The sequence below is a fragment of the Silene latifolia genome, chromosome 2 (assembly GCF_048544455.1).
Source record: "Silene latifolia isolate original U9 population chromosome 2, ASM4854445v1, whole genome shotgun sequence".
Classification (NCBI taxonomy): Eukaryota; Viridiplantae; Streptophyta; class Magnoliopsida; order Caryophyllales; family Caryophyllaceae; genus Silene; species Silene latifolia.
In genome coordinates, this window is record NC_133527.1 from 26,129,584 (window position 1) to 26,196,790 (window position 67,207).

General features: G+C 40.7%; 1 protein-coding gene and 1 long non-coding RNA gene across 3 annotated transcripts; one reads left to right on the forward strand and one right to left on the reverse strand.

The window, feature by feature from the left end:
• The first annotated feature begins 9,834 nt into the window (after nt 1–9,834).
• LOC141628946 (replication protein A 70 kDa DNA-binding subunit D-like) lies at nt 9,835–12,279 on the forward strand. 2 transcript variants are annotated; one of them, XM_074442030.1, is made up of 6 exons: nt 9,835–10,859; nt 10,956–11,052; nt 11,139–11,263; nt 11,371–11,458; nt 11,546–11,821; nt 11,908–12,279. In XM_074442030.1, the coding sequence occupies exons 4-6, from the start codon at nt 11,376–11,378 to the stop codon at nt 12,089–12,091; spliced, it is 543 nt and encodes a 180-aa protein (XP_074298131.1). In that variant the 5' UTR covers nt 9,835–10,859; nt 10,956–11,052; nt 11,139–11,263; nt 11,371–11,375; the 3' UTR covers nt 12,092–12,279. The 2 variants fall into 2 exon arrangements, with proteins under 2 accessions (XP_074298131.1, XP_074298134.1); XM_074442033.1 differs by lacking the exon at nt 11,908–12,279 and having other exon boundaries at nt 11,546–11,630.
• Nucleotides 11,589–21,575, reverse strand: LOC141628953 (uncharacterized). The gene is made up of 7 exons (XR_012537206.1): nt 21,432–21,575; nt 21,281–21,329; nt 20,019–20,091; nt 18,255–18,357; nt 13,315–13,393; nt 12,940–13,029; nt 11,589–11,811 (listed from the first exon to the last, which is right to left on the reverse strand). It is a non-coding gene; the product is annotated as an uncharacterized LOC141628953 (long non-coding RNA).
• Between the last annotated feature and the right edge of the window lie 45,632 nt (nt 21,576–67,207).

Here is a 67,207-nt window from a genome sequence, read left to right on the forward strand (position 1 = left end):
ATTACACGCACCTAAATAATGATATGACGATTATAAAGACTATAAATTTCACGAAATTAACTCCCCAATTTCTTGTTTTCAACAAATTTAGGTAATTTCTGAATTTCTGCAACCCTGATTTCTCAATTTCCCCAATCTAATTCACGAAACTCTAATTTCACAAGCATAATTCATCAATTTTGAAAGTTAATCAACAAATCAAAAAATCTACAAATGATGCAAACATAAACACTCCATAAATCAATGAATTCAGGGAAAGAAACAATATTTACAAATTTATACTGGCAAAATCAAAACTAAATTAGAAAAAAATAGCGAACCTCAACGAAATTGGTGAACTTTGGATCTCTGTTAACAACCAATCGATGAACCTAAACAAAATAAACTCAAAATTAGCAAAATTAATGGTGTATGAGCGTATAATTAAAAACTCATCAACATTAAATAAAAAAAAAACAAGAGAAAACTCGAATTCGACTTTATGCTTCTCAGAATCTTCAAGAGGAACGTAATACTTAGCAAGCCGCGTCTTTCCTTGCCGATTCTGCAACAATATGAATCGGATCTAGCAATGTTTTTGAAGAATTAACAAAATAAAACAAATTAGTGATTTAAAAGGGAGAAAACTATACTGTAAATCAAAGTTAAAAGCGATAAATTGCAGGAAAAGAAATTAGTGATTTAGTAGAAGAGAGAGAAAGAAAGGAGAAATAGAAAATGACTAAGGAGTCGTTTGGTTGCATGCAGGAATTTCCATTGCCTAGGAAGTGAAAGATCACATGAAGTTAGAATTGATGTGAATTAGAAAATGTTGTTTGGTTGCATATAGGAATTGCAATTCATGTAGGCATTCCCACTTACCTAGGGGGACCTAGGTAAGCAACTTCCTCCATTATGGAGGAATTAGAATTCATGGGAAGTTCCAATTCATGTGAATTGGGGTAACCAAACAAGTTACCCATTTTGCAATTCACATGAATTGTACTTCCTGTGTTTTTTAGTGGGTAACCAAACGACCCCTAAGGATTGGAAAATTGGAAGGTCGTTTGATTTTTTCAAAAGTACAATCGTCCGTGTTATTTTTAGATTTCAATAGTGGTTCTCATGGTTCTCATTATACTAGTGGTTCTCACCGGATCCCGACCCTATATATATATATATATATATATATATATATATATATATAAATGAGATCTAGTGAGTCCACCAAAATTCATTGAGTCCTTAAGTCCTCTTTAGGGCCATTGAAAAGATGAGATGAAGGGATGCGATTGGAGAGAAAAAATAAGGGATTAGTGCAAAAAGTAGGGATCAATACTAATTAAACACTTTCCCTCACTACCTTCACTAATCAACCATTAATTTTACTATATAACATTTATTTTCCACTCACTTCTCTCTCATCCCACACAATTACCATTCCTTTCATCTCTCTAAAAAAACAAAAAACCCAAAAAATAAATCACTCCTCTCAACCTCACCCACCACCACAAACCCAAAAAATAAAAATTCCTCCATCCCGTGCCTCCTCCCCCTGTCCGTCGTGAGCCACAACCACCGCACATCACCACCACCTTCCTTCTTTCTCCTTTCCCGTCACCCAAATCCGCCACACCAAGTCACCTACACCACGACGAAAACCCGCAGCACCACAACAACAACAATCACCACCATTACTACCATAAAACGTCACCACCTCACCACCACCGAGAAGCCGCCACTTCCACCAACGTATCTCCACGCACCACCATACACCTCCTTTCTTCCAGATCTGACCACCACAACAACCACCGCCTCGTCTCAAACCACCAACAACTTACGCACCACTGTCATCCTCGCCTCCAACCACCAACAACAACCGCGCCAACTACACACAAACGCCGCCCTCCTCTTTTTTTCAGATCCGCCCTTTGTCTGTCGTCGACTAACCACGCACCACCCATGGCCGCCACTTCATCCTTTCCTCTTCCAGATCTGACCACCACCACTACCACCCAACCGTCACTAGATCTGAAAAATAAATAAAATTTCAATTAAAAAAACAAAAAAGGTTGTTGAAGGGCGTCTATTTCTCCTTCCCCCTTCTCAGATCTATTGTAGTTGTTGGTGTAGTGTTGCAGCCAATGTCATTCTATTTTGTGTTTATTATGTTATATTTTTTTTTTCTTTCCTTTAATATTCAATAGGCAGATCTAATGATACGATTTAGTCTATTTTATTCTTCTTTTTCTTTCTTTTTTCTTTTTAAAAAATTGAGGATTTGTGGTACCACACTTGTACTTGGTATTGTCGTTTTTTAGTGGTGATGGGCCCCTCTTCCTCTTTTTTCTTTTGCCTTTCACATTTGGTGTTGGTGTATGTTGGGTTATTATTTTTTTTTATATTTGCACTCGGTATTATTTTACATTTACACTCGTATTATTTTACATTTACACTCGGTATTATTTTACATTTACACTCATATTATTTTACATTTACATTTACACTCGTATTATTTTACATTTACACTCGTATTTTATTATTAGATCTAATAAATATATTTATTTTCAGATTTACACTCGTATTCTATACATTTTTGTCAGATTTACACTCCTAATTCTTTAAATTTACACTTGTATTTCCTCACATTTACACTCGTTTTTATTTAAATTTACACTTGTATCTCCTCACATTTACACTCGTATTTCTCTTAAATTTACACTTTATCTCCTCACATTTACACTCGTATTTCTTTAAATTTACACTCATATTTCTTAACATTTACAGTCGTATTTCTTAACATTTACACTTGTATTTCTTTACATTTACACTCGTTAAAATTATATAAATTTGCACTCATATTTTTTGTGGATATGAGTTGGTGGGGAAGGACGATGATGAATGGTGGCGTTTTTTGGTAGTCGGACTAAAGTTTTACTCGTAAAGGACAAAGTTACACTTATAAAGGACCAAATTCACACTCAAAGGACAAAAGTTACACTCTAAAACCTTCAAATTGACTAAAAAATCAAATTTACACTCTTAAAATGTTACATTTACACTCGTAAAACATCAAATTTACACTTGTAAAATGTTAAAATTATATAAATTCAAAATCTCCGTCACAAAAAATCAAATTTACACTCTTAAAATGTTACATTTACACTCGTAAAACATCAAATTTACACTTGTAAAATGTTAAAATTATATAAATTCAAAATTTTCGTCACAAAAAATCAAATTTACACTCTTAAAATGTTACATTTACACTCGTAAAACATCAAATTTACACTTGTAAAATGTTAAAATTATATAAATTCAAAATTTCCGTCACAAAAAATCAAATTTACACTCTTAAAATGTTACATTTACACTCGTAAAACATCACATTTACACTTGTAAAATGTTAAAATTATATAAATTCAAAATTTCCGTCACAAAAAATCAAATTTACACTTTTAAAATGTTACATTTACACTCGTAAAACATCACATTTACACTTGTAAATTGGTAAAATTATATAAATTCAAAATTTCCGTCACAAAAAATCAAATTTACACTCTTAAAATGTTACATTTACACTCGTAAAACATCACATTTACACTTGTAAAATGTTAAAATTATATAAATTGAAAATTTCCGTCACAAAAAATCAAATTTACACTTTTAAAATGTTACATTTACACTCGTAAAACATCACATTAACACTTGTAAAACTCATACAACATTACATTTACACTTCTGAAATCTGAAACTCAAAACTGATTAATTAGGGGCTAGAGAGAGAAAGAAAAATTAATTAGTGTATAGAAATTTGATTAATGGTAATTTTTTTTGGTAATTTTCAATCTCAACCACCCATCTCAATCCAACCATCCACATTTTTTACCTTTTCTTTTTAATAGCCCTTAATCAAATTCATCTCAACCATCCATTGAGTCCATCCAATGGCCCTTAGAGGGACTTATGGACTCAATGACACATGTTGGACTCATTAGAACTCCTCTCTCACTCTCTCTCTCTCTCTCTATATATATATATATATATATATAATTGGGTTGAGAAAGTGTGGATGTGACACGTGTCATGGAAAAAAAATAAAAAAATTGCTTTAAGTTTACTGTGTTCATACACCCTTCGCGGAAAAAAAAAATTGGGGATTAAATATGTCATACAGACTTCATGGAAAATATTAATAATAATTGCAAAAATCAATACAAACTTGATGGAAAATATTAATAATATATTAATAATAATGAAAAGATATGTTCACACTGCCAGAACCAATAAAATTAAGGTGTGAAATAATATCTAGATATGTACAATGTTTCTAATGTACGTTTAAGAGTCCGCATTCAATGCACATTGAAAAAGTAAATAAGCAAATGACATACTGATACATTGTTTCCAAGTTTGTCATTCATATAAATTCACCACCAAATTTTCCTCTCATCACACAAATCTTCTCTCAATCTTAAACAAATCTTTCTCAACATCAGAGATTCCATCGTTTAACACCCGCACACCATCACCATGTCGAACAAAAAGTAAGATATTCATATCAAATCTTTGCCAACCTGCATCAATCTCAAACAAAACGTTTATAAAAACTTTTCAAACCTGCATAAATCTCAAACAAAAGTTTTTTTGTCACGAACTTTGTTAGGCTCAAGATTTGATTTTCTAATTGATGGGGCATATTCTGCACCCGCTGACCAAGCTAACATATTGAGCAAGGTCAAAGATATCCACAGCAAGTCAACGACTCGAGACTGCCCTTAAGCGCGGACTGTCGGCTGTCTCTTGTGCCTCGGCTAGGACAACTAGCGGTAGGGCACATATCCGCGTACTCATATCCAAGACCCCTCGGCATGGAGTCAACAGGGCCCGCCGGCCTGCCATGGGTCCCTCGGCCGAGGGTACATCAGTCTTTCCACCTGCTAGCCACTTGGCCACTACGTGACAAAAGGCGAAAGTCTATAAATACTCCTCAACTCTCATTGAGGAAAGAATCCACAATTTAACCTAAACACCTCATAATCTGGTAATATCTTCCTTATCTCTCTACAACATATACTTCGCCAAGTAACACATAACTTATCTCTTTAAGTTCACTGACTTGAGCGTTGGAGTGAGTACGCTCGGTACAAAGCCGAGCCCTCAGTTTGTTCATTGTTTCAGGAGAGGCCGAAAGAAGGATTCAATCAAAGACGTCATTCTACAAGCCACGAGTGGTAACAAATAACTGCTTCGGAATTACACCCGGAACAATTGGCGCCGTCTGTGGGAAAACAGATACTAGAAGCTAGTCAAATCCCTTACAAAAAAAAAAAACAAAAAAACAAAACCCACCCAACAAGCTAAGAAGATGTCAAAGCAGCCAGAAGCAATTGTGATCGATTTAAACCGGTCTCGCCAAGATGATACCGTCCACAATGCGGGGTTGTGCGCCCTCCACCGGCCGAGTAATTCAACCGGCGTACGGGATGCCAATAATACAGATACGCCGCGCCGCCGACCAAGTCACCATCATGGGACATGTGGTTGATGCAGCTAAGCTGAAGCTACTCCTGGACCTAATGGGTGGCACGCCGACTCACACTGTCACAACGACAAGAGCGGCGGCACCCGCACAGGAGACCAGGACCCAAAATGTGATTTCGAGAAACTTGAACGAAGCATTGGAGGAAGCTGACCCTGTCAAGACGCCGGGGGAGCCCAGAGCGCTAGTGGTAGACCTGAGTCCTTCTCGCACTCGCGGGAGGACAGCGTCGCCGCGCAAAGATCGACGAGGCTCGCCCGGAGGAGCGAAGAAGTCCGACTCACCGAGTCGGAGAAGAAGCCCGACTCACCGAGTCGGAGAAGAAGCCCGACTCACCGAGTCGGAGAAGAAGCCCGACTCACCGAGTCGGAGAAGAAGCCCTTCCCGCCACGGGAGAGGAGCCGGACTAAGGATGTGAGGAGCCGATCGCCGCGTGTCATTCGACACGTGGTCGACATGACCCCTCGATGCCTATGTCCTAGAGGTCCCGGTGCCGACTAAGCTAAAGTTGCCACCCATATCATACAAAGGAGAAGGCGACCCAACCGACCACGCCGAGGCTTTCGAGTCTTACATGTCGGTATGGGAGCAACCCGATGAGGTTTGGTGCCGAGTATTCCCAACGACTCTGCATGGGATGACACAAAGTTGGTACAAGGGGCTACCCGATGGGTCGGTATCTTTGTTATGCCGACCTAAGGGACACATTTTTGGCCCGATATTCTTGCAATAAGAGGAGGGCCGTCGAGACATCGGACCTCCGACTATCGACGGGAGGGAGGCGAGTCTCTCCGGAGTTATGTGAAGAGGTTCGACGCCAAGGTTCGGCAGATTCGTGAGTGAGCAATGAAGCGCGGCCTTCGATCGATGAAAGGCCTCCCGAGAGGAGACTTAAAAAATGAGCTCATCAAGTGCGGCGGCCTGAACCTAGACTCCGCCAGGAAGATGGCCGACCAGGCCATATAGGTGGAGGACTACCACAAAACCTGGGTAGGCCCCAGCGAGGCCGGGCACTCGGAGAGAAAGAGCCGCCGGGAGGACAACCCGGATGAAGGACGCCATGACAATAATAGGTCACGGTCTGACAAAACTGCCAGGAAACAGAACTCGGCGGGCGCCGGGGGGAGTTCAAGACCGTACTACCAAAAGCGGTTCAATGGCCACACCCCCTTGGTCGTATCTGCTGCCGAGGTCTTCGCCCTGAGCAAGAGCGAGGGTCAGAAGTGGGAAAGGCCTCCCAAGGCGAGGGGGGACGGTGACACGAGCCAGTACTGTGAGTACCACGGCCATACCGGTCACTTAACTGACAACTGCCGGCATCTGAAGAATGCCATTGAAGAGCTGATCTGGAAGGGGAGCCTCAGCAAGTATGTTGCCGGAGGCCAAAAGAAGGATACCGACGGCTCAAATAAAAAGTCCGTCTTTGAACGGATAGGAGTAATCCATGTTGTCATCGGGGGCAACGAGAACGGTGGGTCTGCTCATGGGCACAAACGACACCTGAACGAACTATATCAGGCCATCAAATTTGTGCCCAAAATAGCGATCCCCGCTTCCAACATCCCCGACATAACTATTGGGAAGAAGGACTACGAAGGAGTCATCGCCCCGCACAGCGACCCACTAGTAGTCCACTTGGACATATCCAACCACCTGGTCAAGAGGTGCCTGATTGACACAGGCGCCTACACGAACATTATGTTCAGGGAGTGCTTTCTCAACCTCGGTCTGAAGGTTGAGGACTTGAGCCCCTGCACCAATCCGTTGTACAGTTTTTCCGGGGCCGGCCTGGTACCCCTGGGGTCAATCAGGCTGCCGGTGATGTTCGGCGAGGGGAATGCGGCTAAGAACGTCCTGTCTGAGTTCGTGGTCATTGACGGCTCGTCCGCCTACAACGTTCTCATAGGCCGAGTCACTCTGAGCGAGGCCGATGCAGTAATGTCCATCCGGGCCCTGACACTGATGTATGTCTTGGACCGGGGGGAAGTGCATAAACTCGTCTCAAAGGATGAGAAAGACGAAGTGGTCAACATCCAGATATCTGCCAGAGGGTGCAACATGCAATCCCTCAAAGTGGCGAAGAAGTCAGAGAAGGGGAAGAGCCCATCCCTACAACAGGAGGGCGACCTCATGGATGCAACCGTCGGCATGGTCGAAGGAGCCGAGACCGAAGAAGTGGAAATTGACCCGGGCGCACCGTGAATCGTCGGTGTCAACCCGGGAGCCAAAATTCGAGCCGCTCTCCTAGACCTGCTGAGGAAGAACAAAGACGTCTTCGCTTACTCAGCAGCCGAGATGCCAGGCGTGAGCCGGGAGGTAATTGTTCACAAACTGAACGTACTCTCCACCGCTCGCCTTGTCAAGCAGAAGAGCGGCGCATCCTGAAGAATGATCTGCGTCGGAGGAATCCATCCCTTCGGCATCCCATTCTTCTCCACCTCAAAAAGGCTCATAGCCCGCTTCTCATCCGCATTAAGAGGGACCTTGCTGGCATCCATCTTAAGCTTACTCCGGGAGACCCATTTGTCATGCTCCGCCTTACTCTCACCCCGCAAATTGACTTGGTGCTGGAAGGACCGGGGCAGTGGATAATCCTCCGGAACCTCAACGTACACCCACCGATCTTTCCAGTCCTTGCAGGAAGAAAGCTTATCAACGGAGACGTAACCCGGCTCCGTTTGCACGCTGTACCACCCAACGCGACCAGGGGCCTACGGCCGAAGGTGATGCAGCCGGCGGAATAAGTTCACCGTTGGGACCTCCCCCTTGAAAAGGCAGAGCCACACAAAGCCGACTATAGTCCTAATGGCCAACGGGTGCAGTTGGGCCACGGCGACGTTCATGGCTTTAATTATGGCCATAACGTGTTCATTCAGAGAAAACCGGAGTCCATACTCCGGTGTCGATGTATACGCCGATGCGGCCGGAGGAGGGCAACAGACCGCCCGACCTTCCTCGGGAATTACGATACTATACTCCCTGCCGAAGGAGAAGTGACGTTCGAAAACGTCGGGACGTAAGAACAAGCGGCAAACTTGTGGGTCCAAGCACGGTCAGGGCAGACCTTACAGGCGTCGCCGTGATCCATGATGTACGGCCTCTCCTCATTAGGATGAGCCCTTTCCTCATCATCACCGTCATCATCATCATCCTCCCAATCCTCCAAAGCTTTTGGATCAACTTCGGGAGAAGGAGACCTAGGGCCCCCAGACCTTATCGGGATGGCGTCTAGTATCTCCTCCTCATCAAGACGCGACGGGGAACCCCCCGGCGCACGGCTACTAGGACCGGCATCAGCAGAAGACATGTTCACAACAAAAAACTTAACAATTAAAAGTTGAAAATTTGTTTGTTTACCTTGAAGAAAAAGTGCTACGCCGGAGTAACGCTTCGAAGATTAGAGAGAAGTTTCGTCAAAGAAAGTTAAGCAAGAAGAAAATTTTTTGAGAAAATGAATTTGGAAGGCCAAATTCAGGGGCTAACTCTCCTATTTATAGGGCAAAGCCCACTCAATCCGACCAATCAGGGCAAAGCCCATGAAGCGTCAACCAATCAACAACGAGACACATGTCAAGCATGCAGCCATGGAAGGTCAATCGACAAACAGTTACAAAACTTATTCAACACGCTCCTTGACAGAATGCCAATCGACGTATCTTCTTTAACACACCCCTTGGTATCTACTTGCCAAACGGCCCGCTGATTCAACCAAGCTTGGCAAAGACCTACTGGGGCAATCAAAAGCACACGGCACTCACAACCTCGGTCTCGGCCAGCGCCACTTTCTTTTCCACATCTGATGTCCATTACACATCCAGGTGGAGGGGGGATATGGTACGGCCTAAGCAGAACCAAGCCGAGGTAGAAGAAGCCGGGGCAGAAAAATTTTTACTTGCGCAGAATACGCTCAACACTCATCGAAGGTCCATACCACGACATAGACTACGCCGGGGGCAAATTGATGGGGCATATTCTGCACCCGCTGACCAAGTCAACATATTGAGCAAGGTCAAAGATATCCACAGCAAGTCAACGACTCGGATGACCCCTAACCGACGCGCGACTGTCGGCTGTCTCTTGTGCCTCGGCTAGGACAACTAGCCGGCGGGGCACATATCCGCGTACTCATATCCAAGACCCCTCGGCATGGAGTCAACAGGGCCCGCCGGCCTGCCATGGGTCCCTCGGCCGAGGGTACATCAGTCTTTCCACCTGCTAGCCACTTGGCCACTTGGCCACTACGTGACAAAAGGCGAAAGTCTATAAATACTCCTCAACTCTCATTGAGGAAAGAATCCACAATTTAACCTAAACACCTCATAATCTGGTAATATCTTCCTTATCTCTCTACAACATATACTTCGCCAAGTAACACATAACTTATCTCTTTAAGTTCACTGACTTGAGCGTCGGAGTGAGTACGCTCGGTACAAAGCCGAGCCCTCAGTTTGTTCATTGTTTCAGGAGAGGCCGAAAGAAGGATTCAATCAAAGACGTCATTCTACAAGCCACGAGTGGTAACAAATAACTGCTTCGAAATTACACCCGGAACACTAATAATCGTGCTCACTGCCGCGTTAATTCATATGGATACTTTGGAATACCTGAAATTTGGAATGCTAAATCTTGAGTCTAACAAAAAGATTTTCTCTCAGTGTCCTACTTTAACAATTCAAAGAAACGTATTTAACATCAAATGTGTGTTTTGAAGTATAAGAAACTATTTTTTACCTTTTCAATATTTTTGCAGGCTATTTAACATCATGTGTATTTTTTGAAGTATAAGAAACTAGTTTTAACCTTTTTCATATTTCTGCAAACGTGTCCTAGCTTCTGAAACTGAAACTTACTCTCTACTTGAGAGTTTAACTACCAACAAGGATGATTGGAAAATCAAAGCTCGCGTTTCTAGATTGTGGTCGGTTGTCAATGCAAACAACAAGGACGGACTAATAAGCATTGAAATGGTTCTTATTGATGAGAATGTACGTATCCATGTTACATAAAATACTATTGTAGATTTCAACTTTATAATTGACATTTACATTCTTTTAATTTCAGAATGTATACATTCATGCCATCATCAAATCCAACATAGCACATTCTTTTCGCGAGGTACTTAATGAAGGAAGCGTTTACATGATTAAGAACTTTTATGTAATTGACAACAAGAGCACTTATCGTGTTGTTTCCGATAACAAGCTAATGATCCAATTCTATTCCAACACCGTTGTTAAGGAGTTTACATTTGATTTACATAAGATCCTTGAACATAGATTTGATCTCATAGAATTTGAGAAGCTACCGGAACGCATTGGCAAAATTTATATTCTCACTGGTAAGTTATTTATTCTAAATCAACATTTCTCTTTTTCAAGATAACTTCTTTTTTTTATTATTATTTAATAAATCTCTTGCATCATCGTCTTCTTAGATGTTATTGGTGAAATCATTGGAGAGGGTAAAATTGACACCAAGCAGATTAAGGGTCGTGAAATAGAAACTCTTGAGATTGAGTTGAAGAACCTAAGGTAATTTTAAAGAAAATCTTATGTCCCCTTTTTTTATGCGTTTACAATTATTTTTGAATAAGTTGACAAACAATCACTGTATACAGGAAGAAAACAGTAAAAATTACTCTTTAGGGAAAAGCAGTTGAAGATTATCAAAAGGAAACTTCGGTAAAAGAAGTTGGCAATCGTGTTGGGGTCTTCACATCAAACTTTGTGAAAGAATATCAAAGTAATTATTTTATTTACATATACTCTAATGCCAGCCTTTTTATTTACATTCAAATACTTAAATTTGTTAGTTTTGGTAAATTGAACCAATTTTTTTAAAATACACAGACACAATGTATTTATCAACAACTCTAGCCTCAAAGGTGTACTTCAACCTCCAAATGCCTGAAGTTGAAGAGTTCAATTCATGTTTAAGGTATGAAACTTATGTGTAGCCTTATTTAAATCGTGTACTTTATGTATATATTTTACCAAATGACGTTCTTTTACATATTATTGGCAGTGATGGTCCTATAAAGGTTTTGGAAATTCCAAAGAAGGGTGTTGATGCAAGTGTAGTGATAGCAAAAAAGAAAACAATTAGAGAGATTCTGATAGAAGCAAACTCAAATTTTGAACAAAATTTGACCTTCTACTACCTAGCAACAATCAAAGGGTTTTCAAATAAAAATGGATGGAACTTTCATGCATGTGCACGTCACAAAACTTCCGCAAAAGCCGCTGGGACAAAATTTTGGTGTCAAAAATGTATGCTCATAATTGATGATCCTGTCATAAGGTATAAAACATAAATTAATTTATGCGCCCTTCATTTTCAATTTCAACGCATTGAAAAATTAATACGCACATTGAAAATTTCTATAGGTATCGTTTGGAAGCCGAAGTGGAAGATGAAACCGGATCAACAAAATTCATAATTTTTGATGATGAGGCTCAAGAAATACTTGGTATGATAGCCCAACAACTACATGATATGGAAGAAGCAAATGATGAGGTAAAAGGGAGCTTTTGCATATATGTTATTAAAAAAATAATTAGAGGCAAATAAATGACATTGACAATCATTTGTATGTTACATGTTTAACAGATAGATGAAGAAGGTGAAGTGCCAAGACTTATCCAAGATTTAAAGGGTCAGAGCTATTTTTCAAATCAAGATTACAAATTTCAACAAAACGGTTTGAAACCAAAGTTTTACGGCTACTAAGATATTTGACAAAGCAATTTTGGAGAAAGAACAGGTGGGGTATTACTAATATTATTAATTAATGTTACTAATTACTTACAATTTTTTTAAAACTAAATGGATTTTTTTCTATCACACGTTTTAAAAAAAGGGAAGGGCAGCGCTTAATATTGGAGATGAATCTGAACTTGAGACAACCAATTCAAGTGCCCCAAAAAGGAAAGCAGATGAAATGGCTAATAATGATGACGAGGCAGTAGACAAAGGAAAGAAAGCTAGGGAAGACGCCTAAAGTTTTCTACCAGTTTTGAGTTTCAAGATTTTGTGTGCACGTGATATTACTCGAGTAATTGTCAAGGAATTTCTATTTTCAAACATAGGAAGTTTCTTTTAAAGGAGTATTATTATAGGAACCTATTATTATCAAGTTTTCTATGTTTTCGTTTTTCTCATATTATTGTTAGAAGTGGTAGACAACATACCATTTTCACTCAAAAATATCGTAAGAGTTTTATTATATGAATTTATTAAATGTTATAATCTATATAATTTGTGGCGTTTTTCAATTTCATGATGAGTACGGTTCTGGAAACTTATTTATTCTGTGGTCAATTTTATTTCTAAAATACATACATGGACAATAATCTTGGTCGTTAACACATCGAAATGACTTTCACCGATGCAGACATTAAGTACGAATGTATATTTACCGTACTCATGCTTCGTGCTAATACAGCCCCATACAAAGCTCCAAGAAAAACTGGTGAAAGTGGTGTTGACAGAAGATTTTACACCAAACTCTGCGCAATACACAAATCGTAGAATCAGTTAAATTTAGCAGCAGTTCCTATGTTATTTAAAAATCAAAGAAGATTAGTTTCACAGATGATAATGATATAATTAATTGGCTCGCAAAACTAATGATATATTAAAGTAGTTCACGAAATTTTACTTTACCAATTCGGATGTTTCACTAAATAGTATTCTCAATTTGTATATAATTACGTTCGAAAAAAATCATTCAGATATTTAAATTATTGTTCAACCGTAACTCCATTAAACTAAAAACTACTATGTATATTTACCTCAAATGTTTCTTGCTAATACAGCCCCATACAAAGCTCCAAAAAAAAATGGTGTTGACAGAAGATTTTACACCAAACTCTGCACAATACAGAAATCGTAGAAGCAGTTAAACATAGCAGCAGTTCCCATGTTGTTTAAAAATCACACAAGATTAGTTTCACAGATGATAAAGATATAATTAATTGGCTTGCGAAACTAGTGATTTATTAAAGTGGTTCACGGAATTTTACTTTGCCAATTCGGATGTTTCACTAATAGTATTGTCATTTTGTATATAATTACATTCGAAAAAAATCATTCAGACATTTAAATTATTGTTCAACCATAACTCCATTAAACTGAAAACTACTATTTAATTTGTTCAACGATAATTCCATTAATCTGAAAAGTACTATGTAAATGCAATTCGAAAACCAATCCACACACGTATAGGATTAATGAAATTACTTTTAACACATCCATTGTATCAATTTTTTTTTTTTGAAAGGAACACATTCGTGGTATATGTTTAATATGTTGCATTACACCACTCACGTAATGAGAATAATTAATACCAAAGATTAAAAGAACCCAAGTAATGGCAACATGTTGTATATAAGTCTATTAATGGTTTTGAGAAGTTATACATTGTTGTCATTGCATATTCAAATCAAATCGTTCACAAATGTCGAAGAATATATAAGACCTCCATCATCTACCATTAGTTTCAGTCATCATACTACCCTTATTAACTTACTTTGTTATGTTTGAAATACAGGTATGCTCAGGCCTCCACTCAAAGAACAATTGTTCTACCATCATCATTTATGTGTGGACCAAGGTCCATGATGCAGAATTATCAAGATTAGGTAACATATACCAATTGGTTATTACAGAAAGGAAAGAAAGGAAAGACTGCAGAACATCAATGTGAATCGTCTTGAAGGCCTTGAATACAATATATAATATATATATTGTTTTATTTAAAATATAGATTTCATCTTAAGAACAAGATGTTCATTTTTCAGTATAAAGTATGGAGTATGTGTATGTAATCCGAGAATCATATTAAAAAGGAGATTTTCATTTTTCAGTTATTTTAATTATCATGTTTTTTTTTTTCTGTTTTTTTTCTACAAAGCTAATAAATTTAAGGATTATTTAACGAAAATACTCTAAACTAGGGTGTCTTCTCATAATACTCTAACCTACATTTTAACTCAGAATAAAACCAACTTTGATAACCCTCTTCTTAAAATACAGTAATACACTCACATCACCGACTACCCGGTGGATAAGTTATTGTCATTTTAAATTTCGTTTTTTACTTAATAATAATAATAATAATAATAATAATAAATTACTTATTTATACTAATACTATTATTTATACTAATACTATTATTGCAACCGATCCTTCATCCCAAATAAACCACCCTCACCATTCACCACCACTTAACTATTCAATTTTCGACCACTAACGGGAATCCCTAACCATGGAAACATCACCAGATTGAACCCAATTCGGGTGGAGTCATGATCCTGCGTACGACAGATGACGGCGGCGATAAGCTTGGGAAGTGAGGCGACAAATCGGAGCCGTGGTAGGAGGAGAGAAAGGTGAGAAGGGGAGATGACACCGATCTGACGGAAGCCCAATCAGAGATGTCAGACCTACGACGTTTTGTTTTTGCCCCATTGTTGAAGTTGTTTGTTTATATTGTGATTTGGGGAATTAGGGTTTGGAATTTGGGTGGTCACGGTAGAGAGTGTGGTGGCGATGGCCGAGAGTTAGGTGGCATTTGCGGTGGACGGTGGTACAAAAAATGTGAGAGGATTGAATTGTGATGATCGCCGATTGTTGGGTTGACGTGATGGTGGGGGGTGATACTTAAGGTTGACGATGGTTCTGCTTTCATGGTGGATTGGAATTGATATAGGTTTGGTGGTGTCTTACTGGCTTAATTATCAGAATTATTAGTATGTAATTTATTATTATTATTATAAAAGCTTGCCACATCACCTTTTACCTGGAATAATAAGTCACAAAATATTCAATTTTATTATGAGAAGAGAGTGATAATAGTGAGGTGTATTTTGAGATTAAATGAAGTTTGGAGTACTATGAGAAGACCACTGATAGTTTGGAGTATTCTTATTAATTAACCCTAAATTTAAACCATCAAGTTCATCCCTAAAATAATCAAATATAGAAACATATGCATACAATGTATGGTGATAACCAAGTATTCCTCTTACTGGATGCCTCTTAATTGTTTCAATGATATCAGTCAATTGATTCATCTTTTGTACACGGAAAACAACACAATTAATCTAATTGTTGCCTTCATTATTGTTTTCCTAAATTTAATAAATGCATTGACCAAACTTCCTATTTCCTATATGATGAAATCTTAAATAACTTCACATATATAATCCACCACCAATATAAATCATAGTGTTACTGTTATAATTAGTGACTCAGATTTGAACATTTAAAAAAAAAAAAACAATGAAAAGTGAATTACTTTGCAAACAAAATCGCAAACGAAGACGGGACATTTCAATCAGGATACGACAGCCACCAACATTGAGAACAAGAATAACCATAGATGTTCAACCATTGGCAGGTAAGTTGTCCTCTTTATGTTCATTTTACTAATGTAATCAAACATTATAATAAAGTGTGAGTTGGGTTATTTGCTGCTAATGCGATTTTTGCAGGACCCTCAACTTCAAATTCAGGTCCAAACATTCCAAATCAAAGTAACTATATTTACCTAGTTTTCTTAATGCGCTTACATATATATTACCTACTTTGTTAACGATGATAAAAACCAAATCTCAGGTGTTGAATATCGTGATCTAGGGAAACCCCTTTTTCAGTGCAATGAATGCAAAGCTATTATCTAGTATGAGGAAAGGTTAAAGAAGGCAAAAAAATATAAAAATCCAACCTTCTCATTTTGTTGTGTTGAGGGCAAAGTAAGCCTACCATTATTCAAGGAGGGCCCGGCTTACTTGATGGAACTTTTGAGCTACAAGGGAGGTACTAGGTCGAGCAAATTTAGGGATAATATAAGAAAATATAATGCAATATTTCTTTTACTTCATTAGGGGTTCAAATAGACTATGAAATCAATAAATCGTCAGGACCTTACGTCTTTAGGATTAGTGGACAGAACTACCATAGTATAGGACCACTGTTGCCGACAACTCATGCAAAACCAAAGTTTCTACAATTATATATGTACGATAGTGCCGACAATGAAGTGAGAGAAAGAATGACATGTTTCTCTGATGTTCATGACATAAAAATGTTTGATTCTTATATTGTCCATGAATTACTGACTATGCTTGACCAAAATAATTGGCTTTGCCAAGTTTTTAGAATGGCCAGGGATAGAATGAACTCTATGCCCCATGAACAGCTGCATATCAGATTAATTTGTACTAGAAAAGAGAATGGTAAGCAATACAATGCTCCTACTGCATCTGAAGTTGCAGGTCTAATTGTTGGAGATTTTGGACAGAATAGTGGAAGAGATGTCATTTTTTAACACAAAAGCAATGGGACACAAAGAATAAATGAGAAACATCCGTCTTATATGGCCATGCAATACCCAATAATGTTTCCTTTTGGTGAAGATGGTTACCATGATTCAATCCCATACAAAGAAGTGGCAAGGAAGAAAACAAAGCGGAAGTTTGTAGCTCTAAGAGAATATTATGCATACATTCTCCAACAAAGGGTCAACCAAGGCACAACTCATCTACAATGTGGGAAACTTTTTCAGCAATTCATTGTTGATGCTATACAGGAGTGGAAGAGGATCGTCTTAGATACATCAGATATAATCAATCATCTCTAAGAACTGATGTGTTAAGAAATGTATGTGATGCTCTTACCAAAGGAGAGAACATTGGTGCCTCAATAGGAAAAAGAATAGTTCTGCCACCTTCTTTCACAGGTGGCCCACGATACATGATGCAGAATTATCAAGATGCAATGGCAATCTGTAGATGGTATGAAAACCCATCATTGTTCATAACCTTTACTGCTAACCCTAAATGGCCTGAAATAAAATAAATGCTTGAATATATTGAAGGGTAGAAACTTGAAGATATGCCTGATATTGTTAGTAGAGTTTTCAAGTTGAAACTTGATCAATTGATGAAGGTTTTGACTCATGAGCAACTTTTTGGGCGAGTTTGTGCACGTATGCCTCTAAACTTTGACATATAAACTATCTAATCTGATGTATAATGTGCTTTCAGGTAGAATCCTAATTTCTTAACGCAACTTCAATTTTTACAGATGTTTACACCATTGAGTTCCAAAAACGAGGATTGCCACATGTCCACATACTTCTTTGGTTGGAACCAGATGAAAAACATGGCAGCCCAGACTTCATAGATAGCATTATATCAGCCGAAATACCAGACAAAGAGACTAACCCAATCGCGTATGATATTGTATCGCAATTCATGGTTCATGGACCATGTGGCGAAATGAACATAAGTGCACCATGCATGGCAAATGATGGATGCAACAAAAAGTTCCCAAAAAAGCTCCAGCCAGAAACAATTATAGATGACACCGGATATGCAATTTATAGAAGAAGGAATACTACCAGGTCAGTATACTTCACTACTATTTTAAGAAGTGTCGAGCAGTCATTATTTAATTTTAAAAAGACCATATTTTTCTTAAACAAAATGTTTATGTTTTCAGTTTTGTTCGCAAAGGAGATAAATCGTTGGACAATGATTATATTATACCACATAATAGAGATCTCCTGATTATGTTCAATGCACATATCAATGTGGAGTGGTGTAACAAATCTAAAGCAATAAAATATCTGTTCAAGTACATCGCAAAAGGGCATGATAGGACCACAATGATTTTAAAAAGAGCACAACATGGTGATGGAGATGAGGAAGATGAAATTAAAACTTACCTTGACTGTCGATATCTTTCTGCACCTGAGGCATCATGGAGAATTTTTGACTTTGATGTACATCAAAGAAGTCCGACAGTTGTCAGATTGCACATGCATCTACCTGGTAAACAAATGGTCACATTATCAGACGGTGCTAGGTTAGTTGATGTCAATGACAAAAACCATGAAACCATGTTTACCAAGTGGCTAGAATTTAACAAGAACTCTGCTATACCAAATTCATTAACATATGCAGAGTTCCCAACAAGGTATTTATGGACGGATGAAAAAACATGGACTCTAAAGAAACATGGTAAATGTATCGGACGGATTGTATACGTACATCCTACAGTTGGCGAGAGGTACTACCTAAGGTTATTACTTAATACAGCTAAAGGACCAACAAGTTATGGAGATATAAGGACTATTAACGGCTTTACACACCCCACATTCAAAGAAGCTTGCTACGCTCTTGGCCTCCTACGCGATGACAAGGAATGAAATGATGCTATGATGGAGGCTAATCAATGGACAACACCGAACCAACTAAGAGATTTATTTGTCACAATGTTGTTATTTTGTGAAGTGGCTGATCCTCTACAGTTCTGGAACACAAACGCAACAATCTTAAGTGATGATATATTGATGAGAAGAAGGAAACTGTTGAGGCATCCTCAACTGGAACTATCCGAAAAACAAGTCCACACATATTGTCTCCTTGAGGTGGAAAAGATTTTGAATTATTATGGGAAGACAATCTCAGATATACATCCACTCCCACAACCAGATGTTCAAGAGATTCAACACCTTGAAAATAGACCAATAAGGGGGGAGCTAAGCTATGATGTTGGAATGCTCCGAAAACAGCATGACGAGTGGAAGCCCCTACTTAATCCCCAACAATTACATGTATACAACAAGGTTATAGAATCTGTCAATTCTAACAACGGAGAGGTTTTCTTTGTGTATGGACATGGAGGTACAGGAAAAACATTCCTTTACAAAACAATTACTGCACGACTAAGGTCTGAAAGAAAGATTGTGCTCACTGTCGCGTCATCAGGTTGTTGGTCAGATAGAATATTTACATATAAATATTTTATTTTTTTCAGATTTTTAAATTATTTAATTTTTGTTCATGTCGTAATACGTTTTCATCCACTGGGCTAATTTTACAGGTATAGCGTCACTCTTACTTCCTGGAGATAGGACGACCCATAGTAGATTTGACATCCCTATTGACATATTCGATGGTTCTACATGTGGTATTCGTCAACAAACTCAAGTCGCCGAGCTCCTTAGACAAACATCGCTCATAATATGGGATGAAGCTCCAATGGATCACAAATTTGCTTTTGAAGCTGTGGACAGGACATTCAAAGACATTGTTGGTTTTAAAGATAAACACGCAGTACTAAAGCCTTTTGGTGAAAAAAACATTCTCCTCGGTGGAGACTTTAGGCAAGTACTTCCTGTTATTCAAAAGGGAACAAGGTAGGATGTGGTGCGGGCTTCTATCAATAGGTCTTACATTTGGGATAATTGTCAAGTCTTCATGTTGACTACTAGCATGCGTGTTAGGAGTAAAACAGAAGATGGACAAATTGACACAAGCAAACAAGAATTTAACAAGTGGTTACTTGATTTAGGAGATGGTAATACACCAGCTATTAGAAGAAATAATGAGGAGGAGCCGACATGGATCAAAATACCAAAAAAACACTTGATTGAGCGTACTTTAAATCCAATAGACCAGAATACCAGATATTTAGAAGTACTTACATTGATTTTGAAGAGAAATGCTTTGATGAGGAATATCTCCGTGAAAGAGCAATTCTGACTCCATTGAATGAAACTGCAAGCACAATCAATGATTGCATTTTTCAGCAAGTAAAGAGGCCTCCAACAATATTCAAAAGTTGTGATGAGGTATGCCCAGCATCAACAGATTATGCAGATCAACAACCCGCTTACCCAACTGAATTCCTAAACACGTTGACTCTATCGGGACTTCCTAATCATGAGTTACGGTTAAAAGTAGGAGTACCCGTCATCCTTCTTAGAAATATAAATCCGTCTATGGGATTATGCAATGGAACACGACTTATTGTCACTAATATAGGAAGACACATCATCCAGGCACGGATACTTACGGGGAGCAAAGTTGGAACCACTGTGATTATTCCACGAATTGTACTAACATCCACAGATCCAAAATTTCCTTTTGTCCTTAAAAGGAGACAATATCCACTGAGGTTGTGCTATGCGATGACAATTAATAAGAGTCAAGGACAATCACTGAAGCATGTTGGTGTATACCTTCCCAAACCCGTTTTCAGCCATGGTCAGCTCTATGTAGCTGCTTCAAGAGTGACATCGCCTGAAGGGCTGAAATTCCTACTACATGAAGACCATGAGAACTTTGATGGATACACACGGAACATTGTATACAAGGAAGTGTTCAACAACATTTCTAAGGTAAAATTTCCTTTTTTTGTTTTTCTTTTTTAATTAAAATGTGAGTATAGACAACCGCGGTAATCTTATTATAATGCAATTGCAGGTGAGCGTTGAAGGAGTGAATGACAGAATGACAACTTGAGTGCTAATCAATATCAAAGCCAACAAGGAATATATAACTTAATAGTAATTACTTCAAATGTAATGTGTGTATTAGTATCATTTTGAGTTGATTCTATTGAATTTATTGAACACCAAAAAACTTTACTTATTTATTTTTGTAATGAATTTTATATCTACTTCAACCTCCATAAATATGGTTTGAAAGAGGTTTGATTACTAAAAATAATATCGCCTCAATTGACTTGAGAAACCTAACTCAATTAAATAGCTTACAAGTAAAAACTAGACAGCTTATAGAAACCTAATAACCACATTTCCACTGTCATATTATTATCATACGACTCGGGACGAACACAAATGAGAATTTGGGCAACCAATTAATCAATTTCTCTTTTGTAAATAAAATATTTTTATCAGAATAATTAAACAACTAGACGCAATAATCTGATAATGGATCTAACCTCTTTGTCGAGTTGGACACAAGTTGTTTCTTCTCCTCCTCCATGCCATCTAAACAAATACAGTTAACCCAGAATTAATGAATTACTACTACAACAAATCCAATAAGCATTAGAAGTAGGGATCAAATAAATACATAAAAAGTGTACATACCAATATACGATTGAATAAAATGATTGAAGAGTAAAAGAAGGTCGCCATTTTTAGAGAATAGACTGAAAGAAGGTCGCTATTTTTTAGAGAATAGACTGAAAGAATTCTTAGAGAATAGACAGTTTGAGGGTCGGTATTTTTTTTTTGATTAGAAAGAGGTATTGATAGGATAATGGATAGAGAACAATAAAGCATGGTATAGCTAACTCCAGCAAGCCTACTTGACAGATCTGGTTAGTTGACAAACACTTTTTGCATGTGAGAAGCAAGAGATATTTGGAGTACAGCTATTTTGTATTTACCAAGTCTTTATTATTATTTGATATATCTATCTATTTTAGACTAAAACGGGTAATGGAATTGAACACTAACATAAATAATACAAGTATTTTTCAAATATTAAGTATTTTGTCTTTGTTTTATCTATACAAATGGTATAATACTTGACCTATTTTAACATAAAACAAATAATATCGTCTTAAAAGAGAGTTTGTGTTTACAAATAGTAAAGGGGGCAAAAGAGAGAATGACTCTTTTAAGTTTTAACAATAGTAGATTTGGTTAATTTATTGATTTTAAATAAGTTGTCTTTTTATTAATTTGACCGTCTTACAATGTTATATCATATGACACAATAATTACTAATAGAATAATAAGTCTTGCTGTTGACGTCAGAAATAAGACGGATCGAATGTCACAATTTTTTTAATAGAATGTAACCATTTAATGACAAAATGTTATAACTAAGGTTGTCACCTTTTACTCTCAAAATAATGGTAACATTTATCAGAAAATAGTAACATTTTACAGTAAAATGACTAAATTTGGTCTGTCTTTTAAAAAAAAAAAGTGAATATGTTAATAGAATGTAATCATTTAATGACAAAATGCTATAAATAAGGTTAATTTTTTATTGAATACTAAGAACTAAATTGAGTAGAGAAAATGGTAAATACGTGGTACTAAAAAAAATATGTAGTTGCCATGAATCGAAAATTACTGAAAATCATGTTTGGGAACGTCATCATTTGACTACATGCATTACTACGGCCGCATTGCTACATTCCTCATGAACCCAATGTAATGGTTTATATACGTACACCATCACTAATTTGAGAAAACGAGAATGAAAGAGTAAAATGCAATGTCTTATGTTGGGCTTTCTTACACATTTGGGTAAAATCACCATAATAACAAGTTTCTAATTTGGATGCAATGTGTATTATTATATATTTTCAATGTATTTTTTAAGCACAATTATATATATAGATACAAAATTGTCAAAGTTGGAAGAAACCATTACAAAGACAAACAATAATACATAAGTCCATCAATAAAATAAGCCATAAAATTTACCCATAATGGAAAATTTCTACAAGTTTGCCCAACTACCGAATGATGAAAAATACGAAATCGCTATGATAGTAGCAAGGAACTCCATTCGTGACTCAATGATGTTACAATGCACGTAAGTTTTTAATTATCAAATAATCGATATCATTTTTTCTAAGAATAATTGTCGATATATTCTTTTATTTTTTTACTTGCTTCTAGAAATATTCTAATATTGTAATTTTTGTTTATGTAGTTGTAAAGAAATGAAAAGTGTTTGCATGTAGGAGGCGATTAGAAACGAGTTTAAGAAGTTTTACATGTTTTCACAACTACCTAACGATATGCAATATGAAATTTTGTAAAAAAGTAGCGGAGAACTCCGGTCGCGAAGCAATTATGTTACTATGCACGTAAGTAGGTTATTATAAAAAAAAATTAATATTTTCTTATTACCAATTATCGATGCATTCTTTTTTTTTTTTTTAACTTGCATCAAAATAATTCTAATATTATACGTTTTGTTTTATGCAGTTCTAAAGAAATGAAAAATATCTGCATGGAGGATACGATTAAAAGTACGATTCGAGCTAAATTATCGAGTCAAAAAGTGAAAGGTTTTACCAAATGAAGACCAAGTTGTACTCGAAGAAAATTCCATATAAATGAATTTAATGAGCTTTTTATTTTTATAGTTAAATTTATTGTCTCTTTTATTTAAGGGAACTATTTCGTTTTAATTACCGTAGAAATTATGTAGTATCATGTTTTTTTTATATTGTATGGATAAAATTATCCACGTTTTGGTATTATTACATTATATAAACAACATTCAATTATTAATTTAACGTCGTTATCTTATCATTATTGTATAAATTATTTTATGGAGAATAGTTCATAATTGTATTATAAAGACATAATAATAATAATAATAATAATAATAATAATAATAATAATAATAATAATAATAATAATAATAATGGATTTGCTGCTTTATTCTTGGGACAGAGGACGTGATGTGTGCGTTGACTTGACAGGGTCTTCTCCTTTGACTCAGACTGGGATGACGGATTTTGTGCCTGGCCGGGTTGTTTTTCTTGCGGCGTGCAGCGTAAGTGTGCTAAGTATGGGGATTTGTGTGCGGCAGCGGGTTATGGTTTCCTTCCCTTCTCTTTCTCATCACTTGGGGAGCTGGGTTCGGATGCTGTTGCCTTGCTCAAGCGGATCCAGAAATTCTCGGTATCTCAGGATGCGGGGGCTCGGGTGACCGCTTACATTTTTACTAGACTTAGCTTTGCTATTGCTAAGGGTGTGGAAGCCCAGCTTGTTTCTCGGCTCCCCACCAATTTCATGTAAACTTTTATTTTTCTTTTAATGAAAGCTGCGCGCATCCTTTTATAATAATAATAATAATAATAATAATAATAATAATAATAATAATAATAATAATAATAATAATAATAATAACAATAATAACAATAATAATAATAATAATAATAATAATAATACCATTCATAAATACTTATAATAGCATATATATAAATACTTATAATTTAAATAAAATAGCATATAAAAATAGGTCGCGCGAAGCGCGAGATACTACCTAGTTCCTATATATATTTCAGTTTAGATTGATTGATTATGATTATATATTCATTATATATTCATATGATTATGAATTTATGATTATATTTACTTCTTACAATACTTCACAGAAAAACATCTTTGCCATTCTTACACAGCTTATTTATTTGGAGATCAGATCACACAGTATGATCTGATCTGATCACACACAGTAAATATAATCACACAGTAAATATGTGATTTTGATTATTCAAACCAATCACACGATAATTTTGATTATTCAAACCAATCGAACACCAATTTTGAAAGATTGAATATGTGATTTGAAAATCAAGTTTGGGTCGGATATAAAATCCAAATTTTCAAATATTTGGATTCTATATGAATATTAATTTTAAAACGTTTGAATATCCCATTTCCCCAAGATATATTTTTTTTATTATTTACTGAATTACTGATTATTCTTAGAGTTTATTATCAATTTTTGAACTAATGAAAGTTGAATTTGCCATTTTTTTATATGAAAATTTCTCACACGTATCTCTATTAATTTGAAACTTTATGTAACACCCGCGAATTTTCCGTTTTGGCATTTATAATTTAGTCAGCCATTTTATTATTTTATTTATTTTTAAACCCGTTTTTATAAAAATGTGGCTTTACATATATAATAATTTTAATTATGATAAAAATATTCGTCTTAAGTTTGTAGTAGCTTAGGTTTAAGACGTATTTTTTTGGTAAATCGACTCAATTTAAGTGTTTTGGGCCTAATTGACTAATGGACCTTCCACTTATCTCAATCTTTCCACCAATCATTGGAGATGAACACTATCCTCTCATTTTTACACAAAATTTAAGCAAACACCCCCCCTTCATAAACTCTATTGTTACACATTTCTCCCTTTCACTAAAAGCTTTATAACTTGCTCATTTCTTAACCAAACCGACTCATTTTCGCACCAAATTCTTCCTTATTCTGTCCTCCATCTTCCTATGTAAGAAAAACTCCGACTTGTTGAGCGAAAACCTATTGGACCCTCTTTTCCAACTCAAAATTATTGCTAATGTGTGTTTTTCGTCGTCTAGGCATAAACTTGGCGGACAACCCAGAAGAAGATAGCTTTGTTGTAGACTATTCCATTGAAGATTGAAGAGCTAAGAAGGTAACCGTGATAGGTTACTCGACATTATGTTGAATTTATGTGTATTTATGTGGTTGTTTACTCATTTAGCGAACAAAGTTTACATTTTTACTTGTATTTGTGCCATTGTTGTATGTGACAGTTTTATACAAGATTTACATGGTTAATTTGTGTAAAGTTTGTGTCTTTCGCTTCCTTATGAAATGGGTGAATGAATGTGGTAATTTAAATGGGTGAATATCACTTTTTGTATGCTTAAAATTTCATCTTAAAACAAGATAAAATTTTGCCAAAAACCGTGACTATGGTTGTGACTTGTGACCAACCATGTTTGAGCTCGAATTTCGTGTTGTTCTTATTGTTGATTTGAGCCAATTAGTTAACATCTACCTTGTATGCATATACATGAATGAAGTGGGTCATTTGTTTGGGTGAAATCCGTCTTATATCATTCTTAAATTTCCGTCTTAAAATGGTCGCACAAACACCATGAAAACCGTGATTTTGGGGGGTTGTGTAGCCGTGTTTGTAGCTACTGCTTTTGTAACACCCAACTATCCGGCCAAGATAATTGGAGCGTTACCGTCTCAGTTTCCCGAGGCAGTGAAATCGAAGTTACAATTAAGAAACTTTATTAGATAAATAACAAGTTTAGTTATTACAAACGTAAACTAATAAATGAAATACAACTCGTCTATGACTATGCCATCTACCTAGTGACTATGTACTCGACTCCGAAGTCCGTAGCGAGGCCCGAATCCCGATTACGTCAATAAACAAACCTGTATTTAACCTGCTCCCCCTTTTGGATAAAGAATATCATATGGATCGACACAGGCCACCCCAAAAGAGACAGTTGACAAACACAGAAACACAAACGTCAGTTTAAATGGACAAATAAAAGACGACGCAATTAGAGTGTGAACATGCAATATGACTACCAATATGAATGACATAATACAAAATAGACAACCATCACGGTACCGGGACATGCCTAGGCATACCGACAAGCACACTGGTACAGGGACACGCCCAGACGTACCGATAACCACAAACAGGTCCCGGGACACGCCCAGACGTACCGGGTCCGAAAGCCAACCGGATCCCCTGCTAGACGTCGTGTCTCAACCACACGCGTCCCTCCAAACTTGAGTCCTCAATGTGCACATCCCTATTGGAGTGGGAACCTCAAAAAGGCGACTCAAGCGTAAGATGGTCTCCCAACCGTCTTACGTCTCCAAAACAACAACATCAACAAGGACAACAACAACAACAACTACAACAACAACAACAACAACAACTCCTCCAATATATATGATGATGAGCAATGCATGAACCACAACCAACATATCATAATCATCCTCTTAATAATGTGATTACCGCTAAACATGTTATAATGCAAATGCCTTAATTATGCAAAACTAACTACAAAAACAACATAAACAACACCACATTATTGAAACCGAGTAGGATTAACCTACCTTTTAGCAATCTCCTCAAGCTACTCGAATTCGGACCGAAACTGTCTCAGGGAACCGTCTCATCCTATACAAACCACATAATAACTATCACAATACATCCTATACTAATATACACTACAAAGCCCCTTATTACTACCCTTTAATTACCCCAAATACACATACTAATTAATTGCTAAGTAATTACCCATGACGAATTCCCCCAAAAATTTGGGTTTAAATGACTAGAAAAGGGGAGATCATTACTGACTAGGTGAAGGAGATGAAGAGGAAGGTGGTGGATCTTTTAATCCAAGCTTGAATCCCAAGTAGAAGGTGTTTGTGAGGGTTTTAGAGAGAGAGGAGGTAGTTTGGAGAGATAAGGAGGAAGGTGGAAATGATTTTAGGGTTAGGGGTGAAAGGTATTAAATCGCGTGTTCTGAAAACAGCGGCACTCAACCGAGTGCCGACTCACTCGGCCGAGTAGCACTCCACTCGATCGAGTGGACTCACTCGGTCGAGTGTACCCATCACTCGACTGAGTTGACCCACTTGATCTGCTGCAACGCCACACGGTCAAGTCCAGGTCTAGTGTAAGACTATCTTTCCCTTCCGAGTGATCTCTTATCGGTCTAAAGGTCGTCTCACGCGTCCTCGGGTCTAAGTATGGGTCCCACAAAGGTCAGGTATTACAATTTTCCCTCCTTAAAAATAAACTTCGTCCTCGAAGTTCGCCTCATCCTCACTTTTCCTTAACACTTTCTTACATCTCATTCGTGTCATGCCTCACCCCCAAGACTCTTCCTCATACATTCGCTCGTGTCTCTCGCTAGTGTTTTACCGTACGTGCTCTTTTGTCTTCTCATGTCCTTTCTTATTCCTAAACTAGGTTTGTGACCCGTGAAATTCACGGGTTTATCTGTTTTAGCTTCATTATTTTATCGTATTGTTAAGATTTGTCCGAACAATTAGTTGATCCATTTAAAAAGATATAGTCTTAAAATACATAAAAGTTAGTTAGCTAATGCCTTATTTCTTTGACTACTTTGGTTTATTTTCAAAGTTATATGTTTTACTTTAGTTATTTTTTTGATTAATATACTAATAGCATGGGTTTTTTTTAAAAAAAAAAATACCTTCAACGAGTCCAGTAATTCATGACACCCATATGAAAACACATTCAACAAATTCACGAGTAACCCAACCAATTGATCAACATCCGAGCAACATTCCCTAATCAAATAGATATTGTAAATTAAAGAAGATGTTAAAAGTTGGTTTAAATGATGTTTATGTTACTAAAATTGCTGAAACTACACATACTGTACTGGGCCGTCACATCTCATCTTTTAATTATTTTGCTTTCTCTCTTATAAACTATTATATTGAAGCGCCTATGAGATAAAAGTTATTTTAACTTGGCTTGAATAAGAACGTGTCAATAGCCATTTAAACTTTACATTATTGATCCAACAATAATTATTCGGCTTCAAACCTCTCAGCAACATAGGTCCGGTGAACATGAACAAAATTAATTATTAATAAGTATTTTAATGTAGTTTTTTTAATAATTTAAAGTAGTTGTCATGTGGCAAAAAATTAAATGTTTAAAGTTGCCTTTTAATTAGATTTATAGATAGATTGTGTACTAAATTTTCTATGTAAAGTTTGAACGTCTCTTTCTTATCTAGGTAATGAAGTTAGTGAAGACGAATAGACAAATTAATGCATTATGCTGATTTTTTTTTTTTGAGAATGATAAATCTCTCAATATAAGAAGCTTAAAACATATAAGATTAGAGTACTTTTTATCTTCCCAATATTTTAATTCACATAAATCATATTTTTTATAGTAGCATAGTTACGAAATTTAATAAACGCTAGTCTTAATATATCATTTATATCAATTTGTCAAAAATTCTAAATTTTAATTTTTTGCAAAAATGAAAAATTGAGTTAAAATAGTAGTCTACTACAAATCTCATTGCAATCTCATTATGTGTTATAAGACATATACATTAGACAATATGACACATGCACATAAATATTAGATCATAATATACATTTAGCCATTATCCATGTCAATAAGATTTACTTTGTCCAACTTGTTAATAAGATTGAGATCCTCGCAACTCAAATTTTACACTATGAGAGCTATTTTTCAAACGGAAAATGATGAATAAAAAAAACAACATAGAGCAAATAAAAATTACATTTGAAAGTTTCTGAAATACTAAATTTTTTTATGAAACTAAAAACAATTAGTCATTTATATTCATGTTGTCAATCTTATAGTTAGTTTATAATATTGTATTGAATGGTATGGAGGGAGTATTTATTTAAGCAATTCAAGTATTTTTGTTTTTTTTTTTCAAGAAATTCATGATCGTTTTTATTCATCCACCAAAGGGTAAGAAAAAAACAAAATAATACAAGAGAACAATTCTAGTATTTTCCTTCTTCATATAGTTTTCTTTCTCCAATGAACTAACCCTACAAAAAAAATCCATTGAGTGATTAATAACAAAAAATGGTGGAATTTGATTTATGTAATATTAACCTTATCGTTATTAATTTACATTTTTCTTTAAATAATGAAAGAAAGAGGGCATTAAATCATAAAGATGTAAGTATATTTACCTTTGAATAACACAACTCCACAAATCTTGTTAGTCCTTAAAAGTCTAAATGTGTGATGAATACTTCATAACCAATGGAACATGAAAATACTTAAATAAATTATTAATTTAAAACATTAAAACATTTACCTTGATACAATGATAAGAAAGATTATTGACACATAAAATTCTCTTGGTGATGAAGGAAAAAAAATATATTGACTTGAATTTTGGCTCACAAATGTTGCCTTCCATTAAATATTTATAGCCAATTAAGGATGCGTTTTATGACTTTTGGACGTCATTTTTTTTAATTATTATCAAATTTAATTAAATCAATTAATTAGAGTACATGATGTAAATTTTTATTTGTCGTTTAACCTATTCTATTTTTAAAAATTAAAATCCAAAATTTTAAAAATATTAATTGCAAACACAAAAAAATGAATTAATACAAACACTTTATTTTCCTATCATAAATTTGGTTATTAATCTACTTATTTATTTAACCTTTAATTTCTTTTATTTAATAGGATGATTTTTTGGTTTTCTCTCACCATCATTATAATTTGTAGTTATCAGAATTTTTTTATCTCCCTTTTAATTCGCAAAATCGTTCCTCTTCCCTCGAATAAATTTTTGAAATTAATCAATAATTAATAACAAAAAGTATTATGTGATATTTATTTGTTGCTTAAAATACTCTAACAATAAACGTCGAAATTTAAAATTTAGTATGAATTTTGATTTTTAATTTATCTAGAAATTAAAAGGCCAAAATTTAATGTTTGTTATGCTAATTGCTTTTTTATGTAAATATTTTTTAATTTAGGTATTGTGGACAGCGGGGGTGCCCACGGGGGCGCTTGGGAGGAAAGAGGAACAAGCGTTTGCATTTTTGTATGGAGTCGCCACCAATTTTTATGGGAAATTGGAACCGTTCGAATACCTCGCGTCATGTCAAGACACAAAGTAGTGACATGAACACTAAGCAATCGTTACCCTTAGCATTCTATGTCTAGAATGACTCTCGTGGATGCCAATGAACACGGGTGCTCACGGAGATCTGGAGTAAGGGGTGAGGGTACGTATTAGGAAGCTCTTTTGATCGAACACCTAATCCCGCCCGCCTCGATAGCGGCCTCTACTAATGATTAGGGAAGTTATTCGTACTTGATATATCGTCGGTTATATGCATGCAATGCAACATCCACGTTTTAATCCTAACATGTGAGAATTAGGCTAAGTCGGTTAACAATTAGTTTAACATACAATTAAGGTCGAAGTAGGATTTAATGCTCAATTACATGTGAGAACATTCAAATGATACAAGAAATATGATAAATACAACAAAATTACAATAATGAAAATTACAATAATTACATTGGGATAGGCGATTTACGTCGAAAATACCTTTAAAACGGATAATTTGAGAAAACGAATAAAAGAGTAAATCAACGAACACAACAAGAGGTGATAATACGGATAATAATTAATTAAACATAAGCTAATTTAAACTAGGTCAAGCAACAACGGAGTTCAGGGACAGAATTCAACCCGGAACAGGCGCAACAGAGCTGCGTCCTTTGGAATAGGCGCAGCAGTTGCTGCGTCTGTTCCTGACCTGAATTCTGGCTGTGAAGCCGGAATTGCGTGTTGTTAATACTCGTCGGTAAATTTAATGATTGATTAAATTATCTACTCGGATGAAAGTGATTAACATATTAATTACATATGATTGACGGTCATAAAGCGATAAAACATGAATGAGACGGAATAAAGACGGATTATTTACATGAAAGAATGATTGATTAGTGACATGAGTGAATGAAATAGACTAAACATGATGAATTAATGACAAATTAATGACGAATATGACAATAAACAGATAAAAATTGATCAAAGATCGAATTCCAGAAACTCAATATGAACGAATTGGATTTTTACAACCCGGATTGAATTTAATGATGAAAACCCGCAAATATGAGATTACTGGGGATTCAAGCCAAATTTATGACGAATTAAACATGCTAACGGTGAATAATAATATACATGTGAAATATTATGCTATTATGACGGAGAATTAAAGAACAAACAAATAAAAAAAAGAAAGAACGAACGAATTTACAGAGGACGAAGGAAGAAGAAAGGAAGCAGGAACTGCGGCAGCCTCACGAAGAGGCGCAACAGGTGCTGCGCTCCTTCGAAGAGGCGCAGCAGTTGCTGCGTCCTTTCTCGACGGTTAGTCTTCTGGAAATCCGTAAAAAAGAGGTTTTGAACATGGTTTAGAAATCGGTTTTAATGAGGTATTTTCGACGTAAATCTTACATTGATGATTACAAAAAGTAAATACAATAAATAAACAAGGATTATACACCCTCAGACTTACATGTTGACGAAACGAGAAGGACTAAGATATCGATTAGTGATGCTCGACGCGAATGCAAAGAAAGTGCCCTCGTAAGAGGAAAACGATTAATTAATTAAGTTGATTGATGTGGAGTTGGTCAAATTGGTCGGGCATGCAAACGAGGCTGGTACTCAGAAGGATCCGAGCTTACGTGGTCGAATGTTCAAGCACGTAGACACCAAAAAGTAAGAACAAAGGTCTAGAATGCAAAGGGAGAAGAGAAGGGCGGACACTCGCGTGAGAAATATGAGGAGCGAAGGCTCCTATTTATACTAATCACGTGAAGGAATTAGGGTTTCGGAGATCTTTGGAAGTGAATCTCGGAAAGATATGAAAAAGATACGAAAACTACGCAGAATAGGACCTGGGAAGAGGCGCAGCAGCCACTGCGTCTCTTGGAAGAGGCGCAACACCTGCTGCGTCTGTTCCCAAGTGGTTTCCTCTTGCGGAAGAAAGATTTCCGTGTTTAAGTTATGGTAGGACGGAATAATTTGGTTTTCCTTAATATCTTATGTGAATATTTCGGGAAATTGTTTACCAAAGGATGAAAATTATGAAATATGGAATAGAAATATCCGGAACATTCCAGAACATTCTGACTCAGGATTTAAACGGTTATCAGAAAATGGAGACGGTTTTAGGCCCGGACTCCAAATGTACTCTAATTACTGTCAAAACGACCGTATCGGCACGTAGATGACAACTAAGAGGTAGACATTAATATTTGAGCAATTACTTGACGATAATCTTACGAATTGTCACAAATCGTTCCGCGTACCAAACATGCGGCCCAATCATCACCGGGTGGTTTGCGAGAGGTGCATAAATGAGGTATCTACAGAGCCCCCACTTTGAATGAGGCTTGGACAAGGCGAAAGTCAAAGTATAGCCATCAGGTCAATCGAAGATTACAACCTGACGACGCGAGGCGGTTCAAAGGGTCTGAACCAAGGACCTGTCGTCGGGAACATTTTAGAGTCTTTCGACTATCGGGGAGGGTCGTTTAAAGTCCATTAGACTACGTAAGGAAGCTCGCCAGCCATAAGAAGAGACCATACCTGAGACTTCTTCTCGAAATACTTCCGGAGGTACATGGGAGCTAAGGAGCAAAGATCAAGCGTAAGGACTAAATAAGGTGAGTAGCAGGGCACAGGTGGGAACTACTGAAAGAAGACTGCTTGGGTAGTCTTCGAGAAATAATCGCGAATAGCAGGACACAGGCGGGAACTGCTGAGGAGAAGATTGCTTGGGTAGTCTTCGAGAAGCATTATAAATAGCAGGACATAGGCGGGAACTGCTGAGGAGAAATCTGCTTAGGTAGATGTTAATCTTCATGTCTCGAGAGGGACAGTATGTCCGCTTACTCTCGCTGGGGCATGATTGGGAATTAATCTCCATGTCGTGAGAGGGAAAGTGTATCTGCTTACTCTCGTTATAATGAAGGCGTGTCGAAACACCTGTAAAGGAATAAATGCTCGTTGCGACAAGCAAAGGTCTTGAAAGGAATAAATAATATGCAACAGTCTGCTGCTGGCTTGGAAAATACGGGCCGGAACGAAAGAAAATTGTCAAACGGACCAAAAGGATAAAATAGCATCGGGGAAGAGGCGCACCAAAGATGGGCCCACAAATAACGAACTCATAACGAACTTTTGAAAATCCGTATGGAGGGAACACAAGGAAGAGGCGCAGTAAGAGCTGCATCTCTTGGAAGAGGCACAGCGCCTGCTGCGTCTATTCCCCAAAGTGTTTTTTCTGCGTAAAAACGCGATAATCAGGAGGCTTATGTTCATTTGTTCGAAACACAATTTCACATATTCTCTCTCAAATCTTCACCATTTCTGCCAAGGTTTGATTCAAAAGCTTGCATTAATCATGACTAATCGAGGTATGTGTCTCATTCTTGCATTAATCTTCCGTATTTACTCAATTTTGAGTCGAAAAAATTAGGGTTTATGACCCATTTGATCGAAAATTTGGGGCTTTTCCCCCAAATGCATTTGCCCTGTCAAATTGATATTAGAAATAGATAATTGGTAGCATTAGGAACATAACCATGTATTTGCCTCGGATTTTCGTCGAGTTTTGAGCCTTTGAATGAAATTTGAGACGGTTTCACAGCTAAACCTTAAATCACTTCGAAAATAGCCTTAGGATCGCCCATTTGCAATGAAACTTGATATTTGGGATCCTTAAATGATGGGTAAACTTTCTACCATCTCGGAATTTTGGTTTGTGACAACTTTTTCAGGACACTTTTCTAGGGCATAATCGATGTTGTAACGAAATGCTGCCGAAATTTCGACTCGAACCCGGAACTAGGCTTCAAATTAGGCTTGACTTGACCCAAATTACCACATGAGTGATCGAGTTGGTGAGAATGTGGCCAAAGATGGCGAGAAAAGAGCGATTTCAGGGCTTCCGAAGGCTCGGAAATCCTTTAACCAAGGCTTGTCGTCACATGACGCGGCCTAAATTTGCTTTAACGTTGCTGGGGACGTGGCTTCTACTTCCGGGAGGACTCCCATGGAGATAGACGTTGCTACTGTTGAGGAGGCTTTAGAGTAGGCCTTCACCGCCGCGGTGATGGCTGCTGGGGACGAGGTCCGTGAGGAGGAGGCTGTTGAGGAGGAGGAGGATCCGAGACGGGCCAACGTTGGACGAGGGGGTAGTCAGCTGAGAGGAGCTCATGCGTGGGTTGAGACTTGGGAGAGTAAGCACCTGCTGTGGGCTGCAGAGAGTCACCTGTCCTACAGGACGGTGAAGAGCTTGGTAAATAGGAATTCACTACTCATTACTCATTCTCTTTCATTTCATTTGCATCTCTTTCGATTTTCATTCAAAACTAAAGATAGCTTTTTGTCTCAAATCACAATAGGAGGCCGGGAACATCAGGTCGTTCTCGGGCTATACGACAGCGATGGAGCACTACGAGCGGCTGTCGGCGGAGGAGCGGGCCATGATTGAGCGTGGAGCGTTCGGTCCTTTGGTGCAGGCCTGGAGGGATATCGCGAAGAGGAAGCTGCGGGCTAACCTTAGCCTAGTCCGCGCTTTCTTGGACCGATTCTGGGATACGACTTCCACGTTTCACATGCCTTTTGGTGAGGTAGGAGTCACTTTGGAGGATTACGGCATGATTTCTGGTCTGCCGTGCGGGACCGAGGAGGTGGAGTGGCGGAGACTGCCATGAGGGTGGACTCGGCCGAGGCGAGGAGATTGATCGGCCTGGAACCGTCGCCGAAGGTGTCACGATCTGCCGGGCTTGGTGCCCAGCTCCTACGTTCGAGACTACTTTGCGGGAAAGATCCCGGCGCTGGTGACGATTGACGGGAGGGAGACGGCTCCTCCTCCCTGTACAGCTGAGTAGAGGGCTCGTTTGTGGCTCTGGTGATTTCTGTCTTCGATTTACCTCGGAGACAAGGGCGAGAGGCTGTCGACGAAGCTTCTTCCCTTCCTTTCTGACCTGAGTTCCCTAGGGCGTTGGGACTGGGTCACTGCTGGCTTTGCGGTCCTCATCCGCTTCATGAGGGCCATGGTTCGTCCGGAGTTGATGGAGAAGGGGACTTCTCCTAGCGCTGTCGGACCTGGACTACTGATGGAGGTATGAACCTTCATTGAGGCTTGAAATGAATTCCTTTCTTTATGAAATCACGAATGATCGTTATTGATTATCTTGCTTCACAGGCGTGGGTGTACTCCTACTTCCCGAGCTTCGCGCCCAAGAGGACGGAGCCGCTGGAGAAGGCCTATCCCGTGGTGAGGGATTGGGTGATGTGCAGGACGAAGAGCAAGCGTTCTTCTCACGGTGTCTACCGGCGGGATGTGAACGCTCTTCAGCTAGACAGCGTAAGTATCTGGCTTATATCCATTTGCTTCTATATTGCTTTTAAATTGATCATAAGAATGATTCCTTTGTTTATCTTGTCCCAGTGGGTGCCCAGGCCTTGGGCGGAGTACGCTGACACGCCTCCTTTTGTGGCTGAGGTCCTTCGACCTAGGAGCTCGAGCCGGCTGCTGTTGAGGACGTTGATGGGTCCAGTGTGGTACTTGGGCGAGCGCTTGGATCGTCAGTGCTCTCGGGACGTGTTGACGGTTCCCATCGATCCTCCTAGGACGATGTTTAGGGAGCCTTCTGAGGCAGAGAGGGAGGCGGACTTGGCTGGCGCCAGCGGTGACGCCCTCCTTCTTCCTGGCGAGGACTACTCGGCGTTCCTCTACGGGAGGTTGGCGTACTGGCCGGTAGTGGTGAGTATCTTTTACTCTTCCTCTTGATTTGATTTCCTTTTGAGAATTATGATGAAAGATCACCAATTAACGAGAAATATTTGGTTTTGCAGGAGGTTGAGGCGGCGGGCATCGAGCCCCCAGAGTACCCTGAGACCCTCGAGTACATTGACGCGACCGGGAGGACGACGATCTCCGAGCTGCGTGACTTTGACGTAGAGCGTGATGAGATCTTTGGCCTAGACGATTGGCAGCATCTGATTCGGAGGGTAAATCCTCTAACTTTGCATAACTTTTGTCTAAGAACACATTTGATTGAGTTCGTTCAATTATTGAGACTTCTTTTTGAAAATGCAGGTTGCGCCGTCTCGGTTCGTGGCGTTGTGGAGGGTGGCCAACCGGCTGCGAGCTACTGCCGTTGAGGCACTTGTCGGCGGTCGAGGCCGTCAGGTATGAACCTTGTGCATGTTTCATTTTTGAATTTTGATTTTCCACTTTTGCTTGAAACGATTGACATGAGCCATTTTGTTGTTTACAGGGAGGCCGCGAGTTGGAGCGAGAGTTGACCCAGTCTCGGGAGGAGACAGCTCGCTTGTGGAGGGAGCTCGAGGTTCGGGACGCCGAGATTGCCGCTCTTGCGGCAAGAGTTGCAGAGCTAGAGGGCGACCAACAGTACTTTTGTGTAGCTTTTTTTGTTTGTTTGTTGGTTGTATTTTGCACAGTTGTACATTTGGACCTTCATTTTGAACATTCTGGACTTTGTTTGGGGCTCGAGCCCCCAGTTTGTTGTACATTTCCCTTTTTGGTTGTATATACGACGGCCTGAGTGCCTTTGTTGCTGGGTTGCATTGCTTGTACCTGCAGGTTAGCTTTGAACAGGTTTGGTGGATGACGTTTATGCCGTCATGCCACCGAAATTTACATAGAAAATCACGCAAAACATACATTTATATACATATGGCCTTAATTAGCGCAAAACGAGTGACTCAAAAGAATGCAAAAAATGAAAAAATCTGCCGGAAAATGACCGGACGGTAGGGAGGGTTACCCCCTAAAAAAGAAAAAAAAATAGAAATCTATAAGTTAGAGGTGAGATGATGAAATAAATGAAATGAAATTGAAATGAGATTTATTTCCTAAAATTAATGAAAATGAAAATTATTTCCTAAAATGAAAGTGGAAATTATTAAAAATAAAAATTATTTCCTAAAATGAAAAAAAATGTGCAAGTGCGGTAAAATGGCGAAAATGTCGATGTCGCCTCGAAATGCGTGCCCGCGGAATTAGGAAACCTGAAACATGGTAATCTTCACGTATTTACCAAAATAACAACCCGTAGGAATAGGAAATTATTCGTCATGGAATTAGGAAAGATCCAACGCGGAAAATCACGGAAGTGAAGCTGAGGAAGAGGCGCAGCAGGTGCTGTGCCTGTTCCCAAGTTGCTCTATTCTGGCAGATTTTTGGAAACAGAAATTAGTATAAATAGAAACGTCGATGGAGCTTTTATTCACACAATTCTTCCGTCTCTGCTTCGTCTAATTACATAAAATTCTCAAAATAATCTTTTCATCATGAATACTTTGGAGATTCGCTTGAAGGAATGGACCAACGAATTTTCGAACATGGAGAAACATGATATGGGTGCTTATAATTTTGGGTCTTTGTTGAGTTTAAAACACATCAAGATTGTTAAACCGTTCTTGGATGCTTGCCTTGACTATTGGGACCCGAATTACCATGTTTTTGCGTTCCCTGGGGGCGATATTTGCCCATTTCCCGAAGAAATTGCTGCTATTGGTGGGTGGGATCCCGAACACTTGTCTGCCATTCCTTCTACTTCGCAAGGGTACAAGAGCAAATTTAGAGACTTGCTTGGGTTGACTAGACTTGAGGTGGACCGTCTAGTGACTTCGAAGGGAGTGCGAATGTTGGACTTCATAGATCGATTCATCAACAGGGCCGACCCCACCGTTTCTCATGTTGCTAGGCAGAGGGCATTTGGCTTTTGCTTGTTACATGTGTATGTTTTCCAAGGGCATGTTGATGAAGACTTGAGAGGTGATCCCCGTCTTCTGGGCCTTGTTGAGCAAATGGAGCTGCGCAGGAGCCCAGCTTGTTTATGCTTAGGAGAGATTCTTTTGGGCTTGGATAATAGGAAAGCCAACCGTGACCTACCGTATTTGGGAAGTCCCGTCATTCTGCAGGTAAAAGACATTTTTTTTTTGTTTTTTTTTTGTTTTTTTTTCCGATGTCTAATACCTGCTTTTGGTAGGTTTGGCTTATGAAACGATTCCGATTGATCGAGCCCCCAGTTCATGTTCCTTCCTATCATGCTCGTTCAATTGCGATGAGGACTAGGCTTTACATGGTGGATTTCACCTGAGTCTGCAATTATTGGGAGAACAAACTGAAGAGCGATGATGGTCCCTTGATTAGGTGGATTGTGCCATGGTGGCACCTCAAATCTGTCACTGGAGTCTCTTCCTTGGATCCTACTCGGTCCGTGCGCATTCCTGGATTGGAGTTTATGGTGTGCATCTTCCCGGAAAGGCTGATAAGACAAGTTGGGCTGAAACAGACGATCCTGAAGCTTGATACCGTCCCGCAGACTGCTATGGCGCGCTTACTACAGAGAGCCGAAGGGATTGGGCCATTAAATGGGCTCAAAGAAACATGTGGTTCTTGAATTTCTCCGCTAATGCCTTATGGGTGTCGGATTCCTATCTGCGATGGAGAAAGGCTACTACTCCGGAAGAGCGCGAGAGATTGAGGAAGCCGAGACCGTTGACTACAAGGTGCGCGAGGTAGAGAAAGAAAAGGAGAAGCATCTGACAGAAGGAGAAGAAGAAGCCGGGCTTCGGGTTATTCATCCTTCGAAGAAACCGAATACCTCTCCTGTCGTGGAAATAGTGATTGGTAAGAATGGAAAGTCTAGGCCTCGAGAAAGACCTTTGGTGATTAGGTCTGAAGTGGCGCAAGAGCGTCCGGCTCGAGGTCGTGACAAGAAATATGACAAGAATGACAAGGGCAAGGGGAAGATGGAGGAATAGCCCGAGTCTTTATTTATTATTTGATTATGATTATTTTTTATTGTTGTAATAAAAAAGGTGGGGTTTTTAGAATCCTAGCCTCTTCTATTTTTATTATGTAGCGTACTATTATTATTAGAAAATGAATGAAATAATAAAAAAAGGTTAAATGGTTATGAAACCGTTGTGATTTTCTATTTATTATTCTTGTCGAATTCCAAATGCAATGCAAATGTCCTTCTATTTACATTTTAAAATAAATAGGTTGTATCCTGTGAAGGATTGCCTACGTATTCACTTAAAAAAATGAAATCAAACCCTTGCGCGTAGTTCGAGTAAATGTAAAAGAATAATTGTTCTAAGCAAGGGCTTGTAATGAACTTAGAAAATAAGCATGAGCTTTTTGCTTACTCTGGAGGTGCAAATTTAGTTTATTTAATGATACGAGGATGATAAATTTGTCAAAATACAAGAGTACAGTGACATTGGCTTATTTCAGCTTGGTCATGGGCCGTTTATTTAGTGCCACAAGAGCGACACGTAGGGTTACACGAGGCACGTTTTTTGTCCCTATCCTAGGCATAGTACCGTTTTAGTTGGTCAAGGTTTGTTGGGTTTGAAAACTCATTCCCATCTAGGTCAGCGATTCTAACCGCACCCCCTGGGAGTATGGATTTGACTAGAAATGGTCCGGCCCAATTAGGTTTGAATTTTCCCCGTGGGTCAACAGGTAAAAGAGCTCTAACCGATTTGAGCACTAAGTCTCCTTCCTTGATGTTTCTGGGCTTAACCCTTTTGTTGAAAGCTCGTTTGATACGGGCTTGGTATGTTTGGACATTATGCAAGGCGCGTAGCCTACGTTCATCCAGGAGGATGAGTTCTTCATATCTATCCCTCTTCTAATCGGCTTCCGGGATTTGACTTTCGAGTAAAATACGCAAGGATGGTATCTCTAGCTCGACTGGTTGTACAGCTTCCATGCCGTAGGTCAAATAGAAAGGAGTAGCCCCAGTGGGCGTCCTAACAGATGTGCGATACCCCCACAAAGCAAAGGGTATCTTGCTTGGCCAATCTCTATAGTTGTCAATCATTTTCTTGAGAATCGTGACAACATTCTTGTTTGCCGCCTCTACCGCACCGTTAGTCTGTGGTCTATAGGGCGAAGAGTGGTGATGCCTAATCTTGTATTTGGCTAGCAATTGCTCGGTCTCTGCTTGGAAATGTGATCCATTATCACTAATGATCTCATGTGGGCAACCGTATCGACAGATGATGTTGTTTTGTATGAACTTTGCCACATTTTTAGCCGTGAGACTGGTGTAGGAAGCCGCTTCTACCCATTTGGTGAAATAGTCAATTGCCACTAGGATGAAACAGTGGCCTCCTGTTCCGGCTGGGGTTATCTTCCCGATTATGTCAATTCGCCATGCAGAAAATGGCCAAGGAGATGTCATTGTATAGAGCAATGAAGGAGGGACATGTTGTACATTCCCGAAGATTTGGCAATTGTGGCAATGTCTTACATATTTGATGCAATCGGATTCCATTGTGGTCCAATAATATCCCAAATGTGTGATTTTCTTTGCCATCATGGGCCCACTCATGTGAGGGCCGCATTCTCCATCGTGGACTTCTTCCATCACCTTTCGTGCCTGTGAATGATCAAGGCAACGTAAGATTACACCAAGAGGTGTCCTTTTGTATAACTCTCCTTGCATGAGAACATATTGGGAAGCTAGTAGGCGTATAACACGTTGTCCCCTCTTATCCATATCGGGTGGATAGGTACCATTGAGCTTAAAATTCAGGATTGCTTGGAACCAGGGTTCCTGCGCGATTTCCTCTTCGTCGGTGATTTGATGGACATAAGCCGGCTCTGATCGTCGTTCGATGCATAAAGGCATTTCCACCATGTGATCTGGCATATTAATCAAAGATGCAAGTTTCGCAAGAGCGTCTGCAAATTGATTTTCCTCCCGAGGTAGGTGTAGGTATGTCACGTGATCAAAGAATTGGGCAACTTGGTCTATTCTGGCTTGATAAGGTGCGAGGCTTTCGCTTCGAATTTTCCAAGATCCTGTAACTTGGTTGATGATCAAGGATGAATCTCCATGTACCCGGAGGTTTTTAATGCCTAAGCTTACTGCCGCTTGTAGTCCAATTAGACAAGCTTCGTATTCTGCAGCATTGTTTGTCACCTCGAAGTCGAGTTTGACAGCAATTGGTGTATGCTCGCCTTCAGGAGAAATGAGCAACACTCTTATTCCAAATCCTCTCAAATTTGATGCTCCGTCAAAGTAAAGGTCCCAGGAATCTACATCAGTTTGGAGTATATCCTCGTCTGGAAATGACCAAGTGTCTATTGTTTGTGTGTCATTGATGGGATTTTCTGCGAAGAATTCGGCGACAGTGCGACCTTTCATAACTTTCAGCGGCACGTATTTGAGGTCAAATTCTGAGAGCATCAGAGTCCATCTTGCTAGGCATCCGTTGAGGACGGGTTTCTCGAAGAGGTATTTGACTGGATCCATTTTGGAGTATATTTTGACGGAGTAACTAAGCATGTAATGGCGTAGCTTCTTCGTTGCCCACACAAGAGCGAGGCATATCTTTTCGAGTTGTGAGTATTTACACTCGTATTCTAAGAACTTCTTACTAAGGTAGTAGATAGCTCTTTGTTCATTTCCTACAGTTTGAGCCAGCATGGCACCCATGGCTGTGTCGGTTACTGTGAGATATAAACCAAGAGGTTGATCTCGTTGCGGTGGCATGAGCACTGGTGGTTTAGCCAATATCTCTTTGATTCGGTCAAATGCCTTTTGACAATCATCATCCCACATGGTGTGGTCCGTTTTCTTGAGCTTCTTGAAGATGGCTCACAAATAATTGTAAGTTTCGATATGAATCGACTTATATATTGCAGTTTTCCCAGGAATCCTCTGACTTCTTTTTCTGTTTGAGGTTGTGGCATTTCGATCAGAGCTTTGATCTTTGAAGGGTCTATTTCTATACCTCGTTGGCTAACGACATATCCTAGGAGTTTGCCAGATGTTACTCCGAATGTGCATTTCTGAGGATTGAGCCTCATGTTGTACTTTCGTAGCCTTGTGAAAAATTTGCGAAGGTTCGCAATATGTCCCTCTCTATCCTTGGACTTGACGATCATGTCTTCTACGTATACCTCAACCTCTTTGTGCATCATGTCATGTAAGAGTGTAGTTGCGGTGCGTTGATATGTAGCTTCGGCGTTGATCAATCCAAACGGCATCACTGTATAGCAGTAGGTTCCCCATTGAGTGACGAAGGCGGTCTTATGCATGTCTTCTATGGCCATCTTGATTTGGTTATAACCCGCATATCCATCCATGAAGGACATTAATGCGTGGTCTGCAGTATTGTCCACCAATATGTCGATGTGAGGTAGAGGGAAGTCATCCTTAGGGCTTGCTTTGTTTAAGTCCCTAAAGTCAACACAAACACGGATTCTCCCATCCTTTTTGGGTACAGGTACTATGTTGGCTACCCAGTCAGAATACTCGGAAACTTTGATGAACCCGGCTTTGAATTGTTTGTCAACTTCTTTCTTAATCTTGAGAGCCCATTCTGTCCTCATTCGTCGAAGCTTACATTTTTTACTGTGTTTGAAACCCTGGCTTAATCGGAATCCTATGTTCAGCGATATCCCTGTCGATCCCTGGCATGTCTTTGTAGGACCAAGCGAAAACGTCTTTGAATTCATTTAGGAGGTCTATGAAATTGGCCCTTTCGTTAGAGCTCAAGGTAGTCCTTATCCTAAGTTCTTGGGGTTCTAGTTCGGTTCATACATTGGTAGGTTCGGTGTCCTCTATTACTGGTCCCCCTTCCCCTTCCTGTAATATTTCTTTGGCTACGTAGGGAGGTATTTCGATCGAGTCTGGGTCATCCTCAGTATCATCGTAAACAGAATTGCACTCAAGATAACACAAAGAGTAAGCAGAACCTGATTTATTCATATTAAAGTTTGAGTAAAGTTGAAACAAAGAAGCCAACTGATCCATGGTCAGTGGCGGCAAAGGGACAGTGGTTGGGACATTTCCCGAACTACTGTGACTACTCGAGGCTAAGCTAGGAGAAACAAAGAGAGTGGGGATGACGACAGGAGGAGACTCTCTAATGACTTCTCTAGACTCTGACTCTGACTCCGACTCCGACTCGAACTCATCGTCTTCTGGTTCTCCTTTAAACATCTCTCCTTCTCCAGTGGTGAGCTTGAAGAGTCTTCCTTGATTGTTTGTCCACTTGATTGATTTTCTCCATCCTTTCTATTGACTTGCGTTGGTTTCCGTGATTAACGTGGTAGGGTTGAAGCGATCGTCTTGAAGTATCATGGTAATGATCTCATCCTGCGCGGCCCTAACAAATCGATCTTCTCTGAACAATAGGCTAACAGCTTGTTCGTCTAAGCAAGGTGCTTGACGGGTTTTGACGGTAGGAACCGTCTCTGGAGTGATGAAGTAGCAATCGTGAAAGATCTCGATTCCGGCTAGCTTCCTCCCGAGATAATGCCAAGGTTCGGGAAACCCATGAAAGAGTTTTAGGCTTCCTTCTTGAATAAAGTACCCATTTAAAGTGGGGAGATAGGGTCGCATTTGGACTCCTACGTGGTTGCGGTTTTGGACTTGAGCAAGCATTTCGAGAACCTCTTCTTTAGTGGGCTTGTACCCTAGTCCAAGTGGTATCCTCTTTGAGTTGCCTTCCTTATATGGTGCGAAGGTATTTCTTCGGGTAGGGTTTAAAGGCATTCCAGGGAAGTATCCCTGGGTTTTGAGTATGTGGTTGACCACCAAGTTGGAGTAGGGATCATAGTATAATGGTGCCAACTCACTTTCTATGACACTTTGTGGACAGCGGGCCGCCCACGGGGGCGCTTGGTGAGAAACGAGGACAAGCGTTTGCATTTTGTATGGAGTCGCCACCAATTTTTATGGGAAATTGGAACCGTTCGAATACCTCGCGTCATGTCAAGACACAAAGTAGTGACATGAACACTAAGCAATCGTTACCCTTAGCATTCTATGTCTAGAATGACTCTCGTGGATTCCAATGAACACGGGTGCTCACGGAGATCTGGAGTAAGGGGTGAGGGTACGTATTAGGAAGCTCTTTTGATCGAACACCTAATCCCGCCCGCCTCGATAGCGGCCTCTACTAATGATTAGGGAAGTTATTCGTACTTGATATATCGTCGGTTATATGCATGCAATGCAACATCCATAGATTAATCCTAACATGTGAGAATTTAACTAAGTCGGTTGACACGTAATTAGCATACAATTGGGTCGAAGTTGGATTTAAGGTTGATTACATGTGAGAGCATACAAGCAGTGAAAGAAATACAATAAACTATGAATTGCAATAATGGAAATTACATTAATTACATTGGAGAAGCGATTTATGTCGAAAATACCTTTAAAACGGATAATTTGAGAAAAAGAGATAAAAGAAAGAAAGAAAGAATTAAAATAAATAACGAACAGAAATTAGCGATATTACGGATATTAGTTAATTAATTACGTAAGCTAAATAACTAAGTCAAGGCAGAAAGGAGGTCAGAGACAGAACTCAACCTGGAACAGGCGCAGCAGAGACTGCGCCCTCTGGAAGAGGCGCAACAGTTGCTGCGTCTGTTCCAAGGGTGAGTTCTGGCTGTGAAGCCGGAACTGCAAATCGTTAATGTTAATTGTTAATTTTAATGGATTGATTACGACAATTGACTCGGATGGAAGTGATTTAATGGATTATTTACATATGAATTAGTCATAAAAGCAGTAAAACATGGATGAGACGGAATTAAGATGAATTAATTACATGAAGGGACGATGTTAATGAATGAGTAATTAGTGACACCGGCGAATAGAGCAAACTAAACATGATGAATAACGAATTAACAATGAATATGGATGCAAATATACCAACAATGAATCCCAGAAACTCAATATGAACGAAATTGAACCTCTAAAACTCGGATTGAATATTAATGACGAAAACCCGCAAATATTGATTACTTAGGATTTAAGTCGAATTTATGACAATTAAAACATGTGAATTAATGATGATGAATATAATACATGTGAATTATTATGCTATCATGCGAACGAATTATCAAAATAAGCAAAGGAAAACAAACAAATAAACACGAATTACAGAGGACGGAGGAAGAAGAAAAGAAGCAGGAACTGCGGCAGCCTCACGAAGAGGCGCAGCAGGAACTGCGCTCCTTCGAAGAGGCGCAGCAGTTGCTGCGTCTTTTCTCGACGTCTGTCTACTGGAAATCCGCAAAACAGGTTTTTAAAGACGATTTTAGAAATCGGTTTTAATTAGATGTTTTCGACATAAACCTTTCAATGATGAATAAATAAAATACAATAAATAAAGAGAATTATACACCCTCAGACTTACATGTTGACGGAACGAGATGAACTAAGTATCGACTAGTGAATGCTCGACGCGAATGCAATGAAAGAGTGCCCTCGTAAGAGGAAAACGATTGATTAATTTAGGTTGATTGAGTGTAGTTGGTCAAATTGGTCGGTCATGCAACGGAGAGGCTGGTACCCGGAAAGATCCGAGCTTACGTGGTCGGAAGTCCAAGCACGTAGGCGCCAATTAGTAAGAACGAAGTCTAGAATGCAAAGGGAGAAGAGAAGGGCGGACACTCGCGTGAGAAATATGAGGAGCGAAGGCTCCTATTTATACTAATCACACGGAGGAATAGGGTTTCGGAGACTCTTTGGAAGTGAATCTCGGAAAGATATAAAAAAGATACGTAAATCATGCAAAGAAGGGCCTGGGAAGAGGCGCAGCAGCCACTGCGTCTCTTGGAAGAGGCGCAAAGACTGCCGTTGCGTCTATTCCCGTGAGGTTTCCTCTGTTGAAGAAAGATTTCCGCGTTTGAGTTATGGTAGGACGGAAATAATTCGATTATCTTTTGAATATTACGGGATATTATTTGCCAAAAGATAAAATTTGTGAAATATGGAATAGAAATATCCGGAACATTCCAGAACATTCTGACTCGGGTTTTAACAATTATCAGAAAATGGAGACGGTTTTTGACCCGGACTCCGAATGTACTCTAATTACTGCCAAAACGACCGTATCGGGACGTAGATGACAACTAAGAGGTTGACATTAATATTTGAGCAAACACTTGACGATAAACTTATTTAATCTGTCACAAATCGTTCCGCGAACCAAACATGCGGCCCAATCATCACCGGGTGGTTTGCGAGGGGTGCGGAAACGAGGTGTCTCTGAGCCCCACTTTGACTGAGGCTTGGACAAGGCGAAAGTCAAAGTATAGCCATCAGGTCAATCGAAGATTACAACCTGACGACTATGGCGACGCGAGGCGGCTCAAGGGGTCTGAACCAAGGACCTTTCGTCGGGGACATTTTAGAGTCTGTCGACTGTCGGGGAGGGTCGTTTAAAGTCCATTAGACTACGTAAGGAGGCTCGCCAGCCATAAGAAGAGACCATACCTGAGACTTCTTTCTCGAGATGCTTTCGGAGGTGCATAGGAGCTAAGGGTAAGCGTAGGAGCTAAGGGTATGCGTAGGAGCTAAGGGTAAGACCTAAAAGATATATAAAGATGCTAGGGTGTGGGACCCTAAAGGAAAGCATTGACGGGAAGGAGGCCAAAAGTAAGTTCAACCTAGAGGTAACTAAGGTTTGGGTATGGGAACCTCTGGAGAACGACACCCTGTCGAACTCCGCGGGGAAACATAAAGTATAGTGAAAGCAGCAGGACGTCGGTAGAAACTGCTGGGGAATCCGGTTGTGTTGGTCTCAAACGAATTCTGACAAAACTTGAGGTTGAATCTGCTTGCGTCGGTCTCAAGCGAACTCTTGTTGGGGAATGACTCTGTCTGGATTGAATCATTTTTGGAAAATCTGCTCGTATCTGCTTTCGAACAAACTTCGTCTCTCGAGAAGTGCAATCGGCTGTCATGAACTCTCGCTGGGAATATACTGACGACTAGGAACATCTTGACCGTCATGGGAGAAACTTCGAGTGAGCAAAGATTGCAAAATACTCTCTTATTTGGACAAAATAAATTTGAGCAATACTGCAAAATACTGCTGTGCTGGATATAAGGAATTCGGACAATACTGCAAAATACTGTCGCGGATAAAATGCGGACCAGAACGAAAGAAAACCATCGAAACGGACCAAAAGAATATAACAGCGTTGAAGAAGAGGCGCACCAAAGATGGGCCCACAAATAACGAACTCATAACGAATTTTTGAAAATTCGTACGGAGGGAACGCGAGGAAGAGGCGCAGCAAGAGCTGCGTCCCTTGGAAGAGGCGCAAAGACGGCCCTTTGCGTCTTTTCCCCAATTTGGCAATTCCTGCGTAAAAACGCGAAATCAGAAGGTTTTATTTTCATTATTTCGAAACACATTTCCTTCGATTTCTCTCTCAAATCTTCACCATTTCCGTCGAGGTTGGATTCAAAAGCTTGCTTGAAATACGACTAATCGAGGTATGTATCTTAATCTTGCATTAATCATCCATATTTGCCGAATTTTGAGCCGCAAGAACTAGGGTTTTCGACCCACTCGATCGAAAATTTGGGGCTTTTCCCCCAAATGGATTTGCTTTGCCAAATTGATGCTAGAAATGGATAGTAGGCAACGTTAGGAACATAACCATGTATTTGCTTTGAATTTTCGTCGAGTTTTGAGCCCTTGAGCGAATTTTGGGACGGTTTTACAGCTGAACCGTAAATCGCTTTGAAAACAGCCTTAGGATTACCCATTGGCAGTGAAATTTGATATTTGGGACCCTTGGATGATGGGTAAACTTTCTGCCATCTCGAAATTTTGGTTCGTGACAACTTTTTCAGGGCACCTTTCTAGGGCATAATCGCCGTCATAACGAAATGCTGCCGAATTTTCGACTCGAACCCGGAACTAGGCTTTGACTTGGACTTGACTTTGACCCAATTGATCACATGAGCGATTGGATTGGCGGGAATATGGCCAAAGATGGCCAGAAAGGGTAGTTTTCAGGGCTTTGGAGGCTCGAAAACTCCTTAACAAAGGCTTGTCGTCGTGTGACGCGGCCTAAATTTACTTTAACGTTGCAGGTGATGGGGCTTCTACTTCTGGGAGGACTCCCCTGGAGATAGACGCCAGTGCGATTGAGGAGGCTTTAGAGCAGGCTTTCACCGACGCGGTGATGGCCACTGGAGATGAGGCGCACGAGGAGGCGGAGGAGGAGGCTCGAGACAGGGCCAACGTCGAGCGAGGAGGTCGTCACCGAGGGGAGCTCTGCGTGGGATGAGACCTGGGAGAGTAGGCACCTTGTGTGGGCTGCAGAGGGTCACCTGTCCTACAGGACGGTGAAGAGCTTGGTAAATAAGAATTTACTACTCATTACCTATTCCCTTTCATTCTTTTTGTCCAAACTTCTTGCAAATTTCCATTCAAAACTAAAGATAGCTTTGTTTCCAATCATTATAGGAGGCCGGGAACATCAGGTCGTTCTCGGGTTACACGACAGCGATGGAGCACTACGAGCGGTCGTTCGGCGGAGGAGAGGGCCATGATCGAGCGCAGAGCGTTCGGTCCCTGGTTCAGTCCGGAGGGATATCGTGAAGAGGAAGTTGCGGGCCAACCTCGCCTGGTCCGCGCTTTCTTGGATCGATTCGGGATACGACTTCCACGTTTCACCGCCTTTTGGTGAGGTGGGAGTCACTCGGAGGATTACGGCATGATTTCTCGGTCCGTGCGGACCGAGGAGATGGTGTGGCGGAGATCGCTATGAGAGCGGATTCGGCCGAGGCGAGGAGATTGATTGGTTGGAACCGTCGCCGAAGGTCTGTTGCGATGCGGGCTTGGTACCAGCACCTATGTCCGAGACTACTTTGCGGGGAAGACCCGGAGTTGGTGACGATCGATGGGAGGGAGACTGCTCCTCCTCCTTGTCTGGTGAGCGAGAGGGCTCGCCTGTGGCTTTGGTGGTTCCTGTCTTCGATTTACCTCGGAGACAAGGGCGAGAGGCTATCGACGAAGCTTCTCCCCTTTCTTTCTGACCTGAGTTCCCTAGGGCGCTGGGACTGGGTCACTGCTGGTTTTGATGTCCTCATCCGCTTCATGAGGGCCATGGTTCGTCCGGAGTTGATGGAGAAGGGGACTTCTCCTGGCGCTGTCGGACCTGGACTGCTGTTGGAGGTATGAACCTTTCTAAGCAAACTCCTTTCTTTATTAAAATACGAAAGATCGTCATTGATTATTATGTTTTACAGGCATGGGCGTACTCTTACTTCCCGAGTCTTGCGCCGAAGAGGACAGAGCCGCTGGAGAAGGCCTATCCCGTGGTGAGGGATTGGGTGATGTGCAGGACGAAGAGCAAGCGCTCTTCTCACAATGTCTACCGGCGGGACGTGAACGCCCTTCAGCTGAGTAGCGTGAGTATCCCACTCGTACTTACATCTTTTGTACTTTGCTTTCATTTGACCATAGGAATGATCTTTGCCTTTATATTGTCGCAGTGGGTGCCCAGACCTTGGGCGGAGTACGCTGGAGCGCCTCCTTTTGTTGCTGAGGTCCTTCGACCTAGGAGTCCGAGCCGGCTGCTGTTGTGGACGTCGATGGGTCCTGTGTGGTATCTGGGCGAGCGTTTGGCTGGCTCGTCGGTGCTCTCGGGCGCGTTGACGGTTCCCATTGATCCTCCGAGGACGATGTTCCGGAGCCTACCGAGGCCGAGAGGGAGGCGGACCTAGCGGTGCTAGTGGCGACGACCTTCTTCCGCCGCTCTCGGCGAGGACTACTCAGCGTTCCTTTACGGGAGGTTGGCGTACTGGCCAGTAGTGGTGAGTATCCTTTACTTTTCTTGATTTGATTTCGAGAATTACGATGAAAGATCATCGGTTGATGAGAGCTATTTGTCTTTGCAGGAGGTCGAGGCGGCGGGCATCGAGCCCCCAGTGTACCCCGAGACTCTTGAGTACACTGACGCGACTGGGAGGACGACGATCTCCGAGTTGTGTGACTTTGACGTAGCTGTGACGGATGCTGGCCTAGATGACTGGCAACATCTGATTCGGAGGGTGAGCCTCCAGCTTATGTACCTTTCGTGTAAGAACACATTTGATTAAACTTTGTTTAATTTGCTGAGAATTCTTTTGAAATGCAGGTCGCGCCATCTCGGTTTGTGGCACTCTGGAGGGTGGCCAATCGGCTACGAGCTACCGCCATCGAGGCACTCGTCGGTGGTCGAGGTCGTCAGGTACGAACCTCGTTTGATTTTTCTTTTGATTTTTGATTTTTAGTTTTGTTTGAGTTGATTGACATGAGCCAATTTCTTGTTTATTAGGGTGACCGCGAGCTGGAGCGAGAGTTGGCCCAGTCTCGGGAGGAGACGGCTCGCTTGTCAAGGGAGCTCGAGTTTCGGGACGCCGAGATTGCTGCTCTTATGGCGAGGGTTGCTGAGTTGGAGGGTGCCCAGCAGTAGTTCTGCGTAGTTTTGTAGACTTGTACATCTGATTTTGAACATTTTTAGACTTGTTTGGGGCGCAAGCCCCCAGTTTGCTTGGACTTTGGGTTTGACTCGGGGTGCAAGCCCCCAGTTTGCTTGTACATTTGTATATATGATGGCCTGAGTGCCTTTGTTGCTGGGTTGTGTCGCTTGTACCTGCAGGTTAGTTCTTGAACAGGTTTGGTAGACAACGGTTTACGCCGTCATGCTGCCGAAATTTACATGGAAATCACGCAAAACATACATTTTATACACATAAGGTCTTAATTAGCGCAAAAAGAGACTCAAAAGGATACAAGAATGCGAAATGCCAAAAATTTGCAAAAATTTTGACGGAAATAATTTGACGGAAATGACCGGACGATAGGGAGGGTTACCCCTAAAAAAAGAAAAAAAGAGAAATCTATAAGTGTAGAAATAAAAATGTTGAAACGAAAATAAAAGAGAATTATTTCCTAAAAAAATGAAATTAGAAATGTAACTTATGTAATTTAATTAAAATGAAATTTTATTTCCTAAGAATGAATAAATGAATTAAAAAAAGTAAAAGAATTAAGTGCGATGAAAATGGCGAAGGTGTCGACGTCGCCTCGAAATGCGTGCCCGCGAATTCAGGAAGTTTGAAATACGGTAAACTGCTCGTATTTACCAAAATAGAATCCCGTAGGAATAGGGAATTATTCGCTATAGAATTAGGAAATATCCAAACGCGGAAATCACAGAGAGTGAGCCTGGGGAAGAGGCGCAGCATGAGCTGCGTCGCTTTGAATAGGCGCAGCAGGAGCTGCGCCTGTTCCCAAGCTTGTCTCTCCTGGCGAATTTTTGGAAACCGCAATTAGTATAAATAGAAGCGTCGACGAAGCTTTAAATCATATAATTCTTCCGTCTCTTCTCCGCTAATCCACATAAAAACTCCCAAAATAAATTTTCAAGAGAAAATTGTCATCATGAATACTTTGGAGATCCGCTTGAAGGAATGGACTAATGAATTTTCGAATGTTGAGAAGCACGACATGGGTGCTCATAACCTTGGGTCTCTATTGAGTTTGAAACCCATTAAGGTTGTAAAACCGTTCTTGGATGCTTGTCTTGACTACTGGGACCCAAATTGTCATGTTTTCGCGTTCCCAGGTGGTGACATTTGTCCTTTTCCGGAGGAAGTTGCTGCTATTGGTGGGTGGGATCCCGAGCACTTACCCGCTATTCCTTTCACTTCACAAGGGTATAAGAGCAAATTCCGAGACTTGCTTGGATTGACTAGACTCGAGGTGGATCGCTTGGTTACCCCGAAAGGCGTGAGAATGCTGGACTTTGTAGACCGATTCATCAACAGAGCCGACCCCACAGTCTCTTATGTTGCCAGGAGGAGAGCCTTTGGCTCCTGTTTGCTGCATGTGTATGTCTTCCATGGACACGTTGATGAGGATTTGCGAGGTGATCCCCGTCTTTTGGGTCTTATTGAGCAAATGGAGCTGCGCAGGAGCCCGGCTTGCTTGTGCTTAGGGGAGATCATCTTGGGTTTGGATAATAGGAAATCCAACCGCGATCTGCCATTTCTGGGGAGTCCCGTCATCCTACAGGTAAAAGACACCTTTTTTTTTTTCGTTTTTTTTTTTTTTTTTTTTTTTTTTTTTTTGGGTGTCTAATACCTGCTTTTGGTAGGTTTGGCTTATGGAACGGCTCCGACTGCTCGAGCCCCCAGTTCATGCACTTTCTTATCATTTCCGTATGATTGCGATGAGGACGCGGTTATACATGGTGGACTTCACTCGGGTCTGTGACTATTGGAAGAACAAGCTGCAAAATGATGATGGCCCGTTGATTAGGTGGGTCGTACCGTGGTGGCACCTCAAGTCTGTTACTGGGGTGTCTTCTTTGGATCCTACTAGGTCTGTGCGCATTTCGGGATTGGAGTTCATGGTATGCATCTTTCCGGAAAGGTTGATGAGGCAAGTCGGGCTGAAGCAGACCATCCCGAGGCTTGATACCGTTCCGCAGACTGCTGTAGTGCTTACCACCGAGAGCCGAAGAGAGTGGGCTATCAAATGGGCCCAGAGAAACATGTGGTTCTTGAGCTTCTCCGCCAATGCTTTGTGGGTGTCGGATTCCTACCTGAGGTGGAGAGAGGCTGCAACTTCGGAAGAACGCGAGAGACTGAGGAAACGCGAGCCTGTTGACTACAAGGTGCGCGAGGGAGAGAAAGAGAAGGAGAAGCATCTGACAGAAGGAGAAGAAGAAGCTGGATTTCAGGTCATTCATCCTTCGAAGAAATCAAAGACTACTCCTGTTGCGGAAATGGTGGTTGGCAAGAACGGAAGAGTCCGGCCTCGAGAAAGACCGTTGGTGATTAGGTCTGAAATGGTGCAAGAGCGCCCGGCCCGAGGTCGTGACAAGAAGTATGACAAGAATGACAAGGGCAAAGGGAAGATGGAAGAATAGCCCGAGTCTTTATTTATTATTTGAGTATTATTATTATTGTTGTAATAAAAAGGAGGGATTTTTAGAATCCTAGCCTATTCTTATTTTTATTATGTATCGTATTATTATTATCAGAAGATGAATGGAATAAAAAAGGTTAAATGGTTATGAAACCGTTGTGATTTTCTTTTATTATTCTTGTCGAATTTCAAATGCAATGCAAATGTCCTTCTATTTACATTTTAGGTATAATGGGTTGAATCCCGTGAAGGATTGCCTACGTATTCACTTAGAGAAGCGAAATCAAACCCTTGCGCGTAGTTCGAGTAAATGTAAAAGAATAATTGTTCGAAGCAAGAGCTTATAATGAACATAGAAAATAAGCATGAGCTTTTGCTTGTTCTCAAGGTGCGAATTTAGTTTATTTGACGATATGAGGATGACAATCTTGTCAAAACGCAAGAGCATAGTGACACTCAGCTTATTTTAGCTTGGCCAGGGGCCGTTTATTTAGTGCCACAAGAGCGACACATGGGTTTACGCGAGGCGCGTTTTTTGTCCTATTCTAGGCATAGTATCGTTTCAGTTGGTCAAGGTTCGTGGGGTTTGAGAACTCATTCCCGTCTAGGTCTGTGATCCTAACCGCACCCCCTGGGAGTATTGATTTGACTAGATATGGTCCTGCCCAATTAGGTTTGAATTTTCCCCTTGGGTCGACAGGTAAAAGAGCTCTAACCGATTTGAGTACTAAGTCTCCTTCTTTGATGTTTCTTGGCCTAACTCTTTTGTTGAAAGCTCGTTTGATACGTGCTTGGTATGTTTAGACATTGTGTAAGGCGCGTAGCCTACGTTCATCCAGGAGGATGAGTTCTTCGTATCTGTCCCTCTTCCAATCGGCTTCAGGGATTTGGCTTTCGAGTAGAATACGCAAGGATGGTGTTTCTAGCTCGACTGGTTGTACGGCCTCCATGCCATAGGTCAAATAGAAAGGAGTAGCCCCAGTGGTTGTCCTAACTGATGTACGATATCCCCATAAAGCAAAGGGTATCTTGCTTGGCCAATCTTTGTAGTTGTCGGTCATTTTCTTGAGAATTGTGACAACGTTCTTATTTGCCGCCTCTACCGCGCCGTTAGTCTGTGGTCTATAGGGCGAGGAGTGGTGATGCTTAATCTTATATTTGGCTAGCAATTGCTCGGTTTCGGCTTGGAAGTGTGACCCGTTATCACTGATGATCTCATGTGGGCAACCATATCGACAAATGATGTTGTTTTGTATGAATTTTGCCACATTTTTAGCCGTAAGAGCAGTGTAGGAAGCCGCTTCTACCTATTTGGTGAAATAGTCAATCGCTACTAGAATGAAACAATGACCTCCTGTTCCGGCCGGGGTTATCTTCCCGATTATGTCAATTCCCCATGCGGAAAATGGCCATGGAGATGTCATCTCGTATAGCAACGAAGGAGGGACGTGTTGTACATTCCCGAAGATTTGGCAGTTGTGGCAATGTCTCACGTATTTGATGTAATCAGATTCCATGGTGGTCCAATAATACCCTAAACGTGTGATTTTCTTTGCCATCATAGGCCCGCTCATGTGAGGACCGCATTCTCCGTCGTGGACTTCTTCCATCACCTTTCGTGCCTGTGAATGATCAAGGCAACGTAGGACTACACCAAGAGGTGTTCTTTTGTATAATTCTCCTTGCATGAGGATGTATTGGGAAGCTAATAGGCGGATAGCGCGTTGTCCCCTTTTGTCCATATCCGGTGGATAGGTACCATTAAGCTTGAAATTTAGGATCGCTTGGAACCAGGGTTCCTGCGCGATTTCCTCTTCATCGGTGATTTGATGGACATAAGCCGGTTCCGATCGTCGTTCGATGCACAAAGGCATTTCCACCATGTGATCTGGTATGCTTATCAAAGATGCAAGTTTCGCAAGAGCGTCTGCAAATTGATTTTCCTCTCGAGGCAGGTGTAAGTAGGTTACGTGATCAAAGAATTGAGCCACTTGGTCTATCCTAGCCTGATAGGGCGCGAGGCTTTCGCTTCGGATTTTCCAGGATCCTGTAACTTGGTTGATGATCAATGATGAATCCCCATGTACTCGGAGGTTTTTGATGCCTAAGCTTACTGCCGCTTGTAATCCGATGAGACAAGCTTCATACTCTGCAGCGTTGTTTGTCACCTCGAAGTCGAGTTTGACAGCAATTGGTGTATGCTCACCTTCAGGAGAAATGAGCAACACTCCTATTCCGAATCCTCTTAAATTTGATGCTCCATCGAAGTATAGATCCCAAGATTCCACGTCTGTTTGAAGTATGTCCTCGTCGGGAAATGACCAAGTATCTATGGTTTGTGCGTCGTTGATAGGATTCTCTGCGAAGAATTCGGCGACGGCGCGACCTTTTATGACCTTCAGTGGGACATATTTGAGGTCGAATTCTGAGAGCATCAGAGTCCATCTTGTTAGACGTCCGTTGAGGACGGGTTTCTCGAAAAGGTATTTGACTGGATCCATTTTGGAATATATCTTGACGGAGTAGCTAAGCATGTAGTGACGTAGCTTCTTCGTCGCCCACACAAGAGCGAGGCATGTCTTTTCGAGTTGCGAGTATTTGCACTCATATTCCAAGAACTTCTTACTTAGATAGTAAATAGCTATTTCTTCACTTCCTACAGTTTGAGCTAGCATAGCACCCATGGCAGTTTCAGTTACTGTGAGATATAAACCAAGAGGTTGATCTCGTTGTGGTGGCATGAGCACTGGTGGTTTAGCCAATATTTCTTTGATTCGGTCAAACGCCTTTTGACAATCATCGTCCCACATGGTGTGGTCTGTTTTCTTGAGTTTCTTGAAGATAGGCTCACAAATCATGGTAAGTTTCGATATGAATCGACTTATGTATTGTACCTTTCCCAGGAATCCCCTGACTTCTTTTTCTGTTTGAGGTTGTGGCATTTTAATCAGAGCTTTGATTTTCGAGGGATCTATTTCTATACCGCGTTGGCTGACGACATATCCCAGGAGTTTTCCGGATGTTACCCCAAATGTGCATTTCTGAGGATTGAGTCTCATGTTATACTTTCGTAGCCTTGCGAAGAACTTGCGAAGGTTTGCAATATGTCCTTCTCTTTCTTTGGATTTGACGATCATGTCATCTACATATACCTCAACTTCTTTGTGCATCATGTCATGTAGGAGTGTAGTTGCGGTTCGTTGGTATGTAGCTCCGGCGTTGATCAATCCGAATGGCATTACTGTATAGCAATATGTTCCCCATTGGGTGACGAAAGCGGTCTTGTGCATATCTTACATGGCCATCTTGATTTGGTTATATCCCGCATATCCATCCATGAAGGATAGTAATGCGTGGTCTGCGGTATTGTCCACCAATATGTCAATGTGAGGTAGAGGGAAGTCATCTTTTGGACTTGCTTTGTTTAAGTCCCTGAAGTCAACACAAACACGGATTCTCCCATCCTTTTTGGGCACAGGTACTATGTTGGCTACCCAGTCAGAGTACTCGGAAACTTTGATGAACCCGGCTTTGAATTGCTTATCCACTTCTTCCTTAATCTTTAGAGCCCATTCTGTCCTCATTCGTCGAAGCTTCTGTTTCACGGGTTTGAAACCCGGCTTAATAGGAATCCTATGTTCGGCGATATCTCTGTCGATCCCTGGCATGTCTTTGTAGGACCAAGCGAAAACGTCTTTGAATTCATTTAGGAGGTCTATGAAATCGGCCCTTTCGGTAGAGCTCAAGGTAGTCCCTATCCTAAGTTCTTTGGGTTCTAATTCGGTTCCTACGTTGATGGGTTCGGTGTCCTCTATTACCGGTCCCCCTTCCCCTTCCTGTAATATTTATTTGGCTACGTAGGGAGGTATTTCGGTCAAGTCTGGGTCTTGGTCATCCTCAGTATCATCATAAACAGAATTGCACTCGAAAGAACACAGAGAGTAAGCAGAACCTGATTTATTCATATTAAGATTTGAGTAAAGTTGAAACAAAGAAGCCAACTGATCCGTGGTCAGTGGCGGCAAGGGAACGGTAATTGGGGCATTCCCCGAACTACCGTGACTACTCGAGGCTAAGCTAGGAGAAACGAAGGGAGTGGGGATGACAACAGGAGTAGACTCTCTAATGACTTCTCTAGACTCCGACTCTGACTCCGACTCCGACTCCGACTCCGACTCGAACTCGTCGTCTTCCGGTTCCCCTTTGAACATCTCGCCTTCTCCAGTAGTGAGCTTGAAGAGTCTTCCTTGGTTGTTGGTCCACTTGATAGATTTTCTCCATCCTTTCTGCTGCTTTGCGTCGGTTTCTGTGATTAACGCGGTGGGGTTGAAGCGATCGTCTTGAAGTATCATAGTAATGATCTCATCCTGCGCGGCCCTAATGAATCGGTCCTCTCCAAACAAGAGGCTAACAGCTTGTTCGTCGAAGCAAGGTGCTTGACGGGTTTTGACGGTAGGAACCGTTTCGGGAGGAATGAAGTAGCAATCGTGAAAGATCTCGATTCCGGCTAACTTCCTCTCAAGATAATGCCAAGGTTCGGGAAATCCATGGAAGAGTTCTGAACTTCCTTCTTGAATGAAGTACCCATTTAGAGTGGGGAGATATGGTCTCATTTGGACTCCCACGTACTTGCGATTTTGGACTTGAGCGAGTATTTCGAGAACTTCTTCAGCTGTGGGTTTGTATACTAGTCCAAGTGGTATCCTTGTTGAGTTGCCTTTCTTGTATGGTGAGAAGGTGTTCTTCCGAATTGGGTTCAAAGGCATTCCAGGGAAGTATCCCTGAGTCTTGAGTATGTGGTTGACCACCAAGTTGGAGTAGGGATTGTAGTATAAGGGTGCCAACTCACTTTCTATGACACTCACACTTTGGAAGCCCCCAAGTTCGTATATGGGATCTGCAAGGACTTGGTTATTTGATTGCTTCTCAATTATCGCCTTGATGGGTGACGAAGTGATCGTCACAACTTTGCCATTTAGTGGGATCTTGATCTTTTGATGGAGGGTGGATGTTACCGCTTTGGAAGCGTGAATCCAAGGCCTTCCCAAAAGTATGTTGAATGAGGCTTCGATGTCCACTATTTGGAAATTAGCCTTTCGCTTGATTGGTCCCGTGGCTATGGTTAGGCTAGCAAGTCCAACCACTTTTCGTCGTGTACCGTCATATGCACGTACACCTTGATTGGTGGGAGTCCAATCCGACTCCTTCATGCCTAGTTTGTATGCCGTTTTGAGGGGTATGACGTTGACCGCGGAGCCATCATCTACCAAAGTCATTGGCACGTTCTTCTTTAGACAGATGACAGTGATGTATAGAGCAAGGTTGTGACTAGCGCCAAAAGGTGGCAAGTCTTCGTCTGAGAAAGTAATAGGATTACTTAGTCTCGGTGGTTCTTGGAAGACCAAGTTGACTACATCTTCAGGAGTGGAGTTATGTGCCACATTCAATTTGGCCAAAGCTTGCAGTAGAGCTTGGCGATGCGGAAATGAGCTTGCCACTAGTTGCCAGACTGAAAGATCAGCCTTGGTTTTCTGTAATTGCTTGAGCAAATGATCAGTGGGATCGTCTTCGTTATCATTTGGTGTGATGACATTGGTTGGACCGCTTTGAGTGGTACTTTGATATGGACGACCCGAACGAGTTAGGTGATCCACATCTTGGTCTTCACCATTTTGGACTATTTCCTTGACTAAGGAGTTTTCAATGAGGTATTCGTCTTCATCGTCATCGGCCCAAACCCCATTGATTGCAGCTAGTTCTTTCATTCTCATGATATCGCCTTCTAGTTGTATGATTTGATCGACTAGTCCATCGACCACGGCGACTACTTCTTGCATAGTGGCATTCTGAGAGAAGATCAATGGTACACGTTCTTTAGGTGTTGCATTGGGATCGCGTAAAGTCGTTACCATGTTTTCTAGTTCCCACACTTGTCTATCTACACTCCTTGCCCATGCGATGAAGTCGGAAATGGTAGGGGAGATAGTAGAGTAGAGCCCTTCTTTCTCAATTGCATGAATTTCATTTTCGGTGGGAGAAATGAGATGTGAGCCATCTAAGGTAGATTCGTCACTTGTAATCACTAGAACTCCAAGAGGATTCTGAGTGTTGTTGGGCTTACCTCCTGGTGGAATCGGAAGTCGACCATCTTCGATCATATCTTGAAGCACGTGTTTTAACTTGTAGCATTTTTCTGTGTCGTGCCCTTTGCCCCTATGGTATTCACAGTAGGAGTTTTCATCCCAGAATTTGGACTTCTTTTCAGGTTCGGGAGTAGGTCCAATGGGTTGGAGTTTACCTTGCTTTATTAGTCTTTTTAGAGCGTTGGAGTATGTATCCCCAAGGTTTGTGAACTTCCTTGGTGGGCTAGTTTTATTGGATGGCTCGAGAAGGTTAACTTCGTCGGTCTTGCTAGTAGAGCCGTAGGAACGACTTGTGGACCCTTGATATCCTCGACCTACTGTTTTGGACAAGAGTCCTTTGCGGATGTCATCTTCAATTCGTGTCCCTAGTACGGTTAAGTCCTTGAAGGTCTTGATGTTTTGATATCTCAAATGGTTGGCATATATGGACTTGAGATTATCCACGAACTTTTCCACAAGAGTGGCCTCATCCGGGCGTTCAACTAGTTGAGTACTAGTCTTCCTCCACCTACTTAGGAAGTCGGTGAATCCTTCTTTGTCATTTTGGGTAAGAACCTCTAGGGTACGCATGTTGACTTGGATCTCGGCATTATCCGCGTATTGTTTCGAGAATTCGATCGCGGCGTCTTCCCAAATAGCGACCTTTTTGTGATCCAAAGTGTAGAACCATTGCTTCGGAATGGTGTCAAGAGATGAAGGAAAGATCCTTAAGAACATCTCGGGTTTGATGCCTTTGATAGACATGTAGTCCTTGAAGGTGCGGATGTGGTTCAAAGGGTTCTCATGTCCTTTAAACTTAGGGATATCCGTCATGCTAAAGTTAGTAGGCAATTTGGAGTTGACGGCTTCATACTTGCGATTGTTTTCCCTATAGATGTCATCCCCCTTAAGGTACATCAATTGTTCCTCTAGGTATTGGAGTCTTTTCTCAGCTGCGGTTGTCCCTTGGGTAGGATTCTCATCTTTAGACTCGTCATCAGAAAATTGTAGTACTTCACCTTTAATGGGAGGCAACCTTCCCTCTACATCAAAGATACGGCCTTCGATAAGTTCGAGGCAGTCATAGGTTTGCTCTTGAGTGATTTGCATTTGGGCTAGCGCGGCTAGGATTCGATCACTACTTTCTTGAATTTGCTGGAGGTTTGTTTCATCACTTGACCCAGGCATCTTGGAAACTGGATAAGAGATCGGCGACGAATCAAAACACGATCGACCATTCTATCACACTTGCTAAAAGAGGAAAGATTTTGACTCGTGAAGTGGGTGTGTGCCACTTGTGTTGAGTGAGTTTTGAAGAAAGACAAGGTCTTTGAAAATGTGTGTCCTAATCAACTGTAGTGTAGTTGTAGGAGTGGACTCGAAGTGAGGTTTTGAAATGGGCTTGTGGCCCGAATTTTGACTTGACAAACGGACAGAGTTTTGACCGGATTTTGCGCTAATTGAAGGCCTACTTTTCTTTTTTTTTTTCGAAAATCTTGTTTGAAAACAAGTTTTGATTTTTTGAAAATTCGTCATGGTTTTGTTTAGAAGTGACCACGTAAGGTTTACACATTTATACAAGCATTATAACGGGATGCTGAGTGCATTTAAAAGGGTTTTGGTTTAAAGGGTGGGTTGCCATACCGAACCATCAAACCCGAAGTCTGTGGAGAGGCTCGTGCCAAACAAGAGTAAGGCCGATTCCTAGTCCATTTCCTCAAGTAGTGAAGGCCCTTGATACAAACAAGAGTAAGCATCATGGTATGGATGACATCAATCGCTATCCATCCTTAGGCCCAAATAAGAATTAGGACCGTTTAGACGGGACGATTGGTCGAATGGGTTGGGTTGGGCCTAGGAAGGCCGAATTAAACGGTCTAGGAAGACCGAGTTATGAAAACCGACAATTGTCTTGTACAAACTTATTCCCTAACCTTGTTCAAGTTTCACTCTAGCTACACGTAAGTGTATATCCCCAGCGGAGTCGCCAAACTGTGGACAGCGGGCCGCCCACGGGGGCGCTTGGTGAGAAACGGGGACAAGCGTTTGCATTTTGTATGGAGTCGCCACCAATTTTTATGGGAAATTGGAACCGTTCGAATACCTCGCGTCATGTCAAGACACAAAGTAGTGACATGAACACTAAGCAATCGTTACCCTTAGCATTCTATGTCTAGAATGACTCTCGTGGATGCCAATGAACACGGGTGCTCACGGAGATCTGGAGTAAGGGGTGAGGGTACGTATTAGGAAGCTCTTTTGATCGAACACCTAATCCCGCCCGCCTCGATAGCGGCCTCTACTAATGATTAGGGAAGTTATTCGTACTTGATATATCGTCGGTTATATGCATGCAATGCAACATCCATAGATTAATCCTAACATGTGAGAATTTAACTAAGTCGGTTGACACGTAATTAGCATACAATTGGGTCGAAGTTGGATTTAAGGTTGATTACATGTGAGAGCATACAAGCAGTGAAAGAAATACAATAAACTATGAATTGCAATAATGGAAATTACATTAATTACATTGGAGAGGCGATTTATGTCGAAAATACCTTTAAAACGGATAATTTGAGAAAAAGAGATAAAAGAAAGAAAGAAAGAATTAAAATAAATAACGAACAGAAATTAGCGATATTACGGATATTAGTTAATTAATTAAGTAAGCTAAATAACTAAGTCAAGGCAGAAAGGAGTTCAGAGACAGAACTCAACCTGGAACAGGCGCAGCAGAGACTGCGCCCTCTGGAAGAGGCGCAGCAGTTGCTGCGTCTGTTCCAAGGGTGAGTTCTGGCTGTGAAGCCGGAACTGCAAATCGTTAATGTTAATTGTTAATTTTAATGGATTGATTACGACAATTGACTCGGATGGAAGTGATTTAATGGATTATTTACATATGAATTAGTCATAAAAGCAGTAAAACATGGATGAGATGGAATTAAGATGAATTAATTACATGAAGGGACGATGTTAATGAATGAGTAATTAGTGACACCGGCGAATAGAGCAAACTAAACATGATGAATAACGAATTAACAATGAATATGGATGCAAATATACCAACAATGAATCCCAGAAACTCAATATGAACGAAATTGAACCTCTAAAACTCGGATTGAATATTAATGACGAAAACCCGCAAATATTGATTACTTAGGATTTAAGTCGAATTTATGACAATTAAAACATGTGAATTAATGATGATGAATATAATACATGTGAATTATTATGCTATCATGCGAACGAATTATCAAAATAAGCAAAGGAAAACAAACAAATAAACACGAATTACAGAGGACGGAGGAAGAAGAAAAGAAGCAGAAGCTGCGGCGGCCTCACGAAGAGGCACAGCAGGAACTGCGCTCCTTCGAAGAGGCGCAGCAGTTGCTGCGTCTTTTCTCGACGTCTGTCTACTGGAAATCCGCAAAACAGGTTTTTAAAGACGGTTTTAGAAATCGGTTTTAATTAGATGTTTTCGGCATAAACCTTACAATGATGAATAAATAAAATACAATAAATAAAGAGAATTATACACCCTCAGACTTACATGTTGACGGAACGAGATGAACTAAGTATCGACTAGTGAATGCTCGACGCAAATGCAATGAAAGAGTGCCCTCGTAAGAGGAAAACGATTGATTAATTTAGGTTGATTGAGTGTAGTTGGTCAAATTGGTCGGTCATGCAACGGAGAGGCTGGTACCCGGAAAGATCCGAGCTTACGTGGTCGGAAGTCCAAGCACGTAGGCGCCAATTAGTAAGAACGAAGTCTAGAATGCAAAGGGAGAAGAGAAGGGCGGACACTCGCGTGAGAAATATGAGGAGCGAAGGCTCCTATTTATACTAATCACACGGAGGAATAGGGTTTCGGAGACTCTTTGGAAGTGAATCTCGGAAAGATATAAAAAAGATACGTAAATCATGCAAAGAAGGGCCTGGGAAGAGGCGGCGCAGCCCACTGCGTCTCTTGGAAGAGGCGTAGCACTTCTTTGCGTCTATTCCCGTGAGGTTTCCTCTCTTGAAGAAAGATTTCGCGTTTGAGTTATGGTAGGACGGAAATAATTCGATTATCTTTTGAATATTACGGGATATTATTTGCCAAAAGATAAAATTTGTGAAATATGGAATAGAAATATCCGGAACATTCCAGAACATTCTGACTCGGGTTTTAACAATTATCAGAAAATGGAGACGGTTTTTGACCCGGACTCCGAATGTACTCTAATTACTGCCAAAACGACCGTATCGGGACGTAGATGACAACTAAGAGGTTGACATTAATATTTGAGCAAACACTTGACGATAAACTTACGAACTGTCACAAATCGTTCCGCGAACCAAACATGCGGCCCAATCATCACCGGGTGGTTTGCGAGGGGTGCAGAAACGAGGTGTCTACAGACTTATGCTTTGGAAGCCCCCAAGTTCATATACGGGATCTGTAAGGACTTGATTGTTCGACTGTTTTTCGATTATTGCCTTAATGGGTGACGAAGTGATCGTCACTACTTTGCCATTTAGTGGGATCTTGATCTTTTGATGAAGAGTGGATGTTACTGCTTTGGAAGCGTGAATCCAAGGTCTTCCTAGAAGTATGTTGAAGGAAGCTTCGATGTCCACTATTTGGAAGTTAAACTTTCGCTCAATTGGCCCTGTGGCTATGGTTAGGTTAACAAGTCCTACCACCTTTCGTCGTGTACCATCATATGCACACACACCTTGATTGGTAGGGGTCCAATCCGACTCTTTCATACCTAACTTGTATGCCGTTTTGAGGGGTATGACGTTGACTGCGGAGCCATCATCTACCAAGGTCATTGGCACGTTTTCTTTAGACAAATTACAGTGATGTAAAGAGCTAAATTGTGACTAGGGCCAAAAGGTGGCAAATCTTCGTCTGAGAAAGTAATAGGATTACTTAGCTTTGGTGATTCTTGGAAGACCAAGTTGACTACATCTTCGGGTGTCGAGTTGTGTGCTACATTTAGTTTGGCCAAAGCTTGCAGTAAAGCTTGGCGATGCGGGAACGAGCTTGTTACTAATTGCCAGACTGAAAGATCAGCCTTAGTCTTCTGTAATTGCTTGAGCAAATGATCAGTAGAGTCCTCTTTGTTATCATTTGGTGTGACAACGTTGGTTGGACCGTTTTGAGCAATGCTTTGATATGGACGACCCGAGTGAGTTAGGTGGTCCACATCTTGGTCTTCACCATTTTAGACTATTTCTTTGACTAGGGAGTTCTCAATGAGGTACTCGTCCTCGTCATCGTCGGCCCAAACCCCATTGATTGTAGCCAGTTTCCTCATTCTCATGATTTCATCCTCTAGTCGTATGATTTGGTCGACTAGTTTATCAACCATGGTGACTACCTCTTGCATAGTAGTATCTTGAGAGAAGATTAGTGGCTCATGTTCTTTGGGTGTTGCGTTGGGATCGCGTAGAGTTATCACCACATTTTCCAATTCCCACACTTGCCTATCTACACTCCTTGCCCATGCGATGAAGTCGAAAATGGTAGGGGAGATGGTAGAGTAGAACCCTTCATTCTCGATGGCATGGATATCATTTTCGATTGGAGAAATGAGGTGTGAGCAATCTAAGGTAGATTCGTCACTTGTAATCACTAGAACTCCAAGAGGCTTCTGAGTGTTGTTGGGTTTACCTCCCGGCGGTATTGGCAATCGACCATCTTCGATCATGTCTTGAAGCACATTTTTCAACTTGTAGCATTTTTCTGTGTCGTGCCCCTTGCCCCTATGGTATTCACAGTACGAGTTCTCGTCGCAAAATTTGGATTTCCTTTCGGGTTCGGGAGTAGGCCCAATGGGTTGGAGTTTACCTTGCTTCATTAACCTTTTTAGAGCGTTGGAGTAAGTATCCCCAAGATTTGTGAATTTCCTCGGTGGGGTACTTCTCTTGGATGGCTCGAGAAGGTTAACTTCATCGGTCTTGCTAGTGGAGCCGTATGAACGACTTGTTGAGCCTTGATATCCTCGACCTACCGTTTTGGACAAGAGTCCTTTACGGATGTCATCTTCAATCCTTGTCCCTAATACGGTTAAGTCCTTGAAAGTTTTGATATTTTGGTATCTCAAATGATTGGCATAGATGGGTTTGAGATTGTCCACAAACTTCTCCACTAGGGTAGCCTCATCCGGGCGTTCAACTAGTTGGGTACTAGTCTTCCTCCATCTACTTAGGAAGTCGGTGAATCCTTCTTTGTCATTTTGGGTAAGAACCTCTAGAGTGCGCATGTTAACTTGGATCTCGGCATTATCCGCATATTGTTTAGAGAACTCGATTGCGGCATCTTCCCAAGTAGCGACCTTCTTATGATCTAAGGAGTAGAACCATTGCTTCAGGATGGTGTCAAGAGATGAAGGAAAGATCTTTAATAACATCTCGAGTTTGATGCCTTTGATAGACATATAATCCTTGAAGGCACGGATGTGGTTCAAAGGGTTCTCGTGCCTCTTGAATTTAGGGATATCCGTCATATTGAAGTTGGTTGGCAATTTGGAATTGACGGCCTCATACTTGCGATTGTTCTCCCTATAAATGTCATCCCCCTTAAGGTACATCAATTGCTCCTCTAAGTATTGGAGTCTTTTCTCGCCTCTGATCATCCCCATGAGAGGATTTTCATCCTTGGATTCGTTCTCGGAGTCACCTATTACTTCGCTTTCCTGAGGGGGCAATCTCCCCTCTACGGCATAGATCCGACCCTCGATGGTCTCAAGGCAGTCATAGACTTGGTCTTGGGTAACTTGGATTTGGGCTAGCGTGGCTAGGATTCGATCATTACCATCTTGAAGTTGGTGGAGGTTTGTTTCACTAGATCCAGGCATCTTGAAAATTGGATAAGAGATCGAGGACGAATCAAAACGCGATCGACCATTCTAACACACTTGCTAAAAGAAGAAATGTTTTGACTCGTGAAGTGGGTGTGTGCCACTTGTGTTGAGTGAGCTTTGAAGAAAGACAAGATTTTTGAAAATGTGTGTCCTAGTCAACTATAGTGTAGTTGTAGGAGTGGACTCAAAGTGAGGTTTTGAAATGGGCTTGTGACCCGAATTTTGACACGACAAATGGACAGAGTTTTGACTCAGTTTTGCGCTAATTGAAGGCCTATTTCGAAATTTTGATTAAGAAAAAAACGTTTTTGATTTTTGAAAAATCGTCATGGTTTTGTTTAGAAATGGTGATCACGTAAGGTACAAACATTTATACTAGCATTATAACGGGATGCTGAGTGCATTTAAAAGGGTTTTGGTTTAAAGGGTGGGTTGTCATAACGAACCATCAAACCCGAAGTCTGTGGAGAGGCTCGTACCAAACAAGAGTAAGGCCGATTCCTAGTCCATTTCCTCAAGTAGTGAAGGCCCTTGATACAAACAAGAGTAAGCATCATGGTATGGATGACGTCAATCGCTATCCATCCTTAGGCCCAAATAAGAATTAGGACCGTTTAGACGGGACGATTGGTCGAATGGGTTGGGTTGGGCCTAGGAAGGCCGAATAAAACGATCTAGGAAGACCGAGTTATGAAAACCGACAATTGTCTTGTACAAACTATTCCCTAACCTTGTTCAAGTTTCACCCTTGCTACACATAAGTGTATTATCCCCAGCGGAGTCGCCAAACTGTGGACAGCAGGGGTGCCCACGGGGGCGCTTGGGAGGAAAGAGGAACAAGCGTTTGCATTTTTGTATGGAGTCGCCACCAATTTTTATGGGAAATTGGAACCGTTCGAATACCTCGCGTCATGTCAAGACACAAAGTAGTGACATGAACACTAAGCAATTGTTACTCTTAGCATTCTATGTCTAGAATGACTCTCGTGGATGCCAATGAACACGGATGCTCACGGAGATCTGGAGT

Bases quoted from the DNA above. Each gene is read 5' to 3' on its own strand.
- LOC141628946 (XM_074442030.1), top strand. From the start codon at position 11,376: ATGTATTTATCAACAACTCTAGCCTCAAAGGTGTACTTCAACCTCCAA. The intron at 11,459-11,545 runs GTATGAAACTTA...TATTATTGGCAG, and splicing joins GAGTTCAATTCATGTTTAAG to TGATGGTCCTATAAAGGTTT. The intron at 11,822-11,907 runs GTATAAAACATA...AAATTTCTATAG, and splicing joins ATTGATGATCCTGTCATAAG to GTATCGTTTGGAAGCCGAAG.